Source organism: Camelina sativa, chromosome 3, assembly GCF_030686135.1.
Source record: "Camelina sativa cultivar CO46 ecotype springtype chromosome 3, ASM3068613v1".
In the NCBI taxonomy this organism is placed as follows: domain Eukaryota; kingdom Viridiplantae; phylum Streptophyta; class Magnoliopsida; order Brassicales; family Brassicaceae; genus Camelina; species Camelina sativa.
This window is the reverse complement of record NC_141882.1, coordinates 15697151-15757249: the sequence shown is the minus strand read 5'-3', so window position 1 is coordinate 15757249 and position 60099 is coordinate 15697151. Positions and strand designations below refer to the sequence as shown.

General features: G+C 34.0%; 8 protein-coding genes, 1 long non-coding RNA gene and 1 pseudogene across 26 annotated transcripts; 3 read left to right on the top strand and 7 right to left on the bottom strand.

Annotated features, from left to right (window-relative positions):
- Positions 1-4855: 4855 nt before the first annotated feature.
- Positions 4856-6584, bottom strand: LOC104777388 (immune-associated nucleotide-binding protein 3-like). 2 transcript variants are annotated; one of them, XM_010501624.2, is made up of 6 exons: positions 6485-6584; positions 6164-6396; positions 5777-6054; positions 5532-5696; positions 5306-5437; positions 4856-5232 (listed from the first exon to the last, which is right to left on the bottom strand). In XM_010501624.2, exons 2-6 carry the CDS (start codon positions 6387-6389, stop codon positions 5038-5040), a joined length of 996 nt encoding a protein of 331 aa, XP_010499926.1. In that variant the 5' UTR covers positions 6390-6396; positions 6485-6584; the 3' UTR covers positions 4856-5037. The 2 variants fall into 2 exon arrangements, with proteins under 2 accessions (XP_010499926.1, XP_087351937.1); XM_087495811.1 differs by having other exon boundaries at positions 6489-6584.
- Positions 6585-13334: 6750 nt separating this feature from the next.
- Positions 13335-16537, bottom strand: LOC104777386 (immune-associated nucleotide-binding protein 6-like). The gene is made up of 6 exons (XM_087495801.1): positions 16468-16537; positions 16164-16380; positions 14291-14565; positions 14035-14199; positions 13832-13966; positions 13335-13712 (listed from the first exon to the last, which is right to left on the bottom strand). The coding sequence occupies exons 2-6, from the start codon at positions 16360-16362 to the stop codon at positions 13599-13601; spliced, it is 888 nt and encodes a 295-aa protein (XP_087351927.1). The 5' UTR covers positions 16363-16380; positions 16468-16537; the 3' UTR covers positions 13335-13598.
- Positions 16538-18973: 2436 nt separating this feature from the next.
- LOC104777385 (leucine-rich repeat receptor protein kinase HPCA1-like) lies at positions 18974-22367 on the bottom strand. Of its 2 annotated transcripts, XM_019241856.2 has the most exons (9): positions 21017-22367; positions 20847-20918; positions 20693-20762; positions 20546-20614; positions 20368-20442; positions 20184-20255; positions 19955-20084; positions 19396-19865; positions 18974-19302 (listed from the first exon to the last, which is right to left on the bottom strand). In XM_019241856.2, the coding sequence occupies exons 2-8, from the start codon at positions 20908-20910 to the stop codon at positions 19797-19799; spliced, it is 549 nt and encodes a 182-aa protein (XP_019097401.1). In that variant the 5' UTR covers positions 20911-20918; positions 21017-22367; the 3' UTR covers positions 18974-19302; positions 19396-19796. The 2 variants fall into 2 exon arrangements, with proteins under 2 accessions (XP_019097401.1, XP_087361824.1); XM_087505698.1 differs by lacking the exons at positions 20368-20442; positions 20546-20614; positions 20693-20762; positions 20847-20918; positions 21017-22367 and having other exon boundaries at positions 20002-20084; positions 20184-20236.
- Positions 22368-23868: 1501 nt separating this feature from the next.
- Positions 23869-28117, bottom strand: LOC109131178 (uncharacterized). The gene is made up of 5 exons (XM_087505695.1): positions 27994-28117; positions 27650-27770; positions 27478-27549; positions 27331-27405; positions 23869-27251 (listed from the first exon to the last, which is right to left on the bottom strand). The coding sequence occupies exon 5, from the start codon at positions 26472-26474 to the stop codon at positions 24069-24071; it is 2406 nt and encodes an 801-aa protein (XP_087361821.1). The 5' UTR covers positions 26475-27251; positions 27331-27405; positions 27478-27549; positions 27650-27770; positions 27994-28117; the 3' UTR covers positions 23869-24068.
- A 645-nt stretch (positions 28118-28762) lies between these two features.
- On the bottom strand, positions 28763-31194 carry LOC104777383 (GDSL esterase/lipase At1g33811). Its single transcript, XM_010501621.3, has 6 exons — positions 30416-31194; positions 30219-30322; positions 29922-30046; positions 29545-29793; positions 29202-29469; positions 28763-29108 (listed from the first exon to the last, which is right to left on the bottom strand). The coding sequence occupies exons 1-6, from the start codon at positions 30694-30696 to the stop codon at positions 28891-28893; spliced, it is 1245 nt and encodes a 414-aa protein (XP_010499923.1). The 5' UTR covers positions 30697-31194; the 3' UTR covers positions 28763-28890.
- A 610-nt stretch (positions 31195-31804) lies between these two features.
- Positions 31805-33447, bottom strand: LOC104777384 (uncharacterized). Its single transcript, XM_010501622.2, has 3 exons — positions 33066-33447; positions 32168-32282; positions 31805-32003 (listed from the first exon to the last, which is right to left on the bottom strand). Exons 1-3 carry the CDS (start codon positions 33291-33293, stop codon positions 31930-31932), a joined length of 417 nt encoding a protein of 138 aa, XP_010499924.1. The 5' UTR covers positions 33294-33447; the 3' UTR covers positions 31805-31929.
- Positions 33448-35572: 2125 nt separating this feature from the next.
- Positions 35573-37636, top strand: LOC104777382 (uncharacterized). 16 transcript variants are annotated; one of them, XR_015593295.1, is made up of 7 exons: positions 35573-35791; positions 35976-36056; positions 36166-36250; positions 36359-36429; positions 36794-36885; positions 36979-37048; positions 37339-37636. It is a non-coding gene; the product is annotated as an uncharacterized LOC104777382 (long non-coding RNA). The 16 variants fall into 16 exon arrangements; XR_015593288.1 differs by having other exon boundaries at positions 35574-35791; positions 35878-36056; XR_015593285.1 differs by lacking the exon at positions 36359-36429.
- A 1954-nt stretch (positions 37637-39590) lies between these two features.
- LOC147946989 (uncharacterized) lies at positions 39591-40998 on the top strand (annotated as a pseudogene).
- Positions 40999-41451: 453 nt separating this feature from the next.
- On the bottom strand, positions 41452-42873 carry LOC104777381 (glucuronoxylan 4-O-methyltransferase 3). The gene is made up of 2 exons (XM_010501620.3): positions 42316-42873; positions 41452-42229 (listed from the first exon to the last, which is right to left on the bottom strand). The coding sequence occupies exons 1-2, from the start codon at positions 42704-42706 to the stop codon at positions 41727-41729; spliced, it is 894 nt and encodes a 297-aa protein (XP_010499922.1). The 5' UTR covers positions 42707-42873; the 3' UTR covers positions 41452-41726.
- A 15524-nt stretch (positions 42874-58397) lies between these two features.
- On the top strand, positions 58398-59633 carry LOC147946988 (uncharacterized). Its single transcript, XM_087507319.1, has one exon. It carries the CDS (start codon positions 58398-58400, stop codon positions 59631-59633), a length of 1236 nt encoding a protein of 411 aa, XP_087363445.1.
- Positions 59634-60099: the final 466 nt, after the last annotated feature.

Below are 60099 nucleotides of genomic sequence, written 5' to 3'. Positions count from 1 at the left end.
TAATTTTTTCTTACATGTAAATTATAGTAGCACTCTGAATATTTTAAGTTAGATTTAATTTATCTTTGAAAACATCTCACATATCTATTTTACCATTGATATAATACTGAAATCTCATGGAGTTAGTTTTAACACAAAATTTTGTATGAAATCAAGCCAGTTTGTAATTTTGTCTTGCAGGTAGAACTTTCTATGGTGAGTCTTTCGCTAACAGAGATAAAGCTTCGTGAGCAGATTGATCTCCTTACTATGAAATTACATGTGAACTCATCCATTTTGACGTTGAAACATTAATATTGATCACTATTTCCATGAAATGGGTTCTTTTTCTTTTTTTTCCATCAGGTTTCTCATCTTTATTACAAATATATTAATAAAAAAATACTGGTGGAGCCACTCATAACAATTCTATTTCAGGACATACACTGATGATAGTTACAACTCTTTTTCAATGTTTTTGACTTTTAAACTTCTTGGTTCACAGCTCATGTTGAAGTTTTTTTTTTCTTTTGTTAATGGTTAATTTAAGTTCTTAAAATGATAAACACTACCGAAAAATACCTAGCTAGGTAGAATTATTAGAGAAAGCACATATAAAAATAGATCTAGAAGACTTAATTGGTCCATGAGACTTGATATGTTTTGTGCCAACGGAAATAAAACTTCGTGAGAAGATTGATCTCTCTTTGCTGAAACTACAGGCGAATTCATCCATTTTGGTGTTGAGACATAAATTGGTACAACGGACTGTTCCTTTATAACCCCATAATCATAAATTGTGGTGGAGCCATAGATTTAAAGCTCCAAATCAAGACAAATATTGATAGTAGTTACAGTGATTTTGTTTTATTGAAAATTAATTCTTGCTAGGATTAACGTTCACACTCAATATACAGACTCTACAGTTTTTGTCATACAACCATTTTTTCTAGCTCACTTGTAGCGTTTAAAAACTGGAAGCCGACTTTATATGTACAAAAAATGTATTAGGCTTTCGATTTTATATGGTGAACCTAAGACGATTAAGATGGACTTCTTCATTTAAATTCCAAAACATTCTTTTGTTGTTTTTGTTTCAGTTGATAATATGGTTCCATATATATATATATATATATATATATATATATATATATATATGTTTTTCATCAAGCGCATGCATATTTTGACGAATTATTTTATTTAATACAGTTCAATAAATGATCGGGCCAAACGTCATGATTTTTAAATTTTTATGAGAACTTTATTCTAATACAATGTGTTTTTATCAATTTCTTCATTTTTTTTATAACTAAAAGTTTTAGGCATATCTAAGGTGAAGGATCATAAGATTTTATATAAACTTCTCCTAAGTATTACTCGAACCGATAATTTATAGGATTTGTCAGAGAAATTCTACCTACTGGGATATTGCAATTAATTTTTATTTCTTAACTCGTAAAATTCTTGGTTCACGGTTCCAGTTTTAGTTTTAGTTCTTAGAATGACAACACTAGACAGAAATCTCTAGATATAGTGATTCTAGAAGGAACATAAGAAAATTAGATCTCGAAGACTTGACCCATGGCAGTTTGAAATTTATTTTTTGCAAACAAAAAAAAACGTGTGTAATTGATCACTTAGGTAGTTTAGGTCTGAAACTAAATGTATGAAATCATTAACTCTCAGACATTAATTTTGATTACAACCGCCATGAAATTGCTACTCTTCTTCCTTTCGCCATTTTTCTTATAAAAAAAATTGGCTCAAAATTAGTGGAGCCATAGATTTAAATTTCACTTCAGGACAAATACTAATTACAGGTGTTTTGGTAACAAAGTTTCCATGCAATTTTTTTTTTTTTTTTTTTTCTGTTGTTGTTAAAGACCATGAAATGATGAAATGCTCTTGCTAGGATCAACGTTCACTTTCAATAAATATAGGCAACATCGATAGCTTCTTCGTGTATTCTTTCGTCAAAACGGTTGTTGATTTGATTTCTATTTCTAGCCTTCTTTCGTATTACTATTTATGGTATTCATGCTGTTTTCTGTATTTTTCATTACATCTCCATATAATTTAATTTTCAGTTTTATTATAAAATTTAAAGTTTTACCCAAAAAATATGAAAATTAACTAGAGTTTTCAAAAAGGGGTTTAAAAGCCTTTGAAACTCTTTTAAAAACCTTTTAAAATCCTTTTAATTAAAACAGGTTTTAAAACCCTTATCAAACCCTTTTAAACCCTTTTAAAACATTTAAAACAGGTTTTAAAACCTTTAAAACGAGTTTTTAAAACCTTTTTAAAACAATTTAAAGCCTTTTAAAACCCTTTTAAAACCATTGCAAACACTTTATAATACATGTTGTAAGGAAGAACTCTCTCATGGAAAACTGAAGAGGTTGCATGTCCACTGTAGACTATAAGTTTCTTTTTCTAGTCATCAGTATTCTCAACATCAAGTAGTGCAATAATTTCCCAGAAAATTTGATGTCTCTGGCCGAAAGCTTGGTAATATGCCCAAGGAAGGAAGCTTGAAGCTTCTTGTAAGATTCTTTTCCTAATACACTTTTAACCTTATCAACTAGGCTTAAGTCCGAATGTTGACATATGGTTGCTCCACCAATTTGTTCAAAACCCATATCATATATATTTTTTGATAGTGCAATGGCTTCAAAATCACTGGATGCCATCTGTTAAAGAAACACACTTAATTAATTAGAGTTTTCAACGGTTTTAAAAGAGATTTAAAAGAGTTTTTTAAAAATCAACAACACACTTTATTGATCTGAAGTCGTCTTATCAACACACTATATCGACATAATTCAACTATGAAAGATCTGAAAATTGATTTTAAAAAGTGTTTTACAAGAGATAACAAAAATCCAAATTTACAACGGGTTTACTAATTCCAAATCCATATCAAACACATTTATCGATATGAATGCATCAGATCTGAATCTGGATTTTGAAAATGGTTTAACAAGGGGCTTTTAAAAAATGTTTTACGAAAGGTAACAAAAATCCAAATTTAAAAGAGTTTACATATTCCAAATTGATATCAAAGAAATGTATCGATCTGAATTCGTCAGATCTGGATTTTCGATCAAAAATCAATTTCCAAATTGATGAATATACCAAAGAAACAAAATCTTAACCACAAACCTGAAAAGAGTTTACGATCCGACCAACACGAAACATAATCAATTTTGATCCAACGTTCGGACGATCCGACGAACATGAAACACGAAAAGTGAGGCGACGAACAAGAAAAGTGAGGCGGCAAAGAAGAGAAGATAGTGTCATTAGGTTTACTTCATTAAAGGTAAAATTGTCTTTTTCAATCAAAAATGGGTACTTTTAAAAATGGACGCTTCCTAATAGCATTTTGAAAAAGGGGAACGGAAAAAGGGGCATTTTTGTTTTTCCCCTTAAAAATATAATGTACTAAAATAATATTCAAAAAATTGTTTATAAAAATATTATGTATAAAAATATGATTTAAAAATATGAGTTTAAGAGTATAGAATTTAAATAAGTTTTATAAAAAAATATAATGTATGAAATTATAACTAAAAATAATGTATATAAATAATATTAAAATAAAATTTGTGAAAATATAATATAATATATAAAAATATGATTTAAAATAAAATCTGCTTTAAAATAAAATCTGCTTTAAATTATGAGTTTAAAAGTATTATTCAATATATGATTTATAAAAATATGATTGAAAAAAAATATAATTTAAAACAAATATGTTGTCACTATACATATTTACATTTTACATCTAATAAATCTGTTATCAAATGAGAGATTTTTGTTTAAATTAAAAAATCTGTCATAACCTAAAACAAATCTGTTATCATTAGACGCCAACCTAGTAAATAATTTTTTGTAAAAAAACCGGTAATGTTATGACAGATTTTAATTTAAAAAAAAAATCTGAAATAGCTGTGAAAGATAAATCTGGTAAATTTTTTATCAAATTTGTCATAAATTCTGTGGTGTCATATAAATAAGTCTGTCATGAAAAATAAATATGTCATCAATTATAACTTTGTTGTAACCGTAGTTATAAAAATTTGTCGTCCAAAATAAATCTGTCATAAAAATTTTGTCATGCAAAAATAAATCGGTTGTGCAAAAACAAATTTGTCGTACATAAATAAATCTGTCACAACTAGTTCGACAGACTTTTGAAAATATTTTGATTTTTCTAAAATAAATTCTGGAAAGGTAAATTTAACTTTATTTTTTTCTTAACAAATCAAAAAAGTATTTTAAGCTTGAAAATAACTCATCTAACCCTCAAATTTTGTGAATTAGTTCTGAGTTTATTTTTCTCTAGAATGATTTTCTCTAGAATCTTTTAAACTCATCTTCTGAACTAGTTATGCTTTTATTTTTTGTCTTTATTTCTCTAGAATGATTTTAAAGCGCAGAACTTTTGTCATTGCGAGTAAGTTAAGTAAAGTGCGTAATAAGAACATATTGTACCTGCTTGACAAAAAAAAAAAAAAAAACATATTGTACCTAATAAGAACGCGGACTTAAAAAGGTTTTTATTATATAATTTTATTATCGAAGACTGGTAGAAGTATAACTAACGATGCGTGCATGTGAATCCGCTGGAAGAATTTGAGTTGATTCTTATGTTCATCTTCAGAATTTAGATCTTAACTTTTCAGAATTATAAAGAGAAAAGCTACTGATCTTATGATAAAACAAGAGAAGTGGTCTAGTTTTGACATGATTAGTAGTCATTTGATAGGTTTGGTAACCTTGCTTATAAAAGTCCTTGACCATGTCCGTCATCTGTATTATAAGTAAAACATTTGTCATATACAGTGTGAGTGTAGAACACACTGTGTGACCGTTCTTTAAGCAGTATTATTATATATCCATATCTGGGCGTACAACAAGGGCTTGCAAGGGAATGTGAATATAGAACAAACAGAAACATGGAAGCACACATATAAGAAAAAAGGTATATGAAATTTGGACGACGTAGGTGCAGAACGGATTGACGTTTGACTTGATCTTGGTGATACATATTGATTACAATATGCTACATTGCAATCCCAACCCCGTCCCTATTACCGCGGGCACAATAAACCCAAGCTGAATCATCATCCGCCTTCGTTCCCCAAGATCGTGCTCATTACGTATAGATTCATTGTCGCTCTGTGCCTTCTCGAGCACACGCAACATGTTCTCTTGTGCAGCAGAAGTCTCTTTTAGCGTATTCTCCATCTGTAAAAAAAACCAGATGATCGTTAAAACGATGTTGGAACGTGAATCGTTATCATCTTTAGGACATATTTACCATTTTTTGCATTTGGCTCATCCTACTCTCATAAGATTCTTGTAATTCCTTCTTCATATCTGCCAACTCTGCTTCACCAAGGTTTCTAGCTTCAACCTCCCTTTTCTGTTCCTTGAGCCTTTCAGCCTCTTCCTAAGAACCAAACAGTGGAATAATATTTTAACATTAACAAATATTCTATAGAGCAATGCAGAGTGTAAGTTTTACGCATATCCACAATCTTCACCTTTATCCTAAGGTGCATTTCGTGTGTAAACGGTTTCCCATCATTGAGCTCTTCAATCGCTGCGACATGCGCATGAAACTGCTTGACTTGCTCAGCCTTCTTTCCTTCATCCGTAGTCTTATTATCAAACAAGACCTTCCTGCCTCGACTCTCTCTAAGAACCGTCTGGAATTGCACAATGATCGGTTCAAAAAACTAACAGACAAATAATCCAAAAATATAAACAAAATTATCAAATCACTGACCGTCAGAAAATCAGGGCAGCCTTGAAGAAAATAACCGTCGAATGTTTGGTTATTTGCTTCCAACTCATCACCGCCCGTGAATAGAACAATCAAATATTTAACGATTTCACTCCCGAAAAGGACCTGCAAGGTACTAAGTGTGTTCTCTTCCTCTTGTGTAATTCTATTTTTCACAGATAGAACTAACACCACAACATGTAATCCTCCTTCCGCGAGGGTAAGACATTTGATGATTTCTTTACTGATAAATTCAGCAGACACCGACAAGTCAAACAGACCTGTATCATCAAACCTTGACTTTGATGAACTATATAAACGCTTGGTTACACAAAACTATATAAATATGATCAAATATTAAGACCGGTTGAGTTTAAAGCCCAAACATACCAGGGGTGTCAATCACGTTGATTACTAGACCATCTGGTGTAACCGCTCTAGATGTCTGACATGTCGTGGTAACACCTGCTGCGTTTGATTCCGAGAGGAACACTTCGTTTCCGATGAGAGAGTTTCCAGTGGCGCTTTTCCCGTTTCCAGTACGTCCCACCAGAACTATGTTTTTAACAGCTTTTTTGACTGCCTCTGACGCTGAAGGCTGTTCGGAAACATCCATATTTTACCTGTTTGATGTAAGTGTAACAATTAATATCAAATTGTAAAGGTGAAAAGTAACAACTTTGAGTGAAATTATTTATATATACCACTTACCTACCCGGGAAAAGCTCTAATGATTGAGGAAACCTTTCTTGAAATATTTGCAAGAACAAGGATGAAATACAATATACTTGGCAAGAGTAAATTAGAAAACATAAAATTAAATCGACCGAAGTTTATATAAAGAAAGTTACTTACCTAACGCGTTTCTGGATTGTTGCGCGATCTTTTCTTGTTTGATGCGTCATGTTGAAATTTTGAATATTTAAGTATAAGATATTACTTTTATTTCTTTTGTGTGCGATTTGAGTTTTAATTTGTTTTGACATAACTGACGAAGTCTTTTGGGAATATGCATGTAATAAGTTCAGAAGTTTCCACTCCATTACATCCCTTATAAAAAAAATGGTTCAAGTCAACTAATATTTTTAGTAGATGAACCTGGTCGGGTAGAATTTTCGAAGTAACAGAATTTTTGAGAAAAAAATGTTATTAAATACCTGCGTTAGAATAAAAATAGATATATAGTTTCAGTAAATTCTTTTGAAAATTTGTAAGCTATACCAAGAATATTTTTTTTAAATCGGACCATGGATAAATTTTAGTTATTAGGTGTAGATATCAAATTAACAAGGACTTGTTCCCATCAGTCTATTAAACGAGTCCAAAGTGTTGAAAGAGCTTGCGCGGCATGTCACCATTCTAAAGAAGGGCCACGAGCGATCGGCCATTTCAGGCGCTCTCCTAAAACGGTAACATAAGACATCATTGCCTCAAACGTAACAGACACGTTAGCTCTAATGACAGGTTTCTTGCTAGAAAAGTATGGCTTTAGACAAGAGAAAAACAAAATGATTATCGGGGCACACTTTAGCAATCTAATTTGTTTGAGACATTTTCCTTTAAATTATGTTATATTGCACTAGTTAATAAAAAGTAGCTTCGTTATGTACCAATTCCACTTGAGCTGTTGGACAACTTCCTTCGTTTTTTATTATAGACTTATTCGTTTCTCGTTAAATCACACATGCATACACGATTTCTCTTTCTGACAATTTCTTTTTACATAACGTTTTGCTACGTGATATTAGAGTACGCCTCGATTTACAAAAAGTCAAGGAATTATTCAAGATATTAAAAATCATTATTACCAGTTCAGGGAAAGTCATTTTAGCAATTCTCCCCCCACAATTGGCCTGAATGATCTTTAAATTCTTTGGAATTTTTAAACATTTATGGGGTAATTTATTATAAACTGATTTAACAGGTTAGTATTGTCATGGTCTTGAATATCATCAGGGTATAAGATTTAAATTTAGGGTTGGTTCCATAATATATGGTGTATAAAAAATATTTTAGGGTTTATGTTGGGTTTGATAATCCAATTTAGGGAATTTAATTTTTTTAGATATTGAGTTTGAAAACTAGATTTAGGGTTTAATGTTTAAGTAGAGTTTTATACTATAGTTTGATTTGTAATATCCAAATACAAAGGATACTTAACGCGTATAAACTAAACTATAAAGTAGGCACATGTCTTTCGTCTAGCACCGTGATTCTCTGTATAAAACAAACAACCTCTTGTAAAATACATTGGTCATGTTTTAGCCTTATTCAAAGGCTCATGCACAATCTTTTGAACCCAAAAAAGAAATAGATTGGAGGCTTTCCAATAAGTAACATGCATACATATAGATATGTTAAATAATAACAATAAGTAAAATATGTATATCATGAATATTGTTTTATCATCCATATTATTTAACCCATAAATGATATTTGCCATCTCATTTCGCGTAGAGTTCTTTTTCGGTAAGGCCTGAATATTTTTCCGAAATAAAATCATAGAACATACTATATATAGAAAGATAAGATCACCAGAAATATATATGAGAAAAGATAGTGGATTATATATACTAAATGAAAGTAATTTGTGACTTGTAACTTAAATATCTCTCAGTATGCTGGAAATAGTCACAATTCCGTAAAACATTTGTGTGTGCACAATGATAGTCATCATCTGAAAGTCATATATCATTCATTTCTCCACTGGAGCGACCAATGTGAGTAATATAGAGGGTACTCCAGGGACATGATATAAAAGGGCTTAACCTTCTTCAAATCTTGTTAACCTGACCAAATTATTAAAAAGTCATTATTGACATTAACATATCAAATTAAAAACATTCAATCTTAATTGCTCACCTTGATTTTGTTTGTATATTCGCAGCAAAGTAGTGCTCATAGAAATAAACAATCTCTTCATTGATATATGATTCAACAATTAATCCTGGACAGCTTTTTGAAAAACCTTTCAAAAAGATACATCCACCTATATTGGACATGGCCGCCTAATTCAGCTTCATAGGGAAGATGTATAGGCAGGTGCTCCATCACATCAAAATAAGATGGTGGAAATATCTTTTCCAAATTACAAAGGATTAAAACAATGTTCTGTTTTAGAATTTGAAGTCGACTTGAATGCAAAATTCTCGAGCATAAGTCCCGAAAAAATGTTTCAACCTGTACAATATATTTTTTCAAACTTAATCACATTAATTACGGAAAAACTTTAATCACTTAATATATATAAAACTTTAACTAATTAATTAATATACCTGATAACGCAAGGTGGACGTTCCGGTTAAGGAGTTCTGCAAAGATAAATGGAATTAACCGCTCCATGAAAACATGACAGTCATGGTTCTTCATGCCTGAAAACTTTTCATTTTTCATATCAACACAACTAGATAAGTCTGACGAATAACCATCTGAGAATTTAACCGAGTGTTTCACACATTCCAATAAGCTTGTTCTGGTTTCGTCTGTCAATGTATAGGGCACGAAAGGTGCTTTACCCCTACTATCAAGATGTAACTTGTAAGTGTGGCCGAGAACAGAACTTTGCTATATCCAATCTTGAGATGACGAAATATTTTGATTTACCTTTCACACGCATACGAGTATACATGATGTTGTCTCAAAAAGTCTTCTCTTTATGCATCACATCAATATTATATCAATATTATGATCATTCCAATACGGTAGCGACCGTAATATGCTTTCCTTGTGGCAGTTATGGTGCTTTCCATAGCCAGACATTTTCCTTTCATGACCATTTCCACCGATGTCCTTGATTTTTGGTGGATTTACACCATTCAACCGCTCAAAATAAACTTGCTCACCGGTCAGAGACTTTGTGGATACTCTCTTGTAGCGTCTTTTCCCTTTAGGAAGTCTTTTTATTCCTCCTCAAAGGATGATGAGGAGGAAAAAATCTCTGATGACAATCAAACCAACACGTCTTCCTTCCATTAGGTAGATGAAAAGAATTTATATCATCCATGCAAACTGGACAAGATAATTTACCATGTGTTGTCCATCTAGATAATATAGCAGGAAAGTCGTTTATCGTCCACTTCAGCACTACTTTTACATTGAAATTTTGGCTCAAGGACACATCGTATGCATCGACTCCAGTAGACCACAACTCTTTTAACTCTTCAATAAGAGCTTGGAGAAAGATATCAAGACTAGCTTGCAGATGGTTTGGCCCAGAATTCAGAATTGTAAGAAACAAATACTATGTATTCATGCACATACCAGAGGGTAGATTATATGGCGTCAATATCACATGCCATAACGAATATTGAAGAGACATCCAAAATGGATTGAACCCATCAGTACAATCCCAGGTACACGTTATGGGGTTCTTCAGCATATTGAAGATTTAGTTCTTGAAAATACCTCTTCCGCCACATCAGAAGGATGACTCATTTTCTTCGTCCTTTGCTTGGTGCTCGGCATGCCATCGCATTGCTGCTGCAGTCTTATGACTCTGATACATTCTCTTTATTCTTTCAGCAATAGGTAAGTACCACATAAAACTATATGGTACTTTGGTTATGCGTCGGTCATTCTTAGGCTTCCATCTTGGTGCACCACAAAACAAACATTTTTCTTCCTTTTTGTCATATTTACAGAATAACATACAATTGTTAATACAAACATCAATTGTATGATATGGGAGTCCAAAATTGCGCATCAATTTTTCTGTCACGTAATGTGAACCCGTAGTCTGGTTTCTTTCTGTTAAATATTCACTCAATATTTCACAGACTAAATCCACTAACTTTTCACTCATATTATAATATGCCTTATTTTGCATGACTATAGCAGCTAAGGATAATTGTGATTGACCATCACGACAACCATCATATATTGGATTTTTTGCACCTTCTAACAAGTCATAGAATTTCTTTGAATGGTTAAGTACTGATTCTTCTACATTCTGATAACCTCATCCCAATGATAGTTATCATCAAAACTCACATTAGAAGGAAATGCATCATTCACCATATCCACATGTCTATCTTCTACTACATTACCCACTTCCTCACTCACACATATAAATGTTGGATCTATAGTACTCATTCCTATATCCATATTAATTTCTTCCTCATGCTTATACCAAACATAATAATCTTGCATAAACCCATAACTAAAAAGATGATTTAAAATTCTAGTCCCCAGAAAACGCTTCCCGTTTTTGCACTTACTACAAGGGCGATAAAACTTACCCCATTTTCTTGTGCAAATGGCTGCCCATTTGCAAATTCCATGAACTACTTCATCCCGGTTCTGAACTCTTGTGAAACATTTCCCGTCACCTCATCAATCCTCTTGTAAATCCACTCCCGGAAATTACTATAATTGTAACTTCCAGACATTATTATAAATCTTTATGACCACGTTTTTCTTAGTGTAGGTTTGTGTTTCTACGTGTGAGGAGAACGATTGGTGAGCTTTGTTTATATTGGCATATTTAGCGATTAAGAAGTGACTATCACATAGTCACAAAAAACAGGTACACCTATATGACAACCCGTCCCGCGGACCCCACTAGCCCACTGCTAACTGCCCCAACGGACCGTCCGTGGACCCTGCTAGCCGCCCAAACGGATCCCAAGCTGGCCCTGCAGGGCATCGATCCTAACCCATCACTATGGATATCCCAATCAACCAGTAGGTTATTGGTGCGCCAGACGTTCCTCGAACCATGGTCCCTACCCTTTAACAATCTTCAGGTCAATTGGTGACACCTTGTCATGTGGGAAGGTTGTTAAAGGGTGGGGACCAGGGTTCGAGGAATGCCTGGCGCACCAATAACCTACTGTGGATTTGGATGAGTAGTTCCATTTGCCACGGTGAGGGGTTAGGACCGATGCCCTGCAGGGTCAGCTTTGGGCCTATGGAGGCAAGCTAGCAGTGAGGCTAGTGGAGTCCACGGGAAGGGTTGTTACAACCTACCTTGGAATAATGAAAACATGTTTCAAACCAACTTTTAGTGACTGTTTTGCCACACAATTCCAACCCACCAAAAGTGTCGCAAGTTAGTCGCCAAATTTACGACTATATTGGGCGACTACTGTATTAGTCGCTAATTTGGCGACTATCTGGGGACAATATTCACAGTTTTCTTGATTCGTCGCCATTTACCGACAAATTTAACGACTATGTTATTTTGTCGCAAGTTAATGACTAATTAACGATTACGTTGTTTTTTGTCACTAAACAGTCGCCACGTAATAGCTAAATTGTTGTTAAATAGTTGCTAAATTTGGTGACTACTAATTTAGTCGCCAATTGTAGTCGGAAATACCCTATTTTCTTTGAGTGAGTAAATCCTTACCCAAAACCAATTTGATACATAATAAACTAGAGAGATTTTGTTTTATCCAGAGTTAAAAAGTACATACTCCATTATGTTTTTGGTTAACGAAACACTGATTAATTAATAGCAAAATAATAAAAATAAAAATTGATACCAAATAATCTCAAACAGAATCTTACACATTATAAACTATTTTCATAGTTTATTGTTATCATAGATTTGGAGGTACGGACTACGGGTTAGGTTGGCTAATTATTGCGTTATATTTTCCGGTTTAGTTGTCGTTAATTGTTTTGTTTAGAATATTTTGTCGAGCATAGGTGTCTTTAAGGTTCTTGTGGATTCTATGGTGTCTTTTTGTTCATTTTCATGTGTTAACAATGGCATAGACGAAGTTATGAAAAAACAAAAAAATTAAAACAATGGTCAAGGAATTCATCCTCTTTTACAATTTTTATAAAATTTCTAAACATTTTGTATTATTTAAATATGGAATATATGTGAGTAGTAAAACCATCACCAACGGTAGAAATCATGATCGTTACTCAAAAAAATAAAAATAATAATATTTTAATTGAAATAAATGTAAACTAATGAAAAGTGCTCAGGTGTATAAATAGTATAGGAATCGTTTCTTCTCACAGCAATCTGAAAAACTATTCCTCTTCTCTCTCCTTTCTTTTTAATATTTTCAATTTTTTATTTATTAAAATTTTAGTAAACAACGACAAAAGATTAATGTTCTATGTAAGGGATCTAATAGATTAATGTTTTCACTATGTAAATGTGCTTTAGCAAAAAAGTATTTTAAAACTAATGCTAGCTAGACGTCATTAATTTAAAAAACTTTACTTTCGAGTTGTTTACTTAATATCAAATTGTAATGAATCATGGTCACAAAGAAAAAATCTTCCCGTGACAAACTCAACATATTGTGTTTCTTCAAGATCACTATATCGGTTTTTATTCAGTAAGAATAATAAGTCATACAATTAAAACAGATTGCCATTTGACCGACCATTTGGAGAGTACAAAATGTGCTTTTATTAATTTGTTTTCGATATATAGACATTGAGTAAATTAATATAAAGTACACGACATGTTGATATGATATATGTTAAATTTAAAGAGGTGATAATGATAGGATGAGACTCTCTTTGTTTATTATATATTGGATGATTCAACAAAGATCAGATCTTTTTATCCACAAGAAAAGAAAAAAAAAGCAAAGATTAGATTTAATACACATACACGACGGTTATTTTTTTATTACAAGACGGTAAGCAAAGATTAGATTTATACACACATATACACATATGGATGTCTGAACAGTGTTTAATTAGCAACAATACTTACAAGGGTTATGAAATCGGGAAGCAAACAAAAGCAGAAAACCACACAGCACACATAAAATGAAATAAAAAACCGTGCAACGTGCACAATAAGACTTTGACATGTGTCCTCCAACAATCTTTGCTCGATTGGGTACACCGATTACATGATGTTGCATGACGGCTTCGGATCTTGTTCTCTCCTTGTCGCCACCTTTTCCATTATACGCATCATTGCCTCGTGTATTTCCAAAGCATTTGCTACTTTTCTCTCCACCTGAGAGAGGACGAGAACACATTGTTACGGACAAAATGTGACAGGAGAATAATCTCAAGCCTCTAGATATTTTTAAGTAACACTCTTATAAAAAAGTAAACGAATATAATATTAACTACCATCATTGCCATTTCATCCATCTTATGTTGAAACGACATCCTTAACTCCTCTTTCCTCTCCCTTTCTTTCTCTACTTCTTTTCTATACCTAGCTTCGGCTTTCTTTTCCTCTTGCTTAAGCTTCTTGGTCTCTTCCTGAGAAGCGCAAAGATTCGTAAATTAACATATGTTCTGTATAGGCGTTTCAACCAGAAACTGATCACCTTTATCTGACGGTGCATCTCTTCCGTAAACGGTCTCCCTTCGTTTTTCCTTCCAATTGCTGCAACATGGGCGAGAAGCTCCTCGATTTGCTTATCCTTCTTGTCTTCATCCTTGGTCTTATTATTAAACAAAACCTTTCTATTGCCACTTAATGTGAAAATTCTCTGAAATAAAAAGTACGTAGATAGATTAATAAGCAGAAACGTTTACGTGTAACGCAAGTTTATTATAGTAATAGTCTATGGAATAACTGACCGTCAGAAACTCAGGGCTTGTGGATAAATACGTTTTCAATGTCTGGTTGTTTTCTTCTAGCTCATCACCACCAGTGAATACAACGATCAAATAGTCAAGGATTCTACTCCCGAAGAGGCTTTGCAACGTACTAACCACGGACTCTTCCTCTTGCGTAATCCGATTCCTAGCGGATAAAACTAACACCACAGCATGTAATCCTTCCTCAACCAGAGCAAGACATCTAACGATTTCCTTGCTGATAAAGGCAGGTGTCGTTATCAAATCGAATAGACCTGTGTCACGAACCAGAGAGCAAACCAAATCATAGGCAATGGCGCAATGCGGATAATGAAACCGAGGGAGCATTGTTGAAGACAAAGTAATATCAATAAAATATGATTTTAGGAGAGATAATATGTAAGAAGGTGGTGGTTGCTTCCCACAAATTCTTTTAATAAAAACTAATAAAAAAATATAAACAACAGAGAGAAAGAAAAGAAACATTGCTAAAGTTACTATTTTTTACTATTTTTTACTATTTTTCAACACATACCAATTTTTTATTAATCATATATTAAAATATATTTTTTTTTTCTTTGAGCAACAATGAACACGTTCTCTCCGCTAGTGATGCTCTAAGAGCATGTGCATTGGTAGAAATTCAAATGAGTCTCTCATTAATATAATATTAGCTTTTTTAGTGTAGAGAAATTTGAGAATTTTTTTTTAATTTTGTATGTCCATTGATGAGAAATCCAATGAGTTTTTCATTCATACAATATTATTATTTTAATATAATTTTATAATTATAATTTTATTTTATTTGAATATTTATTTTGTTATTTTGTTTTTGTATTTTATCTTAACATTATTAATATTTTATAAACAAACTAAATTATTTATTAAATATATTTAATTCTTTTAATTAGTTATATTTTATATTATATAACATGTCAATAATGTTAAGAAAAAAACATATTATCAATCATAAAATTATAAATACTAATATAGTTAGTTAGTTTCATAATATTAATATCTGTTTAACTCTCATAATTTTGAATCATTTTAATATTTTTGTATCAACTAATATTATTTTAAAATAATATGAAAATATTATTGAAAATTATGTATAATGGAACTTGTTAAATAATTAATTTTATTGTGATTTCTAAAAAAAATAAAAAATAACAACAAATAAACTGTTTAATTAAGATTTTAAGTTTTTATGAAGTTAATTTATTATAACAAATTCTAACAATTTAAAAAGTGACATGTGTCATTTGAGAGTGGATCTCATGAGTTTCTCAAGGTTTCTCGTATGAAAAACTTTGAGAATCGATTCTCCTTGCTTTTTATTAATTCTTTTTTTTTTTTATTTATTTTTATTCTGAGAAATTCAGTGAGAACCTACGTACGTGACCTAAGTAAATTAATTAATTGGAAAACAGATAAAATAAAATATAACAAAAATAACATTGGGGAATCTGAACCTATGGCTATCAATGAGACAAATAACACCACACATTCATTCATTTCTCTTCATAGTATGACCCCATTTCAAGTTATTGTTATTATATGGCTTCACATGCCTACGACTAAAATATATTCTCTCTGTTTCACAAAGATTGATGTTTTGGGATATTTTTTTGTCTCACAAAGATTGATGTTTTGTAAACTTCAAGAAGTAATCATTGAAAATATTTAAAATTTAGATTGTTATTAGTTTAAAATTAAATAATATTCTCTTTACTTAAAGAAAAAATATATTTTATCTCAGTAATTATTGTTTTCTTAATATGTGTAAAAACTTCTAAGCATGTATGAGAGAGAGGGAGTAATATTGTATCAAATGTAGAGAGGGAGTAATATTGTATCAAATGTATAAACATACCAGGAGTGTCAATCACATTGATGATCGGCCCACTTTTTGTCACAGCTCTAAATGTTTGACATGTCATAGTAACACCTGTTGCTTGTGTTAATGAGGTGAACCTTTGTTGTCTAATGAGTGAGTTCCCTGTGGCGCTTTTTCCGTTGCCTGCACGCCCCACTAGAACTATGTTTTTTATTTGCGCTGACCCAGAAGCCATGGACTGGTCACTTATGTTCTACAAAGAAACGAAGATATATATAGGTAAGGGTGAGCGTTGTAAAGTATTGAAATTAGCACCATAATTACTAATGAGGAAACTCACGAGCTTTCTTAGCCTTTCTCAGTACTTGCCAAACAGAGTAGAACAGAAAATATTTGATCAGCTAATACTCACAATGATCTATTTGAAGTTTCATTAAATAGGAGATCCTTATGTGCAATATTATGTGACGACCAAGGCATTTTGGAATTTTACAAGAAACTTTCTTCTATTTTATAGTTTATCAGAATATGTAAAATCGGAAAAGGTGAAGTAACGAGAATAGGCAACAAGACGACTTTTGGGGGTTGACTCTCTGTAATCTTTTGCTGGCAATCTTGTCCTGCCGGGTACACCATTCGAGAAGATTCTGTAAGATGAGAGTCTCATCATGAGACTGAGCCTTTTATCATTTTATTATATCTAACCTCAATACTTTTATTCTTTATAGGAATCAGAAAGCCTTACAACTTCACAGGAATAACAGATTTGTATATAAAAAGAAAAGTGAAAACAAGCATAAGAAGAATCATGTAAAATAGTAAAACACAATAAATGGGGATGTCTGGATCTCTTAATTAACAAATATAAATTAGAATAAAATGTCCACTTTGCCGAAACCATTTTTTTATATAACTAGTCTAAAGTCTAAACACAATAAGATGGTTGTGTGCTGCTAGTTGCATAATTACATTTGGAGACCAAGTACAGCTACTACGATATTACCGATAACACCGATTTAGTCCCGTTTCTACAGAATTGGACATATTAAGAGAGCTTCAATCCGTAAGCTCCATGTAGCTCTATACATATATATATATATATATATATATATACAGAGTTCCAGATAAAGACGTTTAGAATATAACATAACAAAAACATTTATAGACATGGCGAGTAAACGTTATCATCTTTTTGACAAGTAATTTTTATAGAAATAATGAGTGTAGTCTAAAGTCTCTAATTACAATTTATAAAGTGATCTAATTTTGAATCAAATCCATGTATAAAGGTGTATCCGTGTTTTTTGTTTTTTTGTATGTGTAAAAAGCATCTTCTCAATGAGCATGGTCTATAAATCCATATGATCCTCCCAATATGGTAGACGAATCCCAAAAATAAACTATGTTCGTTCCATGTTTACGTAACGTAAAATGGAGATTGCTCGTTATCCTCGCAATCAAGTTTCTTCTCTGCACCAACATCTGTCAAATACGTCCTTAGGTACTCTTCTCCAAACGTCGGAGGTGGATCATGTTCTAACTAAACAATATGTTGCTCCCACGATACAACATTCCTCATGTTCCAACTAAACAACGTCGGAGGTCGATCATGTTCTAACCAACCTGATTTCGTCCAATATTTCAGCTAAAATACAAATTAAGACATGATATTGAAATATATATATATATATATATATAAACGTGACAAAATCAATACAACTATACCACTTTCATCAATCATAATCATCGACCTCAGAGTTATCTGAATCTTTACCAGTATTATCCAAATCTTGAACTAACTAATAGTATTGATATCAATCGAAAGTTAAGTTGAAGAAATCTAGAGTTCTTTGCAAACCAATAAACCAATATATTTCAATTATTATTAACTTATATCAAACTGTTAAATTTCCACTTATAATATATTTCAGCCTTAGCAGCTTGTTCTCTCCTCTTATAATCAATGCTTATTATTTTTTCAATTGCCTTTGGAAATTAAATTACTGATAATTTATTAATTAGTAAAAGGATTATTGTCATGAAAATGAATTAGTCTAGCTTAAGTGTTTTATGGCCTACGGACATCGCGTCTACTGTTCGCAATCGCTAAATTTCAAAAGTTTATGTCCACAAGCCTTGCAGTTACAGATGATAGTAGGTTGCTGATCATTATTAATTTTCATGAAAAATAAAATACACAAAACAAAGCTACTGATTTTCCTTGAGTATTTTTTATCACCATTAATTTTCTACTTATTCTCCTTGAGTATTTACTTATCATCATTTTGAGTTTTGACCTCCTCAAAGCTATCTTTAGCTCCAATATCTTACATTTACTAAATGAAGCGTTATAGTTTCTCCAATCGTATATATAATTACAATGGTTACGGTCTACATCTGAGATCTATTCCAACCAATATTAAGTACCTCCATTAACCCGTCTTTTTTGATCCATCATTTATCAAATTTATACCTATACTATGTAGGTCTTTCTGCAAGATAATTGGTTTAAATTAAATTCGTATGACAATCAGTATATGATCGGATCTAATTGTTTGTATATGTATTCTACATGTGAATGGGAAATCATAGAGTGGTAATCGTCATTAGCCAAAACTCCATTTTAAACGATATCGAATAATTCTCTAAAAGGCATATGATTACGAAAAGTACAAATATAACTTGTATATTGTGTGTTCAAAAGTTTGTATATATAGTTCTAAATTTTAGTATGCATTGCTTGATTGCTTCAATATTCGTAACATTTGTGGTGTGTTAAGTTTTATATATTTATTTAAGAACTCGTATGTATAAACCTGTATACTCTTAGAGTCTTAGATATCAAATTTTTTTAAACATACATATACATATATATATATATAATATCTTTTGAATGTATCATAAGAACTCATTTACATTTATACTTCTAATTCTGTAATGCGAGATTTTACTCGAACTGAGGTTTCTGTCTCAGTCTCTGTAACGCGGACTTGTTGATGATTAATTCTATCAATTCCCTTTCCTTTGTTCTTCTGCTCTCTTTTTTTACAACAAAGAGAAATCCATATCCCAAGTCCAATTACCAACAGCAGCACAACAGCACCCAATACTATTCCGATGATACCGCCGATGCTTAGTGACTTGGACCTTCCTACTTCTGAACCACTTCCAATATCTAAGGAAAAGAAAAAAAAAAGGAAATGCAAATGAGTTATATGGAACAATTATATAGTTTCGGTTTTACTGTGAGTGACCGGTTTCATCATACCCGAGAAGTAACCGTAAGGATTGGCTTGGTAAGGGCCAAATATGTTGGGAGGCTTGTAAGTCTGGTTGCTAAACGCAAAACCAAGAATTGCCATTTCTGTTTGATTAAAACTAACTTTTCCCAATGGGAAGACCAAGAGATCTATTAGAAGCTGACGATCAGTTGTATCCTCTCTTATGTTTCTGATAGCCACCAAGTCAACAGGATAACCGAACTTCTTAAAGAACTCTACCATTCCCTGCTGAAGATTCAAGAAGTTGGTGGAGTTGAAAAACCCTGAGAATGAAGGAGATCTGAAGAAGAGTGTTCCTGTGATTGGATACACACATTGACATGTAGAACTCGGTGTCATGTTCTGACCACATGGAGCAAAGTTTGTTGGGAGAGTTGAAAATGAGGAATTATGTTGGACTATTGAGCAGTAACTCGGTACGTTCCCCAGCTCCATGCACACCGGATTGTTTGCTAATCTGTGGAAATATCAAAGAGATATGTAACTGGTTGAAAAGCTTACAAAAATTGTTAATTTAAAATTTTAACCAGTATATATATACAATACTTGGATGCGTTTACTAGATGTTGGTCTATAATGGGTTATGTCATTACTTTGCAAATCCACAAACTCCAACTGCTCGCTATAATTGGTACCAAAGTCCAATGGTTCGTTTATACCATTGCGCTTTAGGTTGCTGCAAGTGAACAAAAAATAACTTAAAACATCTCAATAATTACTACAAATGTCACAGCTTCGACTTGATCTACCAATCAAGCTTGCATGTATTACTCACATAGTCTGTAGTTCAGTAGGGCTGAAGAGGAAGATTGGTATTGGACCTTCAAGTTGTATCCCTTCCATCCTTCTATCAAGGAGAAGACCATGTGTTGTTTGTAACTGCTGTATACAAATATATATACTATGTATGTATATATGTATATACATAGAGAGAGAGTGAGAGAGAGAGATGTTCATACAATGGTGACAGGGAGCGTAACGACGAAAGCCATGATGGAATGACTGAGAATTCCAAAGTATTATTGCTCACATCTCTGTGACATTACAATCATATAATTAATGGAACTATATTAATTACAAATAAGGGTTTGAGAAAGGTAGTGATTGTTAATTACGCAGCAAAAGAGAAACTTATACAATGTGTAGAGACTGTTCAAACTAGCTAAATTTGGAAGACTGCCCGTTAATCTGTTGTTGGCCAAGTACCTGAAAAGGATTCAAACTATAAACTCATTTTACTTCTTTCATTGATATATACAAAAAATGCTTTAGTTACTCACTTACAATTCGTTAAGATTTGTCAGATTATTAAGACTCGAAGGAATATCTCCACTTAGTTTATTTCTGTCGACGTCTGTATGTATGAAAATAGCGTATGAGATTAATTAAAAAAAAAAAATAGATGAGTAAATGTCACACTAAACTAATTAACACTTACAACACTGCCAATGATTTAACAAGGCTGAGGCTGTCCGGGATTTTGCCTGTGAACTGGTTTCCATCAAATAGCCTATCGATAAAACAATCAACAATGCCATCACTTTGTTAGTTACTACTCTCAACCTTTGCAAACTATCAGGTTTCTTATGTACTATTAGTGAGACTTACATATGTATCAAAGTCATGTTAGAGCTGAAGAGTTTTTCGGGGATTTCACCTGAAAGTTTGTTTTTCCCGAAATGACTGCCAAAAGAAGTGAAGGACAGTTTCATTATTTAACAAATAGAAAGAGTGAGTGTGTAAAATGTAACAAAAAGATTTGAGGAGTATAAACAAATGCTTAGTTTCAAGAAGCATGTCAAGTCCAGGTGAAGTCCCATTAGAAATTGGAATGTTTCCTCCAATCTGATTGTCAGCTATATCAAACCAATATAAATTCGATAGCAGTCCAATTGACGCGGGAATTGTTCCTTTAAATTGATTTAAATTCAGGGATCTGTATGGAGAGAACAAAACTAGTAAGTTTTAGGAGCTTAGCTAGAGACTACAAATGGAAAAATGTATATGTTATATAGTATATTTCCAGTTACCAGGTCAATCGTATGACTGATTTGTAATAAACTCCGGTTAATCGGAGAAATACGTGACACGACGGAGGAGAGACGAAGGTTGAAGAAAAAGAGAGAAACGAGATATTTCTTATTTATCAAACAATCAAAGTTTGTTACAAAAGCTTAACCTCAATTAACTAACTAATCAGTCTATATATAGTAAGACTAATCAGCTAATCTTAATAACCGAAGATAACCCAATTAAACCAAAGCTCATAACCGGTCATACTCTAATACGCCCCCCTCAAATCTTTATCTCCGAAGTGTCTGGTTTCGGGAGGTAAAGATTTGACAAGGACATCTTCTGCAGCAGATGATGAAATGGTCCCAGATGAAGAGGTTTAGTCAAGATATCAGCATGTTGTTCTGCAGTCGGTACATGAAGAGCTTTAAGCGTACCCTTCTTAAGTTTGATCACGCACCGTATGACAATCGATCTCTATATGTTTAGTCCGTTCATGGAAGACTGGATTCATGGTGATGTGTAAGGCAGATTTATTATCACAGAACAACTTGGCTGGAGCAGACTCTGTAATGTGGAAGTCCTTGAGTAGTTGTTGTAACCAGATGATCTCACAGGTTGCTTGTGCCATACTGCGATATTCTGATTCTGTGCTACTTCTACTTGCAACGCCTTGCTTCTTGGATTTCCAGCAAATGAGTGAGGATCCTAGGTAAATACAATAACCCGTAACAGAACGCCTTGTCTCCTTACAATTAGCGTAATCTGCATCACAAAATCCATTCAAGCAAAGATCCGAAGTGGCAGGATACATCAAACCTTGTCCTGGATTCTGCTTGAGGTAACGTAGAACCTTGTGTGCAGCTTGTAGATGAATATCAGTAGGAGCAGATATGAACTGGCTCAGTTGGTAAACAGCAAAAGTGATGTCGGGCCTTGTGATAGTGAGATATAGAAGGCGACCAATGAGTTCTCTATAAGAAGTAGGAGAAGGTAACAACGTACACATATCCTTGGTAAGTCGCAGGTTCGGATCCATTGGAATAGAACTTGGCTTACAGCCTAATAAACCTGCATCTTCAAGCAGATTCTGAGCATATTTGCGTTGACAGACTGAGATACCCTCTGATGATCGCGATATCTCTAATCCAAGGAAAAAGCGAGCTGGTCCAAGATCCTTGATCTTAAATTCAGAGTGCAAAAGGGTCTTCAGATCATGGACAGCAGCATCATCGTTACTTGCGATCATTATGTCATCGACATATACGAGCACAACAACAATGGAACAAATTCCTGATGGACGCATAAAGACTTTAACGAAAAGAGTATTATCAGCAGGTGATTGTACGTAGTTTGCTCCCAAGAAAACCGTAGACAGACGTTTATACCACTGTCTCGAGGCTTGTTTCAAGCCATACAAGGATTTGAGTAAACGACATACCGGATTTGGAGGTAAAACTACACCCGGTGGAGGCGTATATCCTTGAGGAAGACTCATGTATATCTCCTCTTCCAAATCACCATGGAGGAAAGCATTGGAGACGTCCATTTGAGTCAGGTTCCAACCCTTCGCAGATGCTAAGCCAAGAAGCAACTTTACACTGGTGAGTTTCGCAACAGGGGAAAACGTCTCGAGGTAGTCAATCCCTTCTTGCTGTGTGAAGCCTTGTGCAACCAGGCGTCCCTTGTACTGTTCAACAGAACCGTCAGAGTTATACTTAATAGTAAAAAACCCATTTGCATCCAATCGCATGTTTCCCTGCAGGTAGAGACTCAACAACAAAGGTCTTATTAAGTTCAAGAGCAAAGAGCTCATCATTTGCTGCATTAGTCCACTTCTCCGATTTCATGGCCTGATGGAATGTTTTCGGTTCTGTTTCAGCACTATAAGAAAAGATATAGGATTGGAACAGAGGTGTATAGCGGTCAAGAGTACAGACAGAAGAAAGGGGGTATGGTGTAGTCTTTTTAAGTGATGGAGGAAGGGATTTAATGAGAAGAGGAGGTGGTGGTGGTGGTGGTGGTGGTGGTGGTGGTTGAAAAGATTGGATATCTGTCGGTGGTAAAGAGGAAATGGAAGGAACAAGAGAGCAATGATACTCAGCCAGATAACTAGGAGCTCTAGATTGTCTCTTTGGCCTAACATTAGATACAGAAGTATGATCTGTAACAGATGTAGATGCAGTGTCAGCCGGAATGGTACCATGGTCATGCTCTAATGATGGTTCAAATGGTAGAGTAGGAACTAAAGAATCTTCATCAATGAGAGGCATGCTTTCAACAAAATGCAATGGAACAGGAAGAGGTAAAATAGAATTAGGGAACATATCTACTGCAGATGACAATAAAGAACTAGTCTTAAAAGGAAAGACATCTTCTTGAAACACAACATTCCTAGATATAGAAATAGCATTTGACTCTAAATCCATGACTTTATATCCCTTATAACCAACCGGATACCCTAGAAAAACGCATGGTCTAGCTCGAGGAGAAAACTTATTACGTTCATGAGGATTAGTCGAAACATAACACAAGCAACCAAAACTCTTGAGTAAACTATAATCGGGCAATTTTGTAAACAACAGCTCATAAGGCGACTTGTTAGCTAAAACAGGAGAAGGCATGCGATTTATGAGGAACACTGCAGTCAACACACAATCAGTCCAATATTGCAGGGGGATATTTGATTGAAAAAGTAAAGATCTGGCACATTCAAGAGATGTTGATGCTTGCGTTCAACAACAGAATTTTGTTGTGGTGTATAAGCACATGAAAAATAATGAATCATTCCCTGTTCTTTAATAATATCAGTGAAAGCTAATTCTGGTGCATTATCAGATCGTATGGCCTTAACAGTGCTATCATATTGTGTTTTAACATGTTTAAGAAAAATTGGAAAAACAGTATGGACTTCCTTTTTATTCCTTAAGAGGTAAACCCATGTAGTACGAGTACAATCATCGACCAAAGTAAGAAAATAACGAAAACCTTGTACAGACTCAATACTAAAAGGACCCCATATATCAAGATGGACCAAATCAAAAGGTTTATCAGCTAGATTACCATGTGAAACATACGCTAACCTTTTCTGTTTAGCTAAAGGACAAATACTACAATGCGAAGACAGAGAAGAATTCTTCAAAGAAGGAATCAAACTAACAAGTTTCTGAAGAACTAGATGCGACGGATGTCCAAGACGTTGATGCCAGAGAGAATCATCAGTAACCACAGAAACAGAGAAAGAACATGCTGCAGGATTAGATGGTGAGAGGGAAGTATTCTCAGTAGCCAAAATGTAAAGATCTTGAAAAACTCTACCCCTCCCAATCATCAAGCCCTGAGAAAGTTCCTGAATCAAACAACAATTATCAAAGAAATGTGCAGAACAAGACAATGTTTTAACCAACCTACTGACACTAATCAAATTAAACTTGAAATTAGGAACATGCAAAACGTTGTATAAAATCAACTTTTGAGAAATGTAAATTGTCCCTATATGAGTGATGGAAACCCTGGTACCATTCGGCAATGTCACAGTAATATCTGTAACAGGTCGTAAGTCTGTAAACAAAGCTAGATTAGAGCAAACATGACTAGAAGCTCCACTATCTATAATCCAAGCATCATGCGGTAAAAGTTGTTGTAAAGAAGAAAGAATATGATTTTGAAAAGTTAAAATATGTTTTTGATATTTAAGAGAAGTCGAAGGGAAGGGAAAAGTGATACCAGAGGTAGAAGTTTCTGCCATCAAACCATGTTCAGAGATCGTAGCCATAGCACTAGGAATACTAGAACCAGAAGACGAAGCTATAGGCTCTTGAACCTGAAATTGACCCTTGTATTGGGAAACCATCTGATCAATTTGTTGTGGAGTAAACCCTTGTAAACTCGAAGGAACACCATTAGGAACCATGAACTGCGAATATTGATTAGAAACAGAACCATACGACACATCTTCAGTTGGAAACATTCCAGTCTCAGAGTAAACTTGAGCCACTGCATTTGCCTTTTGCATAGAATTCGCATATGGCACCATTTGATTAGAAGTTTGTTGAGACATCCGGGGTTGAGACTGCATCGTTGGCATCCTAGGCTGAAACTGATTTGGCATCGTTGGAGGTCTGTAATTGTATCCCGCAGCATTAGTCTTATATCCTAGTGGGAATCCATGGAGTTTGTAACACTTTTGAATAGTGTGTCCAACTTTACCACAATGTGAACAGATAGGTTTCTGTATAGTCCTCCCTGTATTGTAAGCTGCAACATAGGCACTCTCAGCCTCATTCACAGAAGCAACACTTTGAAAAGCAACACTTTCAATACCAGTCGTTGGTTTAACTACAACCTGTCGTTCATCCTGTGTGACCATGTTAAAGGCTTCTTCAATAGTTGGTATCGGCTTTAGCATTAGTATATGACGTCTAGCTTGATCATAACTTTCATTTAAGCCCATCAAGAACTTGGTCACACGACTTCGTTGTTGCAACCTTTCCCATTTTACAGCTGCATCACATTCGCAACGACCACATGTGCAAACAGGAAGCTCTACATAATTTTTATGTTCTTCCCACAAAGTAAGTAGAGCTGTATAGTATGTGGACACATCCATTGATCCTTGAACTATCTTACTAAGTTTCTGTTCTATAGAAAAAATTGTAGGAGCATCATCTTGCTTAAACCTAGATAGTATATTCTTCCAAATCCCTTCTGCAGTAGGAATGAAAAGCAAACTCGCGCCTATTTTCTTATCAACAGAATTCATCAACCAAGTGGATACAATATCATTGCACCTAGACCATACACCAAAATCTCTATGATCTTCCTGAGGTTTTGAGATCGTACCATTGATGAATCCAAGTTTATTTCTAACATTAAGAGCCATCCACATCGATCGACGCCAAGAGGGAAAATCAGAAGCAGTAACAAGACGATCAGAAACAAGAACGAGTCCTGCGTGATCCGCACTATGGAGATGATAGGGATTCTCATACTGATCAGTCTGATATTGCGGTTGAACATTCATCGGAGCATTCGTATTACCGGAAGTACTCATTCTCAAAGCAAGAGCGAGAAATCCAAAGAAAGTGAGACGAAAAGATAAAATCAAAAGCAAGATTCGTACTCACTAAGGTCAATCAAAAGAGAATCAAAAGAATCAGAAAAACTGAGAAAACTCCGATGAGAAAATCGCACACAACGACGAGAAATTGCTGAACAAATCGAAAACAAGAATTATCTGGGAAGCTCATCTCCGTCGCGTAAGATGCGGAAGCAATCGTAACTCAATTGCCTCGCTCTGATACCATAATAAACTCCGGTTAATCGGAGAAATACGTGACACGACGGAGGAGAGACGAAGGTTAAAGAAGAAGAGAGAAATGAGATATTTCTTATTTATCAAACAATCAAAGTTTGTTACAAAAGCTTAATCTCAATTAACTAACTAATCAGTCTATATATAGTAAGACTAATCAGCTAATCTTAATAACCGAAGATAACCCAATTAAACCAAAGCTCATAACCGGTCATACTCTAATAATTTGCATTTTTGTAGAGATTAGTAAAATAGTAAAAGTTGGCGATTTGGAGGGTGTTGAAAGAACGTACATCAAATTTTGGTAGTAAATTTTTAAGAGTATATTTCATAAAAGTTACTGCATAACTATTTACTGTTTTTTAATGTCAAGAATATTCGTGAGATACCTTTAATTGTTTCTAACAAAAAAACTTACAGTTCCAACCAAAAAAAAAACCTTACAGATATATAAGTTGTTTTAGAGATCCTACTGATTGGGGGATCTGACCACTGAAAGCACATCCAACAAGGATCCTGGAGAAAGGAGATATTATTAAAACAGGCGATAGGATAGGCGGTTGCTAGCTAGTAGATCATGATGTCGTTTTCTTACAAGTTCCTCAACTTCTTGAGGTCACCAATATTTGTTGGAAGAGGTCCGGACAATCCAGGATTGTATGACAAATCCCTAAACAGTGGATCATAAGATAGGAAACCGAAATATAGAATCCATTTCTACACGAGAAAGAAGAAGACATACAAGATCTGCAAGTCAGACAGCTCTGAAATATACCCAGAAAGCTTTCCTTCCAAGTTAAGGTTGCCTACTGATCTGCAATAGCAATAAGACAGTACATCGTCCTTTTAAAGGGAATTCAAATAAAGAAAAATGAATAATAATAATTAGAAAAGAAGACATAAACAAGTTTTACACTGAAACCACGCCACCATTGTTACATGTAATGCCAACCCAATTGCTTCCACAGGGATCAGAGCCTTTCCAGCTTTCTGGATACTTGCTCCATTCATTCCTTATGGCTTGTAAAGCAGTAGCTGCACCATCATGTTGATACCATTCAGAGATTTTAAAACACCTGATCATCGTCTATATATACATATACCGGAGAACTAATGCATAAATACGTATTATATTCTTTTATACTACATAGCTAGAAAAAAAGTTTAAATTTACAGTTTTACAAAATTAGTAGTGTAGTAAACATTTAGCCAACAATAAAATTACAACAAAAATATTTATATGCAAGAGATACTTAACCGTCTATTCCATTTGTGAGCGCAGACACATAGCAAATTCAGAAGAAAAGCAAGATCATGAACGTTAAGGCTCCAATTCTTGAACTCATCTTTAGACCCACAAAAAAATATCTTTGTTCCTTTGCTTCTACTTGTATCTCAAAATAATTTAAGAAAACAACATGTGGGTCTTCACAAGTTATAACAAACTAAAGAATAAAAATTACGGCCTCCGCAAACAAATCATGTACCCAACGATGTTATGAGAAAGGTGAGAAGACTTTTGAACAAACAAAGTGAAAATATATATAAAATAAAAATAAAAATAGGTAGTGGACCATATAATACTTGGTCAGTTTGCAACAGCTGATAATAGGATTAATTAAACGAAGGTTTCATGTAAATGGAAACGTCAATAGAGTAATTTAAACACTGAACGATACATTTAAAGAAGACACCAGAGAATTTCCAGATATTTAAAATCATGCTATTTATGAGCATAGGTCTTCTCATAGTGGTAAAAAAAATCATGGTGATTTGTCAGATAAAATGAAAGTTACGGCTAATAATCATGTTATTATGTATAAAAGGATGAGAGTGAGGTAAAAAGAATTGGTCAAAGAGAAGGAAATCAATCATGCAAGCAATGAGTTTGAGTTATATTTGAAGGAAAGGAAGATGTTGCATATCCAAATGTTCCAATGGGACAGAACCGTAAATGCAATTTTTTCAATCAACGCGAGCACTTTCTCATATTTTCTCTCATAGTTGAGAGTAAGTGAGAGGAACAATACAGAAACAAAGAAACGATAGTTATTTCAAAGAAACATAAATTAACATAAAGGAAAAAGAAATACATTATAAATAGCCATGTTACATGACATATATGCATTCGTCTGGGAGAACAATCTCCTTCTCTTCAAAGATTGGCTAGTTCTTGAATGCTCATGGGGTAAGAGTAAGCACGGGAGTTGAAATTAGATTTTGCAAGCAATATGTTAGCAGTCTCTGTTGGATGAAACGCATCCCAAAAGAGATACTTGGTTCGGTCAGGGCACGGGGTCTGCAGCGGCAGACACGTTATTTGACCATTGTTCCTTCCCACCCCACAACAACCTTTGTCCACAACCTCAAATCCTGTAGGATCAATGTAAACAATAATAAGACATTATATGAAATCATAAGACTAATATATAGTATATAGACCATGTGTTTAAATGTGTAACTCACCGTAAGCGGCTCCATTGGCAGCGAGATCATAGGTACTCTTGTAAGAATCAAGGTAAACGAACTTGGCTCCTTTCAACTGACCTTTGTTGAAACGGTCCACTAGGTTCTTGACTTGAGAGTTGAACAACACAATTGCATTGTTGATCTTTTCATTGCATCTTCCGGAACTGTTGTTACGGTTATTGTAGCGGGCCAGCTGGTAAGGTATGCAACCGATCTGTCCCACTCCAGTCACAACCACTTTCCGAGCTCCAAATTGGTACAATCGCTAAAAAAAAAAAAAATAGAATCAAGATAAATATAATGCATTGAGACATATTATGCATTACTGATCAACCCTTACGGTGAGCTGTTGTGTGTAGTCTTTAATGAGGGAATCTGCAAAGGTTTTGTCGTTGAAAGTGGTACTGGTTGAGTAGAAGTCAGGCATGAAGTAATTGTTGAGATAATCGTTACTTCCCATTCCGGTATAAAAGATACAACGGCTTAAGTATCTTTGCAGCTCATTTGTGTTTCCTCTGAAGTATCTAAGCATCTGCTCAACTGCGCTCGTGTACAGCTCTACCTGCTGGTTCATAGAAGTATGTGCACCCTACAAAAACATTTTGCAGTTTAATTATAGGTTAGTGTTTAATTGTTTATAATATAATTGATATAGCTTTTAAAATTTTGATGATAGATAAAAGAAAATTAAAAGAACAAAACTTATAGTTTGTGTACCAAGTTGTCACCGGTCTCATCTCTAATGCCAGCTGCACCAGATGCGAAATTTGCACCTCTTAGCAAAGCCTGGCCACGAATCCTAGAATACGGTGGAATGTAAGTCCGAAATCCAAAAATTTGAGCTACAAAAACAAAGAAAAAATGTTTACTCATTTAGTAAAACTAACAAAATATGAACTTTTAAAATGGTTTTAAGTTCCAAAAAGTAGTGTTTAGCCGGCCTTGATATACATATTGGTACGATACTTAATGCAAAACGCTTGGTACATAAGAAATGTGCAGACAAATACCTACCTAGTGCATCAACGTAGGTGCGACCGTTGGTGAACCGTCCGGTTGAACCTTGGGGAAAGTCAATTCCATAAGGTCGGTAATTAGCCCTCGCAAGCGAAATCAACCTGCATTTTTTCAAATTATTACTATGAATTTGTGTAAAAAAAAAACCATACATTAGTGATTAGTATATAATGAAAATGCATAATTGAACCAACCTGTTGTTGTTTCCATTATCGACTAAGGAGTCACCGAAAATGAAAAAGCAAGGGACTTGTGCCTGTTGTGGCTGTGACACGGTCGTTTTCAAACCGAACAAAGCCAAACCCAAACTAACCAGCAACATAAAACGGAGAATACCCATTAAACTGAAAAATATTGAAATACTGTCAATGGATCTTAAGAAGAATGAGTTTGAATGGGGTTTGAGTGGAGTTGACAGTTTATATACTGAACAAGTGTGATTGGTTGGTTGGTTGGTTTCTATAATTGGTTTCATGTGCTGATAGATTTGTGACAGTTGGTTTCTATTTTTAATTCTTATCTCTCACTCTCTTAATTTTACTTCTTTTTAGCTGCGGCTATATTCACAGGCGTCTCATGCATGCAATCTCGTGATGGGTCTCAAGAGTCTAATGTGTTGCTTTCCAGTTGTTTGTGTCAAAAGTCAATTCATGTAACAGTTGGCACATTACTCATCAAAGACACAGAAAACTATTTTAGGCAAAAAAACTACGTAAGATATATATAATTGTTAGTTCTTGTAAACTTTCAATTTTTTTAGAATTCCAAAACTTTCCACTTTGGAAAAATAAGAGCAAACCATACCTGCAGTTGTGGATCAATATGTTTTACTAATTTCGTGTAGGTAATTAATCTAGATTATTTATCAAGAAAAGTAAATCTTGAGATAAGTATTAGATCAAACTTATTTGGTGAGTTTAAGACCTCGCTCTATGGGATACCAACATGATTACTATATGAGTTTATCTTTATAGAGCCTGTGATGACATTAAATTATCTCTGTATTGACAATGTAACTGCAGGTTAACTAAAACTGCATGAAAGGTTTAAACATTGGTACCAAATTAGAATGTTAGATTCTAGAACTAGATGGGATTGGGAATGAGCCTCGCAAGGGCAGGCCTGCACTGCCAAACGATGATGTAGGCCCTCCTCCAATGGGGGAGACCTTAGGCTAAGTAGTACCTTCCTTAGTGTGCAACGGAAGTCGCACACCTAGGCCATGAGTCCTCTTAATCACTTATTGACTCTATCCAAGTAAGCATCCTTCAGCATTACCTCTACCCTACCCTTTATCGTCTACCCTCTCACTCTCTGTACCAGACTACACTGCCAATGGAGCTACCGATGTGGTACATGTGGAATTCTAATATTCTTGGGGAAAATGCCATTTCAGATGGCTTAGGCTGGGACTGTTTAGTTATCTATCAATCATTCAATCGCCTCATCTGGTACCTTAGCAATGTGAACTGTCACCAGGAGTAAACAGATGTATCAGATTGTTCCTAAGTGTTGGGGCTATGGAACCAAGCCTGGGTTTCAACCAAAGTGGTATATTTTGATGGAAATCAGAAGCCTGATGCTAAAATGGAACTTGGAAATTTCATTGTACTTATGGAGAATTTAAGACAAAACATCTCTTTGAGGACATGTTTTAATCATTCTAACAGAGCTGGGTTCATTCACAAGCTTGGAAGATGGTCAAATCTCAACGAACACGGCGAGCTTTATCTTCCTGCCCCAACCCTAGAGACCTCTGTGCATTTGCAATGCCTTCAGGATCTGCATCAACCACATCAACGGTTAAAACTACATACCAGCACAATAGATCAAGGGTCATTGACGGGGTGAAGGTAGAAAAAGATTGTCATCACGACTTTTATCACACATGTGCACGACAAGAAAACATTTGACTAAACAGATGGTATTTGGAAAATCATGCTCACCAAAGAACTGAGTGAAAATGCGGGTGAAGAAGCTCAAGTTGCGAGAGACGTTGAATCCCATGGCAGGAGGAAGAGGCTTCACCAAAGTGTCTATAGTGAATACTCTTTGCAGGAACTGTAATAGAGAGGCAGACTGTACAGCTTAGGAAATGGTTTTTGAAGATACAGAATTTTCTAGTCTGAGGTTACAATCTAAAAAACGAAAATCAAAGCTATCCAGCAAACTGCTTCTCTATGAACACCCTGTGAATGCATAAATTTTGTTTTCTGAATGTAAAGATGGTTCGAGATGTATGCAGTGTGTCATGATTCAGATTCTATTAGAAACATACTCATTCATATATAAATAAGCAGAAAGGAATGAAAAATCCATTTGAACAGAAGTAGCGTTAAAGTATCTCCCTAACAATAGAGAGGTTCACAAACCTGACCAACTAACTATTAAACTCTCCAGAACTACCAAAGATAAGTTTTCGTAACAAATTGAAGTATATAGCCAAAGAGACGAAGGTTTACATCAAGATTACACAGTTTTGTTCCACTATAGCACACCAACCGCTCTTAACATTATGCAAGGCATACAATTAATCCCTTAAAAACAGCTCTTACATTTATGGCAGCTGTTCTTGAAATGTGAATCTAATATATGAGATTCTAACCAAGCGAGTATATGAACCATTTGCACTCAATCCATTAAATTACAATCGTAACTTCATGTAACAAAGCGAGTGAAAAATCCATTCTTTTCAGCTTCACATAAGGCTTAGATTGATTGATTGTTATATAATCTTAGACACAAAACTGTATAAGAGAATTGCATAAACGCAGATACAGAGAGGAGCAAATTCACTATATGAAACCTAGAATTACAATAAAGAGAGATTAGGGTTTAAGAGACCTGATAGTTGCGATTGAAGCTGTAACGAAGCTGAGGATCAATCTCAAGTAAATCATCATCATCATCGGCGAGACTACCTTTTTTGGCACCGCGGCTAGGGACGTGCATCTTCGACATACCATCAGAATCCTTTGTGACCTTAAGCTTTGCTCCGCTAAACTTGTCAGAGTCATCATCGTCGTCGCCTCTCCACGGGGCTTTTGATAAAAGTTCCTTCTTCTTCGCCATTGTTGTCTTTACCCCAATCCTTTGAGTTCTTCGTGTGTGCTTTTTGTTTATGAGTGGGATAAGGCCCTAAAGATATTGTTTGGTTGCAAAGTTAAACTTGTTACTAAACAAGATATGAGTTATCAAAATGTCTTGTTTGGTTATATAGTAGGATGTGTTACCAAACGGGATATGAATTTCTCTCCATCTTCTTATAATCAAAAGAGAAGTACAAATAAAAAATGTCCAAAATGTTTAGCCTATTTACTAAAATTGCCACTGAATTAAACATTAAGGAGAGTCTTAATTGAAATTCGCTAGGGGTAATTTGGTCCAAATAAAAATAATAAAATATAATCGCAGATCTAATTATAGGTCCGCGCGTTTTTACTAAACCCAACCCAGTTGTATTGGATCTCAGTTTATTGGACTCTGTTTTATGCTTCAATCGTTTGTTGGCCCTTTAATTATTTATTGGACTCTGTTTTTGATCCGTATTGGGCTCCTACAAAACATAACAATCAAACCACCTAAAAATTAGAAATTGTAATTTTCCTAATATCACGTCATTTGCATATTAAATGCCATAAAGTTAGCTACCAATAGCTAACATATATACCAAAAAACTACTCCTTAAATTGTCACTAATATCACATAATAGTTTTTAAAATTGCATAAATATAAATTGCAAAATCATAACTAATAACCATATTTACTCGATAATCATCCCTAAATAAAAGCATCTTTCACGATAATTACCAAAAAAACTTCAATTATTAGCAATCATAACTGTATTCTTATGATCAAATCTTCAAAATATTGGATAAATAATTGCCATCCAAGATTTGCACCAAACAAGCCATTTGATACTCTAGGTTTAGCTAATATATTATAAATAGACTAATACTATACCTCATTACTCAACCAAACACCATCTTCATTCCTTCAAGATCAACGGCGCAAGCAGTTACTTTTCTCAATATTGTCAAGTCGTACAAGACATCTTGGCGAGTGCAAGTTCCGAGTCCTACAAACCTGGAAAACATACACAACACAACCAGGTTTGGTGAGACTTTTGACGTGATCCTCGCTGATGAACAAGTAAGTTACAGTCTAATTTATCCAACAACAAACATATGATTTGATATCGTAACTAATCTCGCTAATAACTTCATACTTTCGTAGGGAACAAAGATATATACTACTATCAAGAAGGATTGTATTATTAGTTTTCAAAGGCATATGGATCCAGGAGAATGGAGAAGCGTTCAAAACTTTGGACTGGTATCAATTGAGACCAGTTGCTTATGTTAACAAAATGGGTTTCTTGACTCAAACCATTGTAACAAAGATCGATCCTCTGTCTGATGACCCCCACCTAACTCTTACTACTTTCAAAGATGTTTTGACTGGGGTTCTTACTTAATGCAAACATGTTAATCGATAAAGAATCTTCTTATACATCTTATTTGATTTTTTTAATAATAGTTTATTAACATATTCAAAATTCTACTATGGGACAAGTTGTCAATGTTAGTGAGATAGAAATTGAGGTCAATAAGCCAAAATTGACTTCCAACTACAAGATGAATTGTAAGTTAAATACCACTATTCAAATTAGTGGAATAAATAAAAATTAAAATTCCATATCACACTACTAATTTATAATTACAAAATTACAATAATATATTACATAATTATACATATTATAATAAAAAGATATAATGTTTATGTATTAAACTCTACATACTGTAAAATCTTTTTAAAAATATACTGCTATACCATTTTGGCTCTTTAGTCAAACTATACATATAAAAATATATATATTTATACTTAATTAGTACCCAAATTTTAAAAACATAATTATAATTTGACATGCGGTGTAGTGCGGGTTCAAACCTAGTTAAATTGATTAAAGCTAGCCTAGGTAATACGAATTTCAACACATTGTTTGAATTTCAACAGTGCGATCGTCCTTCAAATACAATAATCTCTTCAAACGATACATGTACTGTTTTCCAATCTAAAAACATAAAAATTGATTGTTATCATTTAATAAAATTTTCATAACAAATTATTCCATTTAATTTTAGATATTTAGTATATTCATATCTCTACTGTTATTTGTAAAGTCATTTAAGGATATGTTATTGGAGTTATTACCAAATATTTGATTTTTTAAAAGAATAAGGACAAAAATTTTCACCCCATCTAAACGGATAAACACGGGGATCCTTTTGACGCGCTTATGTTAATTTTGGATCCTCTTATTTAATCGTGACAGTTGATTCATTTTTATCGTGGCCGTCGATTTAAAAGACCTAAAAAGGTGTTTCTCTCTCTCTCTCTCTATGCTCTTTGTCGCCGTCAATGACTACACAAAACTTTTTTCTTTAGCCTCTCCTCTCTCGCCGTCTCTCCCAAATGGATTATTTTTTTGTTTTCTTCTTTTTGTCGACAAAGTCGAAGAGATGTAGTCATGTAGAGGAAGAGAAGAAGGCAAAGATTTCATGGCTAAGGTTTTTGTTTCTCTTTTAACTAAATTTACATTTTATGTCTATGTTTGATGATTAAATTCCAAGTTTAATTTGGAATTTTGTTTCAGAATCTTGATTAGTATAATGGTTTTGTGTTCGTCTGATCATGATCACGATTTTGAGATGATAACCTCAGTCTCATTAATTCGCAATAACTAAACCTCAGAAACATGTGTGATTCATCTATCCTGTCAAGTAAGCCTTGCTCTGTCGCCGCCGTCAATTCATGGTTTCATGCTCGCAAGAGGTAATGTACCGTTATTAAAGATTATTATGTTTATGCAGAAGATTAATTCTGAACTAAATTACTTAAGGCAATAGAGAGTTTCATAAATGTTTACATGTATGACATGTAGTTTTTTGGCCATGGAAGGTGCAGAGGATTTCCTTAGAATATGAAACATTTCAATATTATCAAGCTCTGGATGTGAAAAGTTAAAGGTTAATTTCATTTCTTCGAACACGAGTCCAACCCTCAGCCTAATTACGCTTCTATAAATCTCTCCCTCTTCTATGTCATTTAATTCGCCATGTTTTTGTTCTTTTCAGTTTTTGCATTTTCATGGGCAATGATTTTTTTTAATCACACGTTGGACTGATTTCATATGCAATGGTTTTAGGTGAATCTATATGCAAGCTATTATTAGTTCATATTTTACTCTGTTTTCTTAGTTTCAAGTATAATATGATATTGGTGATGGTTCACTATCTGTATATTTATACATCCTTAAATGGTTTTAGATTTGAAAAACCGATACTTATAAGTAAACAGATCCTTATGATATTGGTGATGATTCGGTTTGTCTAAGTTGTATATTGCATGTTTTGGTGAATTAATTTGCAGAGTTTGGTTTTATAAGTTGCAGGTTCTGTTTCTAAGTTGTAGGTTTATTTTCAAATATAATTTTGTTTGGTTTACATGCTTGATGATTCACGTTTACAGTTGAAATTTGATTTGCTTTAGATGCGTTTACGAAATGCTAGGAAACATGATGAGGAACTTCACACAAGTGGGACAACAATTCTCGAGAGTGCACCTAATTCCATGAGCAGTCCATCTAGCTCATCCTCTTAAGGTTTGAACTCTTTAACCAAATCCCAAAATCTTGATGTGATATTTCTCTTATCTTCAATCTTTGAAAGCAACTGATTTACTTCTGTAACTTCAGCAATGCAGTCCTCCGGGTTGGAGAAGAAGTCGGGATACACATACCACCACTCCTCACCATTTTCTTTGAGGTACGTATTACTATTAAATTCTTTTTGTTACCTTTTTTTCTGAACCATTGTTAATATTTCTGGTTTCTTACCTTTTTGTTGTGTAAGTTTGCAGGTTTTAGTTAATTATTTTGTAGGGTTCGGTTAATTAATTTGCAGATTTTGATTATCTAAGTTGCATGTTTGGTTTGTCTAAGTTATATAGATTGCAGGTTTTGTTTGTCTATGTTACAAATTGTAGGTTTTTGTGAATTAATTTGGCTTTATAAGATGCAGTTTCAGGTTTGAGAAAATGCAGGTTTTCTTTGCAGGCTTGATGATTCATGTTTGCAGATGAAATTTTATGTCCCATAAATGCTTTTCAAAATGACTAAATGAGGAACTCGACAGAATTGTTACATTATATCTTCTTAGCAGACTTCAACAATGCAGGGTTCTCTAGGTTATGAACTGGGGAAATTTACAAGAAATATGTCAATGGTCGAATATTTGGAGCTGTAAGCTGCTAGCAAAAAGACAAGTTTCGTTTTTGTTTTTTTCCATTATATGTTATAAGTCTCATTCTCTCTGTTAATTATATTTTGGAAATCAAAATTGAATTTTGATCCATATTTTGTTGAAAGTGGGATTTTATATGTTTAATGTTTTTATAATGTTTTTGTACTCGAATTAATTTGTTAAACCAAGACTTTTTGATCTGGCAGAATCATTTATGATCATGTGTCTTTTGTCGTCGACAATTTCCTGAGAAACCGGTTTGGACGACCTACGAAGTAACTATTTAACAGAGAGAATTATAAGAATATGTAGACAAACAAAACCTTTAATGGAACATGCAAGTTAACCCGGTCTTTTAAATTCAATCCGTCAATTTTCTGAGAAACCGGTTTGGACGACCTTTAATGGAAAATTATTAATGATCTGGCTCTATGATAATATTTTTATAAAAATGTTGTAGAACGGGTTAATTATTTTATCACTTTTATACGTTCAAACTAAACTTACAATTATTTAAACAAATATATATAAATCTTTGATTTTAATATATCAATGTTTAAAATGTTAATAAGATATGTTAATTAAAGTATACAAACAAATTTATTAAATAATTTTTATTAAGATTAAAATGATACTGTTCAACCATTTAAAACAAAACATTAAACTTTACAATTTATGTTGTCTACTATGTAATTATTTAAAAGAAAACATTTATGAGATATAAAATTTCTAACGGGATGGATCGAGACGGAATGGGATGAGACTGGACTGGACGAGATTTAACATCCCATTAAAAAACTTGGAATATGTAACTAACTATTTTGGAACAGGCAATTTTAAAATTTTGGTATTTTTGACAACAGTTATATAGTTTTTGAAAATTATAATTTTTTTGATAATTTCAACTAACTAAATAAAAAAATATTCATCGAAGAACTCTGGTATCCCATTTTTATTTTTACCCTATCTCTTTTAGTAAACAATGTGTAACGAGTAATAATTTTGAAAAGAACAAATGTAAGACGAAAAATTATGATTGATACGGAAAGAGACGGGACTAGACGAGACGGGATGAGATGAGACGAGAGGGGATGAGTTGGGATGTAAGGAGATTGGACTGGACATGACGTGTTTCCTGTTCCAAAGTAAATACGTTTAAGTTTATTTTAAAAACAATCACATTAAAATAAACGCACCTTTGCTAAAGCACATGGATTAATATAATTCTTAGTCAACACCTGAATATTTTGTCCCGTGTTGTAGCACGAGTTACTATCTAGTTCAATTATTATAAAAGAAAAAATATATATTTTTTCGACATCCGCGATTGATATTTAGGAAGATCTGTGCAGGCAAAAAAAAAAAAAAAATTTAGGAAAATCTTGTAATAATAATTATAGAATGTTTGAAACAGTTTTTGTCTATTAATTGGTTTCCCAAACTAATAATATTAAAAACCAAAAAAGCCTTTCTTCATATACGACCTAAATCCCTAGAAAAGCTCTTCTCAATGGAACGATTAGGCCTGGGCATAAAAACTGTACCCGAATACCCAACCCGGAACCCGACCCGAAAAATCGGGTTCGGGTTGGGTACGGGTTTGCCTATAAAACCCTATTGGGTTCTATTTTCTAATACCCGTGGGTTCGGGTTAGGGTCGGGTAATACCCGATACCCGTTTGGGTACCCATTAAACCCAAACATATAAATATATTTATAATATTTATCATTAATATAATGCAATTACCCCAAAATTATGATTATAATTTTGAATATTTCATTTGGTTTATACCTAAATATCAAAAATAATCAAAATATCTAAAATATTTTGTTATGTAAGTCAAAATTTAACTAAATTTATTTAAATTTAATTATATTTTTTCGGGTACCCGGTAGTTCGGGTACTAATCGGGTTCTAAAATTTGTAACCCAAACCGACCCGAACCCGATAGTACCCAAACCGAACCGAACTCATATATCTAAAAATACCTAATGGGTTCTATTTTTCTAAATCCATTTACCCGAACCCGAATGGGTAATACCCGAACCCGAACGGGTTATCCGAATGCCCAGCCCTAGGAACGATCCGCAACCAAAGTAATTGTTGTTCTCCTTACGGATCTCTTCTTCTTACTCACTCTGTTAACCTCTGTTTTTCTCTATTAATTGGTTTCTTCACAAGAACAAAAATATGTGGAGTGTTAAAGTTTATGATTAGATCTTTTGTAATTTGTACCTTTAGGGTCTGGAATGGAACAATAGTGATGTAGCAGACGTTCCAGAAAACGAGTAATTGTTTTTATTTTTTAGTTTTTAATTTATTGGAGATCGAGTACTTTGTCATGTTGATAATAAAATAATATCCTAATTATTGCAGTAACATCGGCTGGGTGCAACCAAATCATCACAGTAGCAGTAGCACTGGCTGGGTGCAACCAAATCATCACAGTAGCAGTAGCACTGGCTGGGTGCAACCAAACCATCACAGTAGCAGTGGCAGTAGAAGTGGCTGGGAACAACCAACAAATTACTGCAGTAGCAGTGGCTGGGTGCAACCAAACTATCTTGATGGCAGGAGCAGGGAAGAACCAAAAACTGATTTCGGCCGTACCTTTAGCTGTATTCGCGTTGAGGGATATGACACTTCGCTTCGTGAGTAAGATCTCAAGCTCGCGTTGACAAAACATTTCTCTTCATGTGGAGTGAACGTACATATTTATGTTCCTAGGGACTTTGAAAGGGATACTCTCAAGAGGTTTTGGTGGCTTCTTCCTCCAATTTTCCCAGCTCAAAGTTCGATGTTAAGTAAAAAAAACTTAGTTTATTTTTTTGTTTCACAGTTTTGCCTTCATTCATATTGTGGGAGAAGGTGCCGAAGAGAAGGTGCCGAAGAGAAGGTGTTGGCACTAAGTGGCAGTGACGTTGGAGGATGGAATGTATTTGCCAGTTCTTCACGGTATGATGGACAATACAATGATCCTGGATGGGCTATTGTGAACTCTTCAAGATTCAGAATTCCAACCCACATGTAAATTATTATTTCTTCCTTAGCTTGTACATTATGAATTCTTGTCATGTTGATAAATGTTAACGCCCTGCAAAATCAAATTGTTAGGATGATAGTTACGGGGTATGACACCTCGCTTCCTGAGATTGATATCAAGATTGGGCTGTGTCACCATTTCTCTTCATGTGGAGAGATCACGGGTATTAGGATTTTTGGAGGCTCAAACGATCGCCGTGGCAGGTCTGTGTCGTCTATACCTCCACACAACTCTTAAGTTATTAAGTGCTAATCTTTTTTTGTTGATTTTTACAGAGATGCTCTCGTTTACATTCTTGGAGAAGACGCTTTAGAGAAGGCCATGGAACTTGTTGGTGGATGTGACGAGGGAGGATGGAATATTGCAGTTGTTTTGGCTATGCCGCCACCAGGCGCAACGATCGGATATGACCCATCATCATGTACGTAAACTTGCTCTAGATTCTTTGTTAGTCTTTGTAACAAAATTAAAAACCTCTCACTTAAATTTTGTGGTTTATTGTTTTAGCTTTTTCTTTACCTAAAACAAGTCCAAGATGACTGAGAGGTTGAAGAATAAGTTCACTATGGGGTAAAAAGTTTTCTCTTGGAAGAAGATCGAAGCTCTTTGATGTTTCTAACTTGTGATACAATATACAATGTCTCAGTAAAACATCTTGATTTGGACTTTGGTTATGTTAATTACCCCATGTTTTAGGTTTAGGTTGGTATAGTTTTTGAGGGTAGTTTATTACCCATGCATATTATATGAGTTGATCATGTACTCATATATTTGTGCTTTGATTTACCTTATAAACTCTTAATCTGACAAAAGCGAACTGTGCAACCACAAAAGCGAACAAACCATCAAATATAATTTTGCTTCTGTAGTGATCAATGACCATTCGGAACAAATCCTTATTTGTATTCATTAATCACAATAATGAAACCACAAATAATTATGCGAATAGTACTAGTCTCTTAATATACCGATTTCAGTAAATGCACTAAAATCTTGAAAACCGTATTCAAATCAAGCAAAAACACAACCAAAAATTAAAATATGCCAACTAAGCAAGTCCCTCAAAGAAAGACCACTAGGTAAATCAATTTACCAGCCCTCTGAGTCCGTTGACCGACCAACGACGCTGAACTGCATAAAAATCTCTCGGCACAAAATTAACGGCGGCGATCAACATCCACCGGACAAAAAGGTCGTCCAGCTCGAGCCCGATGGCTAGGAATAGTAAAATGTCTAAGCCTCCCATTTTGCTCCCTCATGTAACCTTTACACAAGAAAGTCGCTGAGAACTCATCTTCCACGGGACGGTTAACGTCGTGAACAAAAACATCAGTTTCACCATCTTCACGGTTACGAGCCAACAGCCCCGCCGTGTAAATAGCACTCATCCTCCCTGGAGCTTCTTCATGGTAACCAGTTGGAGCATCGACCATGATCAGATCCCATTTCGTATCGTAAAAATCCGCCGGGAAATCTTTCAACGCAAGGTCACATTTAGAGTTTCTCGGATCAGACACAGATCTACACTCTTCTGATCTTCCTAGCTCCATGAGTTTGTCTGAATCTTTGACTTTTGTGTCGTAAACTACGTGGTAAGATTCCAAGTTTGGGAATTTCTTGGTTACTATAGCAATCCAAGCCTTGTCTTCCTCAATAAACACTGAAAAATCAAACTTTTTACTAATGAGGGAAACGAAAATTGTCATTAGATCGGTTTGAAACAGAGGAAAGAAACAGAGTACTTACAGGTACGACCACCATGGTTGAGAGATGCCCACATTAAGCTGTCGTGACCTAAGCCAAAGACGAGGAAGTTACAAGGAGACTTCTTGTCCAAGACTCTCTTTGAGACAGCGACTTCGTCGAATGTTTGCTGTGGAGTGACGTTACTGGTGACGTAGTGAACCAATGCGTCTGATAATGAAAGTGGCATCTTTGTGCATTGTTGTGTTGTTGTTGGACATGCTTCTGGTTTATGGTGATGAGTTTGTTCTTCTTCTTGGGAGAGATTTGTTTTGGAGATTGGCTTTGAGGAAGAGATGTTTGATCTTGCAAAGAAGATGATGAGAAAGATCAAGATTGAGCAGCCAATGAATACGACCTTGAGATTAACGGAAGATTGAGATTTAGTCCTCATTTTTCCGATCTTGTTTTTTTCGGATAGATGAATGAGGAAGATGTTTTGATAATGGTTAGAAATGTATGTATATAGAGAGAGAGGTTATGGTTTTTAATGATTGAGGTAAGTTGAGGAGGACATGAAAGCTACTAAGGTTGCTGTTCTTCCAATACAACAGAAGTTGGTGGTGAATACATATACTAACTAATTTATTTTCATATTATAATGTGTATATTTGATTTATATATTCATGATAACTAGAAGATGTGAAACGTAATGGGGACATTTCTAGTTTAAAAAATGATGCTTGAAGGAGAAGAATCTGAACGAGACAGGTGTTACAAAGGAACCAACATGGTGGTTGCAACTTTCTTATTCCTTGTTTTTTAAATAACCACCCCATGTTGCTGTTTTAACAACTTTGGTTCTTTGTTTCTTGAACATTAATATTTGTCAAACTAGGAAAAAAGCTTTCATTTGCATAGTTCCAAAGGTGTCCAAATTGTCTCGGTTTAACTAAACCAATAAGTTGCTCCCAAAATTGAGTTGAAATTTAAATTCAGGTTTTCTTTAGCCAAGAAAACATATGTAACCAAACCGAAACCGATTAAACAAAAAACTTAACAGATTTTGGTTTTGCTTCCGATTTTGAGTTTATAAACCGGATGAAACCCAAATGACAATGGCAAGTCTGGTAATAACTTTCGATTAAGAAAGTTAATGATTAAGTGTTATGACTTAAAACAACGAGAGTCATACATCATCATTAGTCGTTAGTCCAAGGGTGGTGATGACGCAGGCAAAAAAAGAGATAATGCCTTTTAAATTACATCCTATGAATCCTATTAGTGCAATGTCGTGTCTGCAATATTGTTCAGTTCTATAAAAAAACAATTCATATATTTCAGACATTCGTATAGATGACTCGCGACATTATTGATAACTCTCTCATGCTCATGCATAATTTTTTTTTCTCAGTCTCCAACTATAATTTTTTTAGTATTCTTCAAAGGGATTTTCATTAATTATACGTATGCTTCTCTTTTTGTCAACGAGAATGATACTCCCTCCGTTTCAAAATATAAGATGTTTTAGCGAAGTCTTTTATTTCATTATATAGGATGTTTTCAAGTTTCTATGCAACCTTTAGATTAGTTTAGTATTTTATATTATGCAGTATTGTTTCTGATTGGTTAAACTTGTTAAAAGTAAAAACTTCTTAATCTGCATGTTTTAGTTAAAACATCCTATATTTTGAAACGGAGGGAGTATGCTAGTTTAGTAAATAGTCTCCTTCTATTAAAAAAAACATGGAAATGTTTCTAACTTTCAATTAGTCCAATTTAATTTTTTAATTGATACAATATACCGTATATTAATGTACTATGTAATAACCCGCACTATATGCGAGATAAATTGACTCAAATAAAATTATTATTAGTAAAATTATTATTTAGAATTTAAGGTGTCATAATAATAATTTTACACATAATTTTTTTATTTTATTCGAATTTGCATTTAATTATTTTGTGTAAAAATATATTTCACCCGTGAAATGTGGAATATAATGTTAATTATTGTGATAATTGTGATAATGTTATTTATTTTTAAGATTATTGTAATAATTAATTGTTAATATATACTCTCTTTGTTTCATAAAGAGTGTCATTTTAGAATTTTATTTTTGTTTCACAAACAAAGAGTGTCATTTTACGTTTCCAATGCACATTTTATATTTTCAATGCATCTTTTTCATTAGATTTTTTTAGTTTTACCCTTAATCTATGACTAAATTAACCCATTAAACATTTATTAAATAAGGGCATATATGTATATTTTAATATTTTCTTAATTTATGTTAAATGTGTCAAAATGACACTTATTGTGAAACTGAGGGTGTATTTGAATAGTCATCAAATTTTTTAAAATCGAAGAATAAGTTTTGTATTTCAAAAAATTAAATAGATGAATAAGTTTTTAATAGTTTATGAAATGAGATTTACTTTTAAATCATTAAATATGTTATGAAAATGATAATTAAATTATTAACTATATATATATATTTTTTAATAGTTGATGAAGTCTTTTATTTTTAAAAACTAATAGAAAGAAACATTACCTTGTATATTCTAATAACGCATTTATGTACATAATAATGAAATAAAGATTTTCTTATATATTTTAATGGCACATTTAATAAATCAAAAGACTTAGTTTTGTAAATATGTTTATCTTGAGATGCTTAATTGTAATTAAAATTGCTCTGACGACGACACATCAGCATTTTCAACAAAATGCTTCTCTATTAATATATAGGGGATACAATTTGTAAGTTACACATTGAGTTTGTAAGTAAATTGTTAGAATCTTAGCTTGGAATTTACTTTTCCTAAAATAAATTTAATCAAATTTACACAAGGCAAAAGATCAAGTGATTACTCTAAAAGCAGCAAACTTCTTACAATATTTCTTCCAAAATATGGGAAAAATGACTTTTTAATACCCTCACTAACTACCTATATTAAATTCATACATGATCTATGCTCTTGTGCCAAATCATATCTCCACCTAACAAAAGTTTAAATTTACAACCTAAAGTTCTGTTTCTGTGCTAAACCAAATCATCATTCCTTTGCACCAAACTACCTCAAACCAATCCAATTTTACGTCGAGAGGATGAAGGTGAGACCACGTTGCAGAAGTTGAAAAACTATTTGATGGCATATCATCACCAATTTTCCAGAGATAGGAATCTGCATGAGCTTCTTCCTGAAGGCATGCCTTGATTAACTGCACAATGGGGTTTCGAGAGCGAGAATGGGCGATCCACCACTGATCCACCCTAACAGCATCCACAACCACTGAATTTATTGGCAAACCTGAAACTCTAGGTCCAGCATCACCCGTGATGTCCAGCAGAGGCCCAAGTGACGTCCAATTATATGTCGAGAACTTACAAGTAGTTCCAGAGCTCACTTCACACACAATGTAAGGCCGAGCAAGAGGACGGAGTTTGCAAATGCCTCTCCATATCCAGGAACCGGATGAAGCTCAGGCAGATTCCTATCTCTGGAAAATTGGAATCAATGAGACGACACGTTTTGTGAAAGAAAATCAATGAGATGACACGTTTTGTGAAAAATAAAGTAAAAAATGAGACGACATGTTTGATGTTGCTTTTAATTTGATGTCCATACTCCAATGATGCCATATCAATAAAATAATCGATTCTAAGATAGTGAATGGTAACGTTAAAAAGCGGAATTAGAAAGACAAAAAAGTTAAATATGCTTTTTGTTACCGATCAACAAAAAAGTAAAAACAAATTGTGGTTTTAAGAAAAAAATGAGAAAAGTGAGTTTGGCGGCTTTTTAGGCTGTATAATACAAGTGGACCGCAGTTCACATTAGGCCTGGCAAATAAACCGACCCAAAATACTCGAATCTGACCCCGACCTGAAATAACTGAACCCGACCCAAACCGATTCTGCCTAAATAATCAATCGGTTTTTATTTTCAAATAACCACAAGTATCGGGTATTACCCAAACCGAACCCAAGGAACCGAAGATACCTGTTTATTACCCGAGAACAATTATACACAATATCCCTAACATTATCACATATGATTTGATTTCATAAAAAAAAAATCATAACCATGCCGAACTTGCCAGATTTTGTCTGATTTCAAGAATTTTTCATGTTTTATAAACCAAAACCCTCAAACTGGATCCCCAAAACCTAAGTCCGCCGTTAGCTTCATCTTTGGGTTCTCCGTTCATAGGCAACTAGAAGTCGATCAATTGTAAGCTTCATTCTCCTCTTTTTTTTTTAATCTATTGATTTGTTTATGTCTAAAACTCTATTGATTAATTTATATTGTGATTTCAATTGACACTATTTTTGTACTTGTTTTTTTTTTGGGTCAAATTTGTATTTGTTTGATTCACATTGATACTAGACAAGTATTATCAGTTTATCATTATCAGTTTCATTTGTTTAAGATTTTAAGTCATGCTTTTCTTTGTTGGGATGCTTAGACATGGTATGTGGTTTAAATTATTTTGCGAGACATGGTATCTCAGTTTCATTTGTTTAAGAGTTCATTGTTTCTTATTGAATTTGTTAGATTATACAACTATTTGTACAGTTATATTTCAGGTTTTTTTTGGGTTTTGTGGGTACATTTCAGGTTTTTGTGGGTACTTTGGATACATTACAGGTTTCTTAAAGTCAATACCCAAATAACCCGAACCCGATAGGAACCGAACCTGACCCCGACCCAAAATTATATGAACACCTGTTCGGATCCTATATTAGTAAACCCGAAAAACCCGACCCCAAATTACCCGAACCTGAGCCCGACCCGAACACCCAAATGCCCAGGCCTAGTTCACATAACAACACTCTAATATCCAGCTGTTTTGTGCAAATACGCCTATACCCACTGTATATTTTATATATATATATATTTGTTTAATTTACCAGCATTTTCTATATATAGATTAAATCATTAAACCTATAACATATAAGTATTTCTTGGTTTTACAATAAGACCTTTACAACAACTTAACACTAGGTTTCACCATATATTTTGATATTAAATTATTTTGTTTTAAGTTTTTATGATTGTATTTTAATTCATTTAGCCATATGTATTTTTCATAGTAAGTTAGGTATCTAAAGTTCAGAATTGTATGAAAATGTTTCTTCATATAAACAAATTTTATATCTAAACTAATTATTAATATATTTTCTAACATTTTTATTAATGGTAATCTGCATCGGTTGTTATTGTTTTACCATTCAAAATTTTAATTGTGAACCGCAATATTTTTTTTACCAATCGGTATTTAATTTTAAATAAATTATGGTATTTAAATTTCACAAATTAAAACTTTATTTATTAATAAAAATATATATCTAATTATACTCATTATTAATATAATAATATGAAATCTGTACTACAAATTGTTTTTTACCAATCAAACATTATCTTGTACCGCTTATTTTGGAGTAACCGCACTTGTCCCGCAAATATATTTGTTCCGCATGTACCGCAGTTGAACCGTACCGCACTATCAATTTTTTTGTCCCGCACTACTAAATCCGCAATTATCATTCGGACCCTAAGTTTTGCATTAACACGATGTGGTCTAAATTGTGACATCTATGTCATCATTTTTTCACGGCGATTTTAATACAGCTACTGTCAATGTATGGTTTAGTACAAAAACAAAACTTTAAATTGTAAATTTAAATTTTTGTTAAGTGAGGGTATGATTTGGCACAAGATCATATATAATGTATAAATTTAACATATACCATTTGTAAGGGTATTAAAAAGCCATTTTTCCCCCAAAATATGTCATTATAAACTATTCAAAAAAAATAAAACTGGATTATCAAATATCAATGTAGGTAGATCAACAACTTACCTTCTCTCCATTTTTGGAGATTTCTCTATGCGTTGTAGAAATTGGTTAGAAAGCTTCAATCAGCCTTCAATGTTTGATAACATGAAAACTATATTTGATTTCACACATCCATATTCAAGTTTATCAATGTAACATGTAACTTTAACTAGATTAAATTCTTGTCAATTTTGTTTTGTTTTTTTTTCTAGGCTATTATTATTTATTAATTTATTTGAAGATTAATGCATTGTGATTGATAAAAAAACTTGTTCACAAAACTAAACAGATAAGATCAAGGGAAGTATTTATCTTTATCGATGAGATATATATATATTTTTTTTATCGATGGGATCTTGATTGATGATGAGCACAAAGGTAAGTAGGTAACCAAATGTAGTCTTTTTAATCCAAATGTAAATGTACAGCCTAATATTCATAGGCTGAACTGAAATTAGGAGAAAATGAGATTATATGGTAAACTCAAAACTTTGTAAGAACTTTCATTTTTATTCAAAAAGGAGAAAAAATGATATTTTCATGCTCCATGTTAATATAATGCATATGATTTAATATTATCACCTCAAATAAAATACTAGATTTCCCCTAAAAAAACTAAAAAACAACATAATTTTGTCCTCCACGAAATTGTAAACCAACTAATATTGGCCCTTACTTTTGGCTATTATCAAAATTCAAAACCAAACATTCATAATCGTTATTATAAAATAAAAAATAAAAAAATCATAATATCGCTAGAGAATCATAAAAAAGAAAAAACCGTTTTTTCTCTCTCGCTTTAGACAATTGCGTACAACCATCGTTCCTAGCAAAACCTCTTCGTCCTCATCGTTTCCGGCCGGAGCCGGCTTCTCTGGCGTCGGTCGGCCTTCTTTCCTGTTGTTTATTTTCTCTGAACTATTGTTTTGTACAGTTCTGGTTTCAAATAACATCGACAAATAGAGTTAATGGCTATTTGGTTGAAGATTGTGATTCTGTGTTTCATCTATTTTCTCTCTCTCCGAGAGTTTTCCTTTCCGACTATGATCCGACAAGAGAATCGGAGTGTTGTCGGCGTCTCTCCGTCATGGATCCAGCCAGGCGGTTTCCATAGTTTCAAGTCTGAAACTGTTCGTTTCTACCATCGATGCTTCATTCCTTCAGACAACAATCCATCCAAATCGTGTTAAGGATATCAAACCTAGATTTGGAATCCAGGAGTATCCGATATTGGTTTTGAAGATGATGGTAATCAACTGCGGCTTAATCGCTTCAATAAAAGATGTGTTACACTCTTCTCGGCGAGGATCTCCGACGGAGGCCATCAATTCCCGAAGAAGCCTACGATTCTCGCTCATGGTAGTGACGTTCTCTACCCGAGGAGTCTAGGAGATCGCAGTGCTCTGTCGAAGGTTCCAACAACTTCTAGAGATGTGGAGGCTCTGTTCGGAAGAGAAGGTGAAAAGGTAAGATTCGGGGCAAATCTCATCACCAAAACTGGTAGTCTTTTTCTCTCAACGATCCAAAGGAATAGTCTATAGCAAAATTACAATGTTTACTTCATTGAGACATGTGAGAGATATAGATGGATAAGAGGACCAAAGAATCTCCCAAAGGAACACAATGAAATCTTGCCGGAAACATCAAATATAGTGATTTCAAGAAAGATACAATATCTGAAGAAAGAAGCAAAATATAGAAAGTTTGTTTCTTTATTATTGATGCTTAAAGAGTTGTGATTACAAGATTGTTCTCTTTTATAGTGAGACCATATTCTTGACCTAGATTCTAGATTGTCCTTGAATAGACCAGCTGTGAGATTGATGACCTTCACGTGGCACAATCTTCATCATCTAATCCAAGCGCTTCAAACCTATTTTTCAGTGTCATTGCCGTACAACTTGAGGACATGTCGTTCTCTGCAATTATCTTCTTTTTTGTTTTTTGCAGGTAGCCATTGCACAGCTTTGGGCATATGATGAGAAGGCTTTGTGTTGTTGTGCTTTGCACAGTTTGAGCTTTGAGACAAAACAGTATCGTTTTGGTCGTTATTCCTTACACTCCCCCGCAAACTTGGAGTAGGTGGCACACCAACGCCAAGTTTGAGCCTGAGATACTCAAAAGGTTTCTGGGGAAGAGATTTAGTAAAAATGTCTACAAGTTGAAACTCAGCGGGAATGTGGTTAACGATCAGATTACCGAAGGCGACTTGCTCATGAACATAATGGTAATGCGTCGCCAAATGTTTGGTTCTCGCATGGAAACTTGGATTTGCAGTAAGGTAAACTGCAGAGAGATTGTCACAGTAGAGTTCCGGTGTAGCAGGCAGGGAGACACCTATGTCATGAAGAAGATTAACGATCCAAGTGATTTCAGAGGCAGCTTCTGACATGGCTCTATATTCAGCTTCAAAGGAGATTTTTGACACTGTTTGTTGTTTCTTTAAAGACCAAGAAATCATGTTTCGGCCAAGGAAAGTACAGAAGCCACCAGTGGACCTGCTAGTTGACGGACATCCGGAGTAGTCACTGTCACTATACACGCGAAGCTTAGAGTCGGTGTGTCGAGCAAATGAGACTCCCATTGTAGTTGTGCTCTTTATGTACCTTAGAATCCGTTTGAGTAGGTTGAAATCGGAGAATGAAGGTTCATGCATCTTCTGGCATACATAGTTGACAGAGAATTGCAGGTCTGGTCTTATTAAGGTTAGATACTGTAGTCAACCTGCCAAGTTTCTGAAGTATTTAGGATTTTCAAACAGAGCATTCTGTTTTGACACTTTGTTCAGTTGTTGAGGAAGTGGTATGGCAACAGGATTACATGAGGACATAGAAGCAGCAACCAAAAGGTCCTTAACATACTTCTGCTGAGAAAGACACAGACCATTTTCATGGTATTGGATCTGAATTCCGAGGAAATAGTGAATCTTGCCAAGATCCTTCATTTTGAATTGCTTGTTGAGTTCATCAAGAAGAGTGGAGAGGAGCTTGGAAGAGTTTCCTGTAATAGCCATATCATCAACGTATAGTAGCAACATAATGATGTCGGTTCCTTTAAAGCAAACAAAGAGAGATGGATCTCTCATACTGCAAGTAAAGCCAAAGTTTAGCAGAAAATTGCTAAATTTGTCAAACCAAGCCCTTGGAGCTTGTTTTAGGCCATAGAGAGATTTATGGAGACGACAAACATGATTGGGATGCTCCTTATCGATAAACCCAGCAGATTGCTTCATGTACACAACTTCATTGAGATCTCTATGGAGAAATGCGTTTTTAGCATCCATTTGTTTAATTTCCCAGTTCATAACTGCTGCAAAATGAAGAACAGCTCTCACCGTTGCTGTTCTAACTACTGGGCTATAAGTTTCAAGGTAATCAATGCCTTCTTCCTGTTTGAATCCTTGGACAACAAGTCTGGCCTTGAACTTGTCTAAAGAGTCATCTGCATTGAGTTTGACTCGAAAGACCCATTTTGAGCCTAAAACATGCATATCCGGTGTGTGAGGAACTAAAGAGAATGTATTTGCTTCTTTGCAATTACTCATTTCCTCATTCATTGTTGTTGTCCAGTAAGGATCTTTTAGAGCAGCAGTTACCGTTTCAGGCTTTGGATATGAGACCTTGTGTGTAAGTAGAGCATAATGAGGGTTCTGTTTGGTAATACCAGCTTTTGATCGTGTTGTCATTGGATGAGTTGAAATATTTGAAGAGGAGTCGCTTGTAGCTTTAGGTGTGCAGATATCATCATTGGTGGCTGAGCTTTGCACATTTGAGACTGGCGATTGAGAGTTGTTGCCTATAGGAACAAGATCTAGGCTTGCCGTACACCCAGAACTCTCATCACCAGTTTCATTTGTGGAGTCAGGCATGCTTTGTGTTGATGTGTCATTTGTAATGGCATTGTTGTTGATCGTTGTGTCTGAAACAGTTGGTGTTGCAGGAGCTGTCTGAGATTCTTCAATATGAGCACAAGGTACTGAGACATCTGAAAGTTGTTTGATCCAGGCTCCATATAGTGGTGTAGGTGAGGATTTTTGAAGATAAAGATATGTGTTTGCAAAAGGAAAACTTGCTTCATCAAAAATAACATGGCGGCTAATATACACACGTCCAGTTGGGGGATAGAAGCAACTGTAACCTTTATATTTTTCAGTGTATCCAAGAAAAACGCACTTGAGTGATCGTGTATCAAACTTATTGTGAGCATATGACCTTAGAGTTGGGAAGCAAGCACAACCGAAGGTTCGTAGGGCTGAATATTTTTTGGTGGTTTTGAGAATAAAGCTTCATACGGACTTTTGTTACCTTTAAGAGCACTGGTAGGCAAGAGATTGCTTAGAAAATTTGATGTAAAGAAAGCTTCTACCCAAAAGCTCTGTGGAGTGGCACTCTGAAATAGTAGAGTAAGAGCCATTTCCGTTAATTGTCTGTGCTTTCTCTCTGCCATGCCATTCTGCTGAGGAGTATGAGGACAAGAGACAAAATGTTGCATACCAGAGTTCTCCAACTGGGTAAGAAATTTCTGACTCATGAATTCTCCACCACCATCTGATTGAAAGGTTCCTATTTTTGTTTGTAGAAGATTTTCAACAAGTAGCTGATACTTGATGAAGATTGAGTGGAAATCAGATTTTCTTTTTAGAGGATAAAGCCAACAATATCTTGAGTAGTTATCAATGAACACTGCATAAAATCTGAATCCTTGAACAAAAGATACAGGAGAAGGACCCCAGAGATCACAATGCACTCTCTCTAAGGGTCTTGAAGCAATAAAAGTAGAAGAAATCAATGGCAACCTTGAACTCTTGCCAAGCTGACATGACTCACACACCTTCTTGGTACTTTTATTGATTTGGATTGCCTTATTTGTAGACAAAAGCTGAAGGACCTGCTGATTTGGATGCCCCAACCTTTGATGCCAAACCTCATCACTCGTCTTGACTTGCCTTGTGGAGTAGAACATCTTATGCTTTGAGTCATCCAATTTGTACAGACCATCAGTTTCCCTTCCCTTTGTCAGAACTTTGCGTGTTGCTTTGTCCTTTATAACAACATCGTAAGAATCAAAAGACACTTTACAAGGATAATCTTTAGTCAATTTTGAAACTGATAACAAGGACTTAGCTATTTCAGGGCAGACTAGCACATCTTTGAGAGGGATATTACCTGATGTGGAAGGAAGATTTGCAGACCCTACATGTGTGATGGGAAGAAAGTTCCCATCACTTGCCATTACCATATCAGTGCCGTGATAGGGTTGAGCCTTTTGTAGACGTTGGGTGGAGCTGGTGATGTGTGCAGTTGCAGCGGAGTCTGGATACCAGTTGTTGTCCTTAGTGACATCGGTGATGTGAAGAGCAGAGAACGCAGCAGCATTGATTGCAGGGCGAGCAGATTGCTGATACTCCTTATCGAACCGATACCAACATTCAAAGGCATTATGACCTCGTTTGTTGCAGATTTGGCAGACAAGTTTCTCATTTGTGTGAGCAACTGATGGAGATGATCTCGACGAGGTGAACTGTTGATGAAAACCTCGGCCTCTGGTTGAGTATCCTCCCCTTCCTCTGCCTCTGTTACCACGACCTCGGTGTTGATAGCTTGGTGATCTTGTGGTGTTAAAAGCTAGGTGCGGATTAACCTCAGTTGAGATAGAGTAGCCTTGGAGTCTATCATCATAACCAATAAGTCGAGATATCACATTCTCATAGCTAGGTTCAGGCTTTCTATCCATAGAATCCTCGATGACTGTGATTATTGGTTCATATTCACGACCTAAACCTCTTAAAGCAGCAAAAGTTTTCATCTTTTCACTAACATGATCTCCAATAGAAGCAAGTTGATCACAAATGTCTTTAATTCCTCTAAGATAATCATACATGTTCTTTTCTAACTTTTCAGCATTCTGGAGACGCCTTTGTAACTCAAACAACCTAGACACTACAAGAAAATAGTGCTATTGCAACAATATTTTTGCAAGAATTGTATTCGTTAAGATTTTACAACAAATTTTGCTATATTTTTACAATGATGAATGCACGTCACAATTTCATTACAATTTTATTACAAAATAACAACAAAAGTTTTTGTGTCGTTTTTCCGTTACAAATTAGCAATATTATTGTGACATCCGAAAATGTCGTTTTTCCGTTACAAATTAGTAAATATTCCACGATTATGAGTTGTGATTATTTTGCAAGAATATTTTAGTATATACATGTGACAAAATATGTGACATCTTTACCACAATATTTACAACAATTTATAACTCTTTCGCAACATATATATTTTATAAAAATTATGTATATAAATATATATTACATTTTTTTTTGAATGGACTTCTATGTTACTTCTTCTTAAATCAATTAACTCTTTTGTTAGTTTCAATAACAACTGTAGAAGGTAAACTAACATCTAAATATATCAATTATTCGTTTTGCTTATACTTGGAAAATCATGAAGTGTTACTAAGAAAAAAATTTATTTATATTTATGTTGTTTCAGGTATTAAGTGGTAGAAATGAAATGGATAGACTTGAAACAAGCTTACGATGGATTTTAATTATAAGTGTTTAAACACTTACTAGATAACAACCCGCACATAATTCCGTATAAAATAATTATTAAATGTTTTTACTGTAATTTTTATTTATTAAATCTATTATATTTATCGGTAATTGAAAAATCTAAAATTCGATTGTGTAGTATATATTTATAAAAAAATTTGTATAATAATTAAAATTTAACCCGTGAGAATTATTATAATATCAATCTATATTATTATATCATATGAACAAAGAGTACTTAAAATTCATTTTAAATTTTTTATGAAAATATAATTAAGTTAGAAAGAGAATATAAGATTTAATTAAGTTAGAAGGATAAATGTAAATATTATTAAAAGCTGATGACAAATAAAAGAAATAATGTCAAGTGCTATATGAATGCGACAAATCAGCATTTTTTGTGAGAATGATTCTCCTTTAATATATAAAGGATCTGCTTTCTAAACAATGAAATCATTTTAAGTTTTGAAGGATAATTAATAAAAGTTAAACCTGTAATCAATTTATTTTATTTTAAAATAAGTTTTTAACTAGAGTTTATATTTCCCTCACTAAACTAATGTTATGACTAATATAGTTGTCATGATTTTATCACTGTATATTTGAATTACAACATACTAGTATCTAAAAGCAATATAAATTTATGACATCTCAAACACTATAACCATATATTGTATATGTATAATCAATTAATCATCTTTAGTGGTCCACGTTAGTCACCCGAATATGCCATTTTCTTTAACATCTCAAACATTATAATCATATACGTATATGTATATATAATCATATTCCCTTTTCTTTAAACTAATATATATAAATTATATACATATAAAGTATAATCAATATTTCATTACCAAAAAAAAAAGTATAATCAATATGATTAATATTTGTCCTCATTACTCACCCACAACCGTTACACACCTATCTTAATAATTTGGATAACTATACAAATTCAAATTTACGTTGTGCGTGGAATATAAAAGTAATGTTGCGGCCTCTTCGGTTCGTCTTGTTATTATTTTTTTATTATTTTTTTTTTGAATAATACTTTAACAGATTTGGCCTAATCTACTAGTTCAATATCAAAGATACGATTTTATTTTATCTTGCTTATATATAGCTTAAGAAGGTGCTTAACTATCAATACAACACGTTAGCAAGCAACATTTCTTCTCCAAAGGTAAACACAGTTCTCCATTAACCCGCAATTTTATTATTGGTTCTGACTTCTGATTAGTATTGAGTTTTGTCGTAATTGGTATAAGTTTTGTTGTATTATTATATACTGACTTTGTTACTTTTAACAAATATATTTAGATGAGTCTTGTGGAAAATGAAGGCTAAGCTCAAGGAGGAATTGCGGCCGATTAAGGTGTTTTTACCCATCAAGAACACCTCATCTGTGATAAGAAGAAATAAAAATATTTTAGAAAAACTATTTCACATCATTTTACAACATTAATTTTAATTGCAGTAATTTGCTATTTCATTTGTTCAGCAAATTAGCTATTAATTTAATATTTTTTTTTTCCAAAGTAAAATATATATCTTCATGATTAAAGTAAAATGCATAACTCATTTTATTAGAAATAAGATATTTTTCGTAGTTTTTATTTACGATGATTTATAGTTGCACTGAAACGTTGTAATTACACCACTAATTTGCTACATAAATAACGTTACAATATTACAACACATATAGCAATAAATTAATTTGTTGGAAAATTGTAATGTTATTTGTTACACGTTTTATGTGGCAATAAGTTGCAACCATTTAGAGTTGCAAACGTGTGTTACAATTATGCGATAAATTTACTACGATACTAAGTTGTATTAGTACGACATATATAGCAAGAAGTTAGTTCATTGTAAACTTTGCAACATATGTGCAACAAATGCAAATTTGAAACAGCAACAAACAAAATGTGTCTCAGTTTTGTTGCAGTATCATGATTTGCAATAATATATTAAATTATTGTTGTTATGAATGATTATATTGTTGTATGGATGCCCATTATCGGCTTATTAGTATAAATCCTAAACCCTAATATTGTATCATATATATATGTTGTATCCTATACAACAGATGAATATACAAGAGAACAATTCCCTAAACCTCTTATCATAACACGTTATCAGCACGAAACCCTAACCGCCGGAGCTAAACAAAATTTTTTTCAAAATCTCTAGCCGATGTCATCTATCTTTTCCGACAATCTCTCCCACCTCCGATCAAGTTATCAACGATAAGTAACTCATGATTTTATAATCATTCGGTTAATATCATATTGTTTGTCGGACATGTTTAAATTCATCTCATAAATAAGTTTTGCCTCATGCTTCATAGTTACTTTCTAACGCTTAATTATGTGTAAGGAAATATAAATTTCATGCTTGAATCATTAGAGACGTGTGTTTAATTATAGCTTGACAAGGAGATCTGTTTGTTAGCATTTAATATTTTATTGGTTATGGTTTTACCGAATCATACACACGTACGTATGATATGGTTATTGCTTTATAAATTTTATTGTTTTATTTGGTCCATCATTGCTTTCGAGTGGGTTTAATTAGTTAATCGGTGATCCTAAATTTTGATAGTAATAATTATCTGGTTGTTCATATATAATATAAATAAACATCAATTATTTATTAACGTATATATTGGTGTTTGATGTCTAATGAATGTACTATATGATAGGAAACAATTTGGTCGTATGCTATGGAATTTTTCCACCCAAATCCTTAGCCGACATGTCATAGTTCGGTGCCTGCGTCCCCATCTCCGAAACACACAATCGAGCTAAGTGCTATTATTCATCATATTACTTACAGTTATCAATATATTCATGGTAAAATTGTAACATATATTATGTAAATCGATTGATGATTTAGTCATTAGTGCTCAGTTGTTTTATTATCAAGATCTATACATTATTGTTTGTTTAATTTCATGTTTCAACGCCTACCTTATGATGCGTTATTGTCAATTAGAGAATCATTGGTTTGAATTGGTTTAGTAAATTCGTAAACCGATGATTTAGGTTATGAAGTTTAATGTTTCTTTCATGCTTCCACGTTGACTTATGTTTCTTTGTTATAGACCCATGCTTTAATATAAGGAAGGAGTTCATGCAAAGGATGGAGTAAATAATACGCCGCCCACTCATATCGAGCTAAAGTTTTTCTGTTGCAACATGAGTTGAAGGACTAAGCAAATACTGATTCACAGATAGTGTCTCTGTCACATCTTTATCGAGCTAAGTACTACTTCCATACTTCCATCGATTAGCAAATCCAGTTTAATGACCTTCTATGGAAGTTAATTGATTAATGAAAAATCCAGTTTAATGACATAATAGTTTCAAACTAGTAAACGGTGAATATATATATATATATTGTTGGATAATTCCAACTTGAGGAAGACACTATCTCCTAGGAAGTTGCCAAAAGAGATAGATTAGGAAAATGAAAAGTTCCTATTATCATTAAGTTGTGTAATGGTAATTCTAATAGGTTTAGGAAAAGTGTAAACCTATAAATATAAGAGTCTATGGAGAGGTGTTCCATAAGACTTGAGAGAAAGAGAGATTTAGTTTTTGAGAGAGTTTTCTAAATCTAATAAGATTGGTAATCTTATATTTTTCAAGTTCTTAATATTAGATTTGGTATCAGAGTTAAGGTTGTAGCTCCGATCAAAAGTTGTGGAGAAGAAGCTGTCCATAACTAAGTATGGGGGACGAACCAAATCCATTGTCGAGAACCAAGGACCTTGGATCACCGTCCATCCAATGTTTGATGTTAACATCGACAAACTATACTGTTTGGTCGATGCGCATGAGAATCACACTTCGAGTTAGCGAGGTGTGGGATACTATTGATCCTGGATCCACCGATCAAAAGAAGAACGATGTGGCGACTGCTCTTCTGTTTCAATCCATCCCCAAATCACTTATCCTACAAGTTGGAGATCAAGGCTCGGCTAAAACTCTATGGGAAGCCATAAGAGCACGCCATCAAGGTGCAGAACGTGTAAAGGAAGCGAGGCTTCAGACTTTACTTGCAGATCTTGATCGAGTAACGATGAAGGATACCGACTTTGTTGATGACTTTACTGGCAAGATCTCAGGTCTAGCATCGCAGTCAGCTGCTTTAGGAGAAATTATTGAAGAATCAAAATTGGTAAAGAAGTTCTTAACAGGACTTCCAAGACACAAATATATTCATATCGTTGCATCGTTGGAACAAGTCTTAGATTTAAAGACAATTGAATTTGGAGACATAGTTGATCGTATAAAAGCTTATGAAGAGCGTGTAGGGGAGGAGACCCGGAGTGAAGACCAAGAAAAACTTATGTTCTCAAATTCAAGCAATCAAGGAAGCTACAGTGGTTATCAAGGAAACAGAGGAGGCTATAACAGAGGAGGTTATGGAAGAAGAGGAAGTAGTCTAGGAGGATATGGTCGTGGTGGATATGGTCAAGGTGTTTTTGGTCGTGGTAACTACAATGGAGATAGCTCTGGCAGAGGCAGGGGACGAGGAAGTTTCAATGGCCAGGGTAGTGGAGGAGACAATCCAGATCAAGTACAAAACCAGCAGAATCAAAACCAGAAGAAGGATCTATCTAAAATAATTTGTTGGAGATGTGATAAACCGGGTCATTACTCATCTTCATGTCCTGCGAAAGAAGTTGCACATCAAGAGACAAATCTTAATGAAACTCATGAAGCTGATGCACTTTACGTTCATGAGGTGGTGTTCTTGAATGAGGATAAGGTGTTTCCCAAGAATTATGATACCAACAATGAAAGTGTATGGTATCTTGACAACGGTGCTAGTAACCACGTGAAGGGAAACAAAGAATTCTTCTCTAGTTTAGATATGAATATCACAGGGAAGGTTAAGTTTGGTGATGGTTCATTTGTCAACATAATTGGAAAGGAGTCTAATCGGAGTACAAGAGATTGAAGCACCCGGAGTTCAAGTTGGAATTAAGGGGGAGAATGTTGGATAATTCCAACTTGAGGAAGAAGCTATCTCCTAGGAAGTTGCCAAAAGAGATAGATTAGGAAAAGGAAAAATTCCTATTATCATTAAGTTGTGTAATGGTAATTCTAATAGGTTTAGGAAAAGTGTAAACCTATAAATATAAGAGTCTATGGAGAGGTGTTCCATAAGACTTGAGAGAAAGATAGATTTAGTTTTTGAGAGAGTTTTCTAAATCTAATAAGAAAGGTGTTCTTATATTTTTCAAGTTCTTAATATTAGATATATATATATATATATATACATATATATAAAGATATGATGCTTAATATTTAACATTCATGTATATGATTGTTTATAATGTTTTGTGATTTACTTTAGTAATCACAAATCTAAATCTAATCAAAATTAGATATTTTATAATGATAAATATTTTAAACCATGTCTC

Coding starts and splice junctions, on each gene's coding strand:
- LOC104777388 (XM_010501624.2), bottom strand. CDS start 6,389: ATGGATGTTTCCGAACAGCCTTCAGCGTCAGAGGCAGTCAAAAAAGCT. Junction 5,438..5,531: donor AAATGCACCTTAGGATAAAG/GTGAAGATTGTG, acceptor TTTGGTTCTTAG/GAAGAGGCTGAAAGGCTCAA. Junction 5,233..5,305: donor TGAGCCAAATGCAAAAAATG/GTAAATATGTCC, acceptor TTTTTTTTACAG/ATGGAGAATACGCTAAAAGA.
- LOC104777386 (XM_087495801.1), bottom strand. CDS start 16,362: ATGGCTTCTGGGTCAGCGCAAATAAAAAACATAGTTCTAGTGGGGCGT. Junction 14,200..14,290: donor CAAGCCCTGAGTTTCTGACG/GTCAGTTATTCC, acceptor TTTTTATTTCAG/AGAATTTTCACATTAAGTGG. Junction 13,967..14,034: donor AGATGCACCGTCAGATAAAG/GTGATCAGTTTC, acceptor TGCGCTTCTCAG/GAAGAGACCAAGAAGCTTAA.
- LOC104777385 (XM_087505698.1), bottom strand. CDS start 19,843: ATGGAGCTGGGGAACGTACCGAGTTACTGCTCAATAGTCCAACATAAT. Junction 19,303..19,395: donor TCCTTACGGTTACTTCTCGG/GTATGATGAAAC, acceptor TCTTTTCCTTAG/ATATTGGAAGTGGTTCAGAA.
- LOC109131178 (XM_087505695.1), bottom strand. CDS start 26,474: ATGAGTACTTCCGGTAATACGAATGCTCCGATGAATGTTCAACCGCAA.
- LOC104777383 (XM_010501621.3), bottom strand. CDS start 30,696: ATGAAACCAATTATAGAAACCAACCAACCAACCAATCACACTTGTTCA. Junction 29,794..29,921: donor ATGAGACCGGTGACAACTTG/GTACACAAACTA, acceptor ATGTTTTTGTAG/GGTGCACATACTTCTATGAA. Junction 29,470..29,544: donor ACTACACACAACAGCTCACC/GTAAGGGTTGAT, acceptor TTTTTTTTTTAG/CGATTGTACCAATTTGGAGC.
- LOC104777384 (XM_010501622.2), bottom strand. CDS start 33,293: ATGGCGAAGAAGAAGGAACTTTTATCAAAAGCCCCGTGGAGAGGCGAC. Junction 32,283..33,065: donor GCTTCAATCGCAACTATCAG/GTCTCTTAAACC, acceptor TCTCTATTACAG/TTCCTGCAAAGAGTATTCAC. Junction 32,004..32,167: donor CATTTTCACTCAGTTCTTTG/GTGAGCATGATT, acceptor TGGTTGATGCAG/ATCCTGAAGGCATTGCAAAT.
- LOC104777381 (XM_010501620.3), bottom strand. CDS start 42,706: ATGAGGACTAAATCTCAATCTTCCGTTAATCTCAAGGTCGTATTCATT. Junction 42,230..42,315: donor CAACCATGGTGGTCGTACCT/GTAAGTACTCTG, acceptor TTGATTTTTCAG/TGTTTATTGAGGAAGACAAG.
- LOC147946988 (XM_087507319.1), top strand. CDS start 58,398: ATGGGGGACGAACCAAATCCATTGTCGAGAACCAAGGACCTTGGATCA.